This window comes from Parus major, chromosome 2 (assembly GCF_001522545.3).
Source record: "Parus major isolate Abel chromosome 2, Parus_major1.1, whole genome shotgun sequence".
Lineage (NCBI taxonomy): Eukaryota > Metazoa > Chordata > Aves > Passeriformes > Paridae > Parus > Parus major.
The window spans coordinates 108,246,877-108,318,965 of NC_031769.1; the positions used below are offsets into that span (position 1 = coordinate 108,246,877).

The following is a 72,089-nucleotide window of genomic DNA, read 5'->3' on the forward strand; positions in this document are numbered from 1 at the left end:
GCTGTAAATACACAGCCTAGACTATCCTTTTGCACCATTTCTGCAGGCACACTAACCAGGGTAGGGGCACATGAACCCGGCACTATGCTCAGGCACATTTTGGTCCCATGTGCTCAGCTCCCTTTCTCAATAACAAATTTAATAATATTTTGATATTATGACAATCTGCAAACAGCCCACAAAAAAGAAGCAAGCATATTTCAGAATGTTAGTGGCATTTCAAAACAGTAAGCCAGTGGGGTTAGTTATTTTGGATGTGCTGGGATGGATCAAAACACAATTCTGCACAACAGCATTAGTCATTCATAAATGGTGATAAAACAACCACATCTCCTATGCAAGGCAATAAAAAAAGACAGTATAGTTGCCACAATTTTTCAGATTTCTCAAACCTGTGTTTGTTTTTTGCTTATCTTGAGTTGTGCTTGCTTTGCTTTTGATAAAGAAAAAGTAACCAGCATCCTGATTCTGCCCTTGTTTAAAATTAAATATTTTCCATGGATTTTAAAGATATTACAAGTTTGTATAAAACAAATCTACTATGAGCAGAATCAGATACCTTCTCTATATACACTTTAAGAAAATAACATAAATATATCACAATATCAAAAAAGCCTTTTATTGTGATCATTTGTGACAAAAAACATTTGAAAATGCAGGTATGCTGCTAACACCTGCATAAATTATTTTAAGGAATTATGTAATTTAAATAACAGAAACATTATTATTATTATTACTGGAGGTATTCTGTTGTTCCATGTTTTCTGAATTCTTTGGAAGGTCCAGCAACACAATCTAGTGGAAGGTGTCACTCCCCATATTAGGGAGGTTGGAACTAGATGATCTTCAAGCTTTCTTCCAACCCAAACTATTCTATGACACCAATCTTTATATCCCTTTCTCTCAGGCATCACCTTTGCAGAGTCCCTATTCAAGGGTACTGAAGTAGCACGTATGTGTCTGAAATGGGTATAAAAGAAACCAAGCCAAAAATTCTCTGAGACTTGTCTTATGGGATTGCAGTAAATATCAAGTACTTAAAGAGACATTAAATAATTTCATATAGAAGATTGATTACGTGATGATGTCAATGTTCATTGTATTACAAATCTCATATAAATAACACATACAAAAGAAGTGAAGAGTGTTTTTTTAATAACAGAAAATTAATACATTTAGACATCATTGCATTCAAGCACTGTCACCCTGTGATACATCTAATAATTCCAAAATCAGACAACTGTTTTATCTTCACATTAAAAATATGAAAATATAATATAAACATATAAAAAAATTGATAACAAAGTCTGTGTAATGCAAAGGATGCCTAAACACTATTTTTGTGGCTCACTTTTAAAACCTTGTATTTAACAATAATGTATATAAAACTTTGTAACACTTGGTATTTCCTGAAGAGAAAACAGAATAAGAAACAGTGTTTCAGAATGCACAGCAGGTTCTCTTCTTAGTTTCTTTTAGAGACACAATGTCTAAGTCATGTAATACACAGGATTTCTGAAAAACAAACAAAAGCAAATACTTCATTAAGATAACTAGAACATAACGGTTGAAAAGTTTGCTTTTTCACATACTTTAATGTAAAATATCTGGTGCAGTCACTGGATATGTTTTTCCTTTGAATATTTAATTAAATGATTGAAGTTTTCTAATAAATTAGATGGAAATTGACGCCCATGCAAGTCCTACTTGGCATCTTTACATTCTTTAGCTGCTTCAAACATCTCCCCTAAATATGAAGGTGACAGAAAGTGTCTTTTGAGGAGTCACTACAAACCATACATGCCAATCCTGTAAACCTTTACTTACATGAACTGTTCTTTAAGTACAGGTTCTCCTGTTGACTACACCAATGTTAGCTGATTTTCACTTAAGTAACCTTATCTTTGAAGTATTGGGCATCGGTTGAAAAAGTCCAGTTGAAAGGATCAGGAAATACAGAAAATCAGTAACTCACTAAAAAAAGGCACAGGCTATTAACTGTTATAAAACTTGTTTTGTGAAATTCACTAAAATTCTGGTTTTTTGCCTCTATTTAATAACCAGGAATACCCCCACATGGAAACAGTTCAGTCTTTATCATGATAAACTATCTAAATAGCACTCCACCCTTGTAAAACATTTATGTACTGATTGCAAAAGCAGATTATAACAAAAATGAAAATCATCAAAACCAGGACTCTTCCTTTCAGCAACGAGCTCAACTAGATAATTAATGTTGACCAGAGAAACAATCAAACCCGGTTGTGCAATTGCAGAACATGTCACAATCTTGTTCTCTGCAACTATGAACACTGAACCCTGAACTAGGACTCAAAGACACAGAGAATATTGTCACATGCCCAGGAAAATGGAAGCCCCAACTTCACTACCTGCCACTCTGTTGCCTGTGTCTTGGCAGGCTTACCAACTAAGCACAGAGAAGTAAGTGCAACCACTGGATTCACCACATTCCTCTCTCAACCCAAACCCAACAGCCATAAACAAGCGTGTCTGACAATAAAGAGAAGCCTCCAGAGATAACAGCTATCGAAGTTGGAATGTATGAAATCCAAAGCACATGAAAAAAAAGAAAGGAAGAAGGGAAAAAAGGCATCATGCAGTACAATACTAATTGTGATTCAGAATTGAAAACTTACACAAAGTCACAGGGTAGTTGAACATTGACTACTTCCAGAAAGATTCACCTAAAATTACGGCACCAGAACGAGGGCAAAATATAAAGTCTCCCCTCTGCTACAAATAAGCTTTATGCCTCTTTGGCTGAGAATATTCATCACTATTTAAAATTCTGGAGAAGATGCATGGAATTTGTTTCCTTTTTCTTTTGCAGCCATAGTTCCAGCTCTTCCAGAATGCTGGCTGCCCTGTGCTAGAGCCATCCCCACAAAGAGAGTGGCTGAGCTCATTCCCCCCTGAGGCTGCAGGGACCCAGGGGGGCTTCCACAGTGCATGGTGCTGGGGGGAGAAGATGAAACATCTGGGAAGGGATCAAAAGTGATGGATAGAGGAAGGAGCAGAGGGCAGGAAATGTATTGTAGTGTCTAAACCCCAGGATGGATGCTGAAGATGTCATCAGGAAAATTATTAGCAAATACTGTCTGACTAGCCTTTCTGAAGACCGTGGCTTACTGATTTTAGAAATTTCTTGTCATAATGAATTCTTGTCATAATGAATGCTCCACATAATGAAGAAATACATCAGATGCCCTTTTCCTTTTTTTTTTTTTTTTCCCCTTGGGTTTTTAATTTATTTATTTATTTTTTTGGGTGGTAAGGATCAAGAGACAAAACATTTTTATTACCCTTAAGAATTCCCACAAATAACAACATGCAGCTTTATAGCTTCTGATTAGTTTTAACTTTTTACACAGTTGTGGGAGGTACAGACATTAGATATGATTTCTGCTAGGTAGAGACAGTATTTGGTAGTCTGCAAGCATAGACAGTAAATTAAAAGTATGAAGACCTTTTTAAAAAAGGGAGCAAGGCAGAATCAAAAGTACACAAACATAACCTTGTCATCTCAAGGAACAAAATACCACTCTGGTTTAGAGATAAGATTCTGAAGGGAAAATAAAAGCTTTGGAAGGTAATGGTACAGTAAGAAACTTAATTTCACTCAATTGAGACCCAGAAATAACATTGAGCATTAATTGTTGTGAACATTAACTAAATATGTTTTGTTTCACCCATGCTTTTTCTTGAGAAGAAAACAATCAGCTTAAGTAGTAAAAGAGTTCTAGAAAAATCCCCATTCGAACAGTTTCAGAATTCAAGTTTCACTTATGTAGAGGAAACAGGGCATTTGAAGATGTTGCAGATTTTACTTCAAGACCAAACTTCATGCTTTCAGTCAAAGGGGAGAAAATTACATTTCCTTAAACACTTGGATACTTATTCGCATCTTTAACATTTTACTACTTATAATACTTTTAGATGGTAAGTAAGCTGTTTGTATATCCTTAGCAAGGATCCTCAGTACTGCTAAGTGATTAAGAATGGTGAAACATACTTGATAATGCGACAGTTCGTATAATCTCTAAAATCGTTATTTGATAGTTCATCTACAAACTAGCCAGGACAGACAGACAAGAACCACCACTTCACAAATAAAGAACATCCATTTAAAAATCCATTTAAAAGCTAACTACTGATAATCACTTCAGTTTGTAAGACTCTTCCATACAGGGTCTTTGTGAAGCAAATAAGAGTCTGGGATCTGTTTAAGCAAATGTGCTGCACACACATTTAAAAAGTGCACATTCATAATATAAAGAGATACAGAAAGTCCTGAAGCAATGATTAGATTTGGGTAATCCCACATAGCACTCAGCCTCAGCCAAGCCTTGGAAGAGGTGGGGCACCCCCTCTCCTAAAATTACAGCAGGGAGGTATGCAAATCTCTCCCACCTGTGAGAACAAGGCTGGCAGCATTCCTCCTCCAGGGCTCCATGAACACTAACACATCCAGCTCACATTTCACCTCAGCTTGTTGAAACTCACTGCCCCACAAGTCAGCCAACAAACAACTGTGAACAGCAAAAGACTGTGAAAAGGTGAAAAGAACCAAAATGGTACCAAGAAGCTGGAGTTTTCACTTCAGTATCTTGGGCAAAGTGGGGTTTTGAAAATACCGCCACAGACACAGATGCTGCTGTACCCTGCAGTGATTTCAGTAAGATGTTGAAACTTCCTGCTATCAAATACTAGTTTTTCCTGTTAAATAGCACAGCAGACATGTCTCACCTAACTGACAGGCATCTCTGCAAGCTAATTTTAAACTTCCTGCTTAAAACTCCCCTTCTGGCTGTCTCTCCTGCCCACTTCAAAGCAGAATTTGTATCACTGGCATGCAAGACATACCTAGACACAAGAGTTGTGATAAGATGGCTCAGTTACTGATTTTTTTTTTTTTTTAATCAAGGCAAGAAAGCTACAGTGGTATACAAAGGAAAATGTAATGAAAAACCCCAACAACCTTTCTGAAAGGTTTCTAATGAGTAAATACATAAATCTTCATTAAGCTCAGCTGCCCATTCCTTGCTGAAAACCTACTCAGATTAATGGTGGATGCATCTTCTCCAGCACCAGTTTTTGATATTTTAATACTGGTTTAGTTATTTTGAAAGTGGGGGTCACTGTGGGTTTGGAATAATTACAGGATTTTGCTTTATCTGTATCATATCCCTGGTCAAAGTCAGACCTGGAGTGCTTGCTGAAAAATTAGAAGCTTTGGAGAAACAAACAAAAGAGTCTGTAACTAAGGTTACTATTATTTATAACTTCTTTAAATTTTGAGGATTTTTACTCTAATTAAAAAATGATCCTACTTAATTACTGAAATAATTTTGTTTATATTTAACAGTGATTGTTGACAAAGACTGGCAGAGAACTTCATGCAACGAAGTCCCATGTGACTTCAGTGCCTGATCTGCCATAAGAGAGACCTTAGTTATTAATAGTCCTGACACTTTTTATGTATTTCCTCTATATTCTGTAACTCAAATTACCTGTTCAAAATGCAAGAGAGTAGTTTCACAATCACAATGGGCTGGACATGGCACAAGCAGTATTTTAAGCAAGGGCTAGGGATATATTAGCAGGGAAGGCAATCACTGTGGGAACAGGTACAGGATCAGGAGAGGAGGACATGAGGTCTGGCACAGCAGGATCTAACTGCTGCTGACTATATTCCTCAAGGAGTGTAGGTGAAAGTCTTGCTCCCAAAGCCTGCTATTCCACCATATCTAAAACATCTAACACACTGGCAAAGCCTGGGGCTCTATCTCCCTCTCCTCTTACCAGCATGTAGACTGTAACAATGTTGTACTGCAATTAGTTATTCACAAACTTCCCGACAGCTGTGGATCTCATGTGAAGTTAGTTCCTCAACCCTAGAGATCATCTGGGTGAGGTTTAATATAGTTGCATCATAAAAACTCTATTTAAGAGAGCAATATGTCTTCAAGGTCAATATCCTGCAGAAGCAGCAAATGCCAGAAGTAAGCCAAGTCTGTAACTTGTTCTCCTGGAGTCTAATTAATTTAATTTGAATCATATGAAAACATATAGGTTGAGATATAGAGGCCTCCATAATCAATGCAGGGAGAAAGACACCTCTGAAACACAATTTTACCTTAAAGACTCACCTCTTTCCATTGAATAGAGATGATTCCAGACAACCACACCAGTCATGCAAATTTTAGCTTGCTAGGATTGCATGCTAAAATGAATCTCATCCCCTATACACAGATGTTGCGATTAAGTTTTGATTTACATGACCTAATTATATGCTACTGTTTCCAGAAGAATATCTGGCTCATTCAATGTCCAGAACAGACTTTTAAAAAAAATTAAATAACCGTAGTTAAATTTGCCTTACACTGCACCAGCACAAAGTGAGTTGGTACCATTTATCCTCTCTGCTTTAATCTGTACCTTGGTTCCCACATGTGCAATACTGAATATACCTAATGTTACTAAGAAAGTCAAGGAGATAAAAATCTAAAATGGATCTAAAGTACAGCAGAACATGCATTATAAAAAACCTCTCGAAGGAATTATTATTCTGTGGTCAGTACAAGATAAATAAAGGGCAAATAAAGCCTGGGGCTCCATGCATGACTAAGGATAATAAAGAAACACTGAGTATGCACTGCTGGAGACACAGGGATCTTTTAGACAAACTAACAATTCCATGAACCTCAGCAATAATGAAATCCGATTTCCTATGGATTTGGGTCTTGAAGTGAATTAAATTTGATATCTCTGATGCAAACTCCAGCTGGAGTAGCTGGTTGAAGCACTTTTCAGTCTCTCTGTGGTCTCTAATATTCTATGAACTAATGCTGGAGACTTTCCTTCTGCAGAGTACTCTGCCTCTCACCTTATTTCAAGAACTACTCAGGAACTTAACTATCTTTCAGTTTGATCTGTTAAATTTGTTTAAAATCAGCTAACAAGTTCCAAAGGTACTTTAAGAGCAAAGGAATAGAAAACCCAGTATAATCTCAACAATCTTGTTGCCATAGGAAAGAGATGTAAAGAAATGAAGGAAGAACAAAATTGAGGCCTGCTACTTCTGAGTGTTCATTTCAAATGACATCCAATTGTTAACCATTAGATGTTACTCTCAACAGCACAGGGCAAGGTCTTAAATGGATTTTCACTGTTCTCAACTCAGCAGATATATGTTTATTTAACATGATTAAAATAATCTTAGTAGTAAATCACTGTTGAGAGGTAGGCAGAATATAAGTTTTAGTTAGTTTTATTGCAGTTTTCAGAAAAAGGTGATAACTCCATTCTTATTTCCTTTTTTTTTAACAGAGTTCTCTCCTGATCCTAGTTTAGAAAAATACCAACAATCACACCCAAAAGGACATAAACAAAGGCTTGTATCAATTTTTTAAAAATCTACTTGAGAACACTACTGCTTGCCAGGCATGAAACCAAAGAACACAAAAGAGCAAATTCTAACTGCATTCTGGGTGGTATTTTTCTGGTTTTGGTAGTTTTTACAGGACTGACTCACACGTCCAAATAGTTCACTGGCAACCAGAAGCATTGTCAAAGAACAGCTGTCATCTATTAATGAACAGGTTTAGGCGTATATGAGATTCATGAGAATCATGAATAAATAAAATACTGTTATTTGTCAACATGTCTAAGCAAACTCCTGGAATAATCTATGTCATTAACATTTATTTCCACTGCAGCCTTTCAAATACAATCAAATTGGCTATTACTGCCCTTCTCCAAAAACTCATCCGTCAGAGGAAGTTAAAACTCAAGTACTGCATTCAGTTATTATTAACTCATTGGTTTGAAAATTACGAGTTCTCAGAAATACAGCATGAATCCTTAGCTGTTACCAATGTAAGCTGTCAAAAACACATCCAGTGGTTTTAATGAGACTGCCCATGTAAATTAGAGCTGCAGGATCAACACCCAGCATAGAATGGCTGAGATGGAAAGCATCTGAAAGCTCAAGCAGCACTTTAGTTATCCAGGTCACTGGGATACAGAAGTCTTCTCTCTCCCTTAAGCCCACTACAAGACGAACTACAAAAGAAGAGATGGGAAACCACAGCACAAAATAGTGACAATACACTGAAACACTTGTCCTTTTTTTGTTTTGCATTGTTTAAATGTCTTTAATATGAAACTTTTAATTATTTTTCTTTCCTCAATCCACCACTGAACCACAACTTGATCTAAATTTTGAAAGAATCAAGAAGCTTGGTACTTCTGTATGTGCTCTATAACTCTGGACATCAAACTTCCCCATCTATAGGAGAGTTTTGTGTAAATTAAGTTACTAAGGTCATGTCCACAGCAAATAACAAGCAAGAATGTACATAAGAAGTCCTAGATTTCCTTATATTAATACAGTCTACTGCAATGATCTGAGAATGGTCTACTGCCTGCCAGCCTGCCCTGATTATTTATCTTATCTCTGAATAAGGTTCATGCACTTCCCAAAAGCATGGCCATAATAGACTGTTCTAGGGAGTTCCTTTCTTCTGTGGGACTGGGAAAGCAGTGATGTGCTTGCAGTGAAGCATCTCATCTGTCTGGGACAGATGGTCCATTGCAGAGGGCAGGGAGGCCCGATATCCCCAGGCATAGGTTCCTTGGGCCAAAGCACTGTGCAAAGCTGTATCTCCTTTTTACAATCAGCAAACACGTATTTCACCACTACCAAATGGATGTGTGACTGAAATTATCTCAGACTGGCATCTATCATGTAATTTTTCACAGCTACTAGTCACACTTGCTACTGCATTTTCCATTCTCCAAAATTTCATCAGTTAGAGGAAGTTAAAATTCAAGTACTACATTCAGATTTCACAGTTTTGTGAACAGGCAAATTATTTTGTCGAACCTGAAAACCATGATGAAACTGTATGGTAGATTTTTTTTTTCCAGCAAATGCTTTCTTATCAGGCCAGTGGTAAAACCAATTGGGCTAAAGGGGCTCTTGTTTAAATCAACAAATGCATTTTACTGAAAATGGCAAATTATACACCAAAGTAATGGTACATGATGCCTTATCAGGATTCAAAATATTTTTAGCAAAGGTGAAACATTACTACAAACAAGTATGACACACTCTCATGGGCTTGTTTTCCAAACACACACACACACACACACACACACACATACACACACACAGCATACAACTGTTCAAAGCAGTTCTAATTAAAACCAAGCAGTAATATAACATATTCAATGTGGTCTGAATTTTTTTCCCATGTCCACACCACAAACCCCATGAATTTGCATGAAGGTGAGTAGGAATACTGAAGTTTCACTTACTGTAAAATAAATACAGGCAATCTCAATATGAAAAATACCCAAACACCATTTCTGCATGTACAGAGAATTCTCTTAGATATCATCCAAACACACTCTGCAGAAATGCTCACTTCACACGTATTTGTCTTTGCAGCAGTTATGATCATAGTTATTGTTTTGTAGTTTTCATGTTTCATACTAACAATATATTCTCTATTTACACTAGACATTTTTCATTTAAAACAAAATCAGAATTATCTTACTTGAGACAGTTTTCCAAGCTCAGGAACTCAAGGACGTGCCATTATCCTCCTGTTCTAAACAGTATTTGACTGTTCAGTTGCTGAGCTTCATTTTCATGTTAAAGCAACCAAAATCTTTCTTGCCCTTTATTTTCCTCCCCCTAAATAACCAACTACAGCTTGTGTTACTATGTAGTATGACAGGACCCTGATTTAGAAGCAGTCCAACCCTGAGCTATTATTCTGACCATCCCCTATGGCTACTTAATCAAAACACTGCGACTTGTGACTTTGTCAGTAATTTTGCTCATTTATCTTTATTATGACTTGAAGAGTATTCGGAGTGGAAGGTTAGTTTTGTATAACTAATATTGGTGATGAATGACAGTGATAATACATTGCATGAAGAACATCTATTAATGTCTAAAATAATATTCTACTGCCTAAAAATAAATTGCAATGCAAAACATTTTCAGAGCTAATGAACAATAATTCAGTCCTACAAAAGAATTGCAACTCTGAGGAGTAAGGACCTTTAAACCAACACACTCAAGTTAGAGATGCTGACTCTGACAGCTACAATATTGATTCTACCACTAATTAAGTCAAATCTTTAGGCCCTGATAACTTCAAAAGCACTAGTGTAAATCAGCCAAACAAACAGCTATGAACCTTGGATAAAACATTTGATTGCTGAACATAAAAGCTCCACAGATTCCATCATGATGCAGCATCTTCACTGTGTGCACACTCTGCAGAAGGAAAAAGGAATCTTCCTAGCACAGAAGTGGAACTACTCTGGAGCTGTTAACCACTCCCTTAAAAAAAACTATGGGAAATAAAGCCACAAATACAGTCTTCCTGAATTTTCACTTTCTCTCTGAACTGTATTGTACCTGCTCACCTCTTCTGTTTTTCTCCTTTCACTATTCACAACAATAGAGTCCCACTCTCTTCTTCTTCTCCCCATGTTTCTCCTCTGTATGCCTGCAGGTACAGGATTGGCCCAAAATACTAACTCCATAAGGCAAAACCAGCATCAGCTCTGTTTTGCTTAAACTGTTCTGTAGTTACAACTTTATCCAATCTGCCAAGAAAAATCTCCCATTTTCTTCCTCCTTAGGAAAGAAGCCTACCTTTTCCAGGATTTCCTTAGTCAAGACTGAGAATGCATGCTCAATGTTCACATTTTCTTTAGCACTGGTCTCAAAAAATGGCATTCCATACTCCCAAGCAAGCTGAAAAACAAATGTAAGAAATGGAATAAACATTCTTCAGGAAAAAAAACAGTTCCTAATACTAGTAGCAAGAAATATGGAGGTGTTCTGACTGCTTATACAATATAGAAACACTAATTAAGTACATGATTGCTCAGTAAAATACTCTATATTCATTCTCTGTTTATAAATTTCAGGTGCCTCTTAAAACATTCTTCTTAAATTCTTGTGTTTTCAAAACAGCTTTTCTAACCAATCTTTACTTGTAAATAACAAGAATAAACTCCCGTGGGTCTGTTCTCAGTGTTTTGATTTATTTGGAAAATGAGCTGTCTCCTAAGCAATTATTTAGAGGAAACTAATGGAGTGCCTGCAGATAAAAATATGACAAAAAATGTTGAAAAAAAGTGGCATGATGAAATATAAAAAAGAGATGCTCCTTTATGCTAGACAGAGAGAAGCACAGAGTTAACAGGCAAGCAAAGAAAATGTATGCATGCAAAAAGACATTGTGGTAAAAGGCAAACAGAGAAAATACTTAGGAGGACAGCATAGACGTTACATTCGTTGGTTTTATTTAATTTACTCCTGTTGTTGTATTTCCAGTGTATTTCCGTTACAGATAACTTTGAGATATGTTGGCATGAAGAAAAAATCCCAACACAATACACATGTATTATAATCAGATTTCAAAATTTTAGTCAAAATATAATAAAGATTACACTAAAGGTTAAAAAAAAAAAAGTAAGCAAAATGGTTTCTTTCCAAAATGCTACAAGAAAATGTAGTTCTGTAAATAAAGATGAGATCTAACTGATTCACTAAACAGAGACCACTTCATAACTTCATATGGGATTCTGAAACTCAGTGGACTGCTGGGAACTGGTTTTCGTACTGTAGCAACTTGTTACAGGAAGTTAAGATCATTGACCTATTGCCAGTACAAAACAATAATGCATAAGAGTTCATAAATAAAAATACAAACAATAAAAGAATACTGGGCTAATAAAGAGAACTGGCTTCCTGATTGTGAAGTACACAGAAACTACTATTAAATATCCCTTTTCCTTCCTTGTATCATGTAACAGGTTCCTAAAGGTTACTTGTGTACAAACTCTGATGAACGCAAACCAACCCTTTTTATCATGGAATCACAGAAATAATTTTGAAAGATAACCCCACTTGAAATGAGACTACTGCCCACGCAATATTGGGTCAGCCCTGGCTTTGCCTACAAAAGTCTTGAAATCCACCAGTGTTGGAGGTTCTGTAGCCTCTATGGGACCCTCTTCCATGGCTACACCAACCTTCTAGTGCAACTGGTTCTCCTCAAGTCCAACCTGAACCTCCCAAGCCAGGATTTGCTGCCCCTCTGTTTATTGTCTGTCTCTAATGAGAAGAATCTATTTCTGTCATTCCTTTAGTGTCACTTCAGTCGCTGTAGACCAGTAACTGCTCCTTAGCCTGCTTTTTACCCAGCTCCCTCTCCTCATGGAATACTAGACCCTAATCACCTTTAAACCTGTCTGCTGGACCAGCTGCAGTTTCTCAATACCCTTCTTGAAATGGGAGAGCCAAAGCTGGACACAACATTCCATGTGGCTTTGCCAGCACTAAGAAAGGGGGGTAATAATCTCCCCAGATCTATCATACATTATCCTTCTAAGGTAGCCCAGCACCTTTAAAGCTATGAAGGAATACTGGTGACTTATGTTCAAGCTGGTGTTCACTGTAACTTATCAATCTTTCATACCAGGGCACTGACTCATGCCTTGGATTATTCCATCACAGGTGCAAATCTTTGCATTTCATGAACTTCATGATGTTTCTGCTGACCCAGTTCCCAAGTTTATCAAGATCCCACAGAACTGGTGTTCTCCTACTCTCCTTTGGGTGCCAGTGACACCCCTTAATCTCATGTCACATGCAAATCACCTTCTATCATCAGACAAATCACCAATGAAGATGCCGAACAATGTGACTGAGGCAAGGCTGCCTATAGTTCCTGAATCTTCTTCCTTGCCTTTTTTAGAAGATACACATCATGCTGGCATCTTTCTAGTCAAAAGGGATCTCTCCCAACCACCATGATTTTTCAGAGTTGAATGATAGTGGCTCAAATCACAATGATCAGCCCTTTCAGCACAACTGGGCGAACTTCATCATGTCTACATGCATGTACAACTTTCCAAAGCAATTTCTAATCCAAAGCTTTCCCACTGCTGGCTGACCTGCTCCTTCCCAAACCATGCCAGCACCTGCAGAGGCCTGGGAGCAAGCTCTGATTGTGAAGACCAAAGAAAAGAAAAATCAAATCAAATCGAACAAAAAACCTTGAATACTTGAGCCTTCTCTGTGTCATATTACTACATAGCCTACTACATCTATCAATGCACCCCCATTTCCTCTACATGTGCACAATATTGGTCACAGAAGATTAATGTCAGTATTTTTTCACTTTACCCTGCATACTGCTAAACTCTGTGGCAAGCAAGTCCTCCAAAAATATAGCTCAGTGGAAAAACCCCCACTGGTCCAGTGGTAAAGCAGTTGAAAGTATGAACACATATCTGGCTACACCCTCTCAGAAAGACAACAGAAAGGTGTATTCAAAGAACTACTTTTTTTCCTTGGGAGCACCTTAAACAGATCCATAAATAAAATACCTAAATACATTTACAAACCTGTGGGAATTATGCTGCTAAGAAATGATATTTCATAATATCCTTGGAGTTTGGAGAACTTGTGTGAAATAAGCTTATATCTTACCAACAACAATAAAATAGGTAATGTTAATACTGCTTCCTAGGAAAGTGTTGGTATGATTTCTTAGTGCTGAATCAGAGAGATATGTCTGAAATATTCTGAAATTGTACAGAGGTCTATTACACGTGAAAAATCAGCTTTGAAACTATAAATCAGCTTTAGTTATGAAGACAGCAAAAGAAAAAAAAAAAAAAAAGCAAGAAGATTTTACTTGGCTTTTTCTGTTAGAAAGATTTGATAGGAGAAAAACAACCACATTCTACCAAGTCATACAACCTTCAGCATTTTTATCTTTCAATGAAAAAGATAATGATATTGGGGGGTGAACAGCCCCAAGAAGGCTGAGTTAAAATTTTTATCAAAATGAATAAGAAGCAATTAATATAAGAAAATTATACTTCATAATGTTAAAATTAAATATCTCAATTTCTGAGTGATCGCACTTACCTAAGTTTGTACAAAATTAATTATTACATGATTTTGTACACAAAGAAACAAAAAATATTCTCAGCATTAAATTGAAATGAAATTAAATACAACAGCCACTCAGTTATAACAGATTTTTACAGAAATGCCAATATAGATTATGAGATTCCCAGGGAATCTAGAGTTCCTCTGTGCAAGAGACTGAACAAAACAATACTTAAAGCTCATACTATCAGGGTAATATGAAATATGTAACGGCAAATCATTATTTCTCAAAGTTAGAATCAAACTGCTTTCCCCTCTTAATAAGGATATTTTCTTCTTTAGAGTGAGAGGACAATTACTGTCTCTCTCACTGCTAATGGAATCTTTCTCCAGCACATTCAGATCCTTTAGCACTCATGTGCTAAATCATGTTAAAAGAAGAAACAGTGTAACAGAAGAGTTGCCTTGCCTCGAAACACAGGGGAAATCTAGAAAACAGACTCATTGCGGAGGAGGTAATGATTTGTTTCTGAAAAAACAAAATACTACATTAAGAGGAATTTTGGTTGCATGGTTAAGAACCCAGAAGTCAGAAAATGTCATGGTTAATACCCATGCAAAACCCTGCTGCTGCCCTCTGGTGCACATGTATCCAGCGACTCTCTAGGTTTCTGACAGTGCATCCTTTGTGTGAGACTACAACATGTATTTTTCAGCAACCTTATTCCTTGTACACAGACATGGTAAATTAACACTGAAAGCATCTTGCATGTGAACTATGAAATCTCAGGAGTGTAATGTTGTCCAAAAGGTGATGTTATATTTTAAAGTTCCCTAATCTGGAATTATATAATTGGCAAGAAGCTATCAGAGTGTTTTTCTTTAAATGTGAGACATCCTGCTTGACTCACCATGCCTGAAAGCATAACAGGAGGATAATGCCAAGTTCCAGAGAACAGATGCATACAGTTTGCAGTAGCAAAATTTACTGGTATATAGGATACACACTCCTGCAATATTTAATTATTATCTCAATTTCTTCCATCATAGCATAGCTTCTGAATTTCCTCACTGGCTCACAGTGAGAGACATTTGCTATTCCTTTTAGAACAACACTCCCCATGTAATAAGTTCTTCCCCTACCCGTGGTCAGCATGAAATTCTACTGTAGTTTCAACTATATATTACATACGCAGTTTTGGGGAGCTGGATGTCCAATATCTGTCCAGTCTTATTTAAGGTTCTTCACAGACAATGGAGATCATTTTACACAGGCTGACAGAATATTCTTTATAGTCAGACTGTAGCAAAAACATCAGTGATGTGTGGTATCAGAAAAATTATGCAGAATGTATTGCATTTTAATATTACACATTACAACAGTACTCTGAAAATGCAGTCTATATAAGATTTCTGTTGTATATATATTCTGTTATATATATATATATATATATTTCTGCAGTCTATCTAAGATTTCTGTAGAACTTTTAAAGTACATCTTAACATTTAAAAGAACCGGTATTCTAAAGAGATCAGCTAGGAATTACTTAATATATTTCTAACTCTCCAGAACTCCACAACTGTTCTTCTAGAGCAAGTCCTAATAGAACTTTTAGAATTCAGAAGCTTTTTACCACTTTCAGTTTAACAGCTCAGTCACATACTAAGAAACTCAGGAGGACCCAAAGAAAGTACCAAAGATACCTTTTCTCCTTTCTGTTTTGGAACTACCCGTTCTGACTCCTTATCACACTTGTTGCCCAACAGTATTACGTCCACTTCATCACCTGCTTTCTAAAAGAGAACCAGCATTAATAAGTGTCAAGTAAGAAAAAAGCAAACAACAAAAGCCCTTCACCTTCAGCTCACACTAACCTTCAGCACACCATTTCCTTGAAAGTAAAGGCTAAATTCTGCCATGACCTTCATATGTGCAAATATTTTCCACCAGTTACTGGGGTTTGGAGGAAAACAGAAAGAATGCAAAGAGCAGAAAGAAGCTATTTAGAAGTGCACGTGTAATTTCCAACCCCTTTTATAAGATATAAAGTATAAGGTGCATGGGCACCATCTTCTGATGAATGCTCCATCTTGAGGCTTTAAAATGACTGGAAATGCCCTGAATTCACAGGCACTGCCCTCCTTAAAGTAATAGATTAATGGATTAGCATATGACTCTGGTCTACATCCAGCACTCACAAGTAAAAAGGCAGGAATTTGCTGCACCTGAAAGAGCACCTCTCTGTACTTCACTGTTGCACACAGACAGTAAAATTACTTTCAAAGTGTTCAAATTCAACATAAAAATCTGATTATTCCAAGACACTAGGAAGAAGGCAATAGACTTTTAATGAAGTAAAATTTTAAAACCTCATTGATTTCAAAAGGAAGAAAAATCTACCTTTTTGACCTTGTCTCCTTCTCTGTTCCTCTAATCCACTCACATGCATGATGACTGTGAAATGCACTGGGTTTTTAGCATCAGTGTTATTTTAAGATAAGTCACTGTAACTATATGCAACTGGAATAATGACAAGGAAAGGGAATAGTTCTGCAACAGCATGTGAAATTTGAAAACTAATTTGTTGTGAAAATCATAATATTTAAAATCACTTTTGGTGCTTAAACGGAGGACATTGAGGGTCTCAAACCTACAAACAATTAAAGCTACTGTAGCCTGATACCATGGCTTTTATTCTGGAGGTACATGCTCCCACAGCTTCCCTGATGAGTCAAAAAGTCTGGTCTCAGGCTGCAGATCTCTCTACAGGGACTTTGATGAAATCTCTGATCTCTGTCAAATCCTTAACATTTTTAAGTTTGCCATTAGACAAAATCAATCACAACCATACAGAGAAAAACCTTTATTCATTAAAGGATGTCAGAATACTATTTTTAGTCTATTTCTGCTTTTACAACTATTTGAAGACTTTATCAGTAGGAACAATTTAATATTAAGGAACACTATTTCTTTTTTTTTTTTTTTAATCCATTCTCCTCTTAGAGTCATCTAGATTTATTTCATCCCCACAGCTTATTAAAATGAAGTAAATTTCATAAGAGTATGAAGTACAGGCCTAAAATAATGAATCAATCTAACCTGGATTAACAGACCAAAATGCTGGCTGTTTAAGAATGCACTGAAGCTTCACTCATTAAGATCAGTGGCTCTCCTATGTAAAATCACATACATCAGTCCCAAAATAGGGTAAATAGACAATTATATAATCAACTTTTAATTCAGAAGAAGACTGAAGGTTGATGAAGGTTTTACAAGTGACATTTGATTTCATTCTGCAGTTAAAGGTTAGAGGGAAATACTTGCATACTGCATGCACAAACCCACTGAATTAATTCTGTAACTTAATTTCTATATAAACAGCACAAACTTTTGCAGTAGGAATGTTCCTTCTAAACAGCTTCAAATAGTATCAGAACTTAACTGAGGTCTGAGGTACTTTCAGCAAGTATTGATTAGTACTACCAATCACAAAGTATTTACTTTTGCAAACAACTACTATTTCTACATCAATATAATGTATTAATGTATTTGCAATTTGTCTAGATCCTCCACCAAAGCACTTATAGTACTCCTTTTTAAAAGATAGTATCTTGCAGTTTCTTGCATTTAGAAAACTGAAGATTGTTAGTCAAAATGATGTCCATTTTAAATTCTGAAAACTGATTATGTATGATGCCTTAAAAAAATAAGTCAACACAACTAAGCAGAAGTTTGACCATGTGCTCAGCTGGCATAAAAACTGCATGGGTTTTGATGATTTGAACTGGCCAAAAATATGGCTTTTCAGTGCTTCCAAAAGCTTGCTGTATATTCTCATACTCTGTTATTTATAGCCCAGGAATAAGCCTTCCAAATGCAAAATCTATAGCTAAAAAGATGAAGGTTATTTTACAGTTGTTAAAATCCTATTATGCAAGTCAGCACTTGAGTAAGCTCATAGAGTCAGGAAACATTTTTTCCCCATATTATGGAGAATACTATTAAAAATTTCATCAAGGCAAAAAGGATTTTTTTCTAGATAGAGTTTTGGCCTGGTATGTCAAAAATGTCGATTTTTGGTTCACTCTCTCAGTTTTTCTTTGGGTTTTAACATTTCAAATTTCACATTTTACTGAAGGTTAAAATAAATATAATCTTAACCTGGAGACTACGTACATTATTTTATTTTGAAAAGGAAAACATCATCACTGTATCTCTCTGAAAAAATTGGAGCCAAGAGATTTCCTGAAACTGACTGAGTTTTCTCAAGTGTTTGGCACTGCTTGGAGCCACCAGGTTTTTGCAGAAGGGTTTTTCTTCCACTGGGTTCCCAGGCAGCTTGATCTGGCAGCAGCAGGAGCCAGGCTGCTCTGAGCAGTGGCCACGGGAGGGAGCAGCAGCAGAGCCACAAACTCAGCAGTGCCACATCCTGGATTTGGAACATTGGACACTCACATCACAGTACCACAGTCTCTGCAGCACACTACTGATAGGGGCCAGCCAACCATGCCCTTCACCCCACTGCTTAATGTCCCCCCAGCCAGGGAAATACACAACCTGACTATAAGGCTATTAACAGAAATCAAAAATGCAAAAGCAAAAATATCTTGCTCATCCATTTTGTTTATAATTTGTCTGGGGATTTGGGTGGGGTTTTTCTCAAATGTTAGGTCTTTTTTTCCCCTACAGTTTTTATTTTCCAGAAGTGCTGTGAATTTATGTGAGTATGAAAAGTAGCAGACACCTTTTCTGTAAGAAAACTACACCATATCTGTACTTACAGGTTATTGGAAAAAACTATCCCTCCACCTCTTAAATGGTGAACACAGAATCTACCAAGAATAATCCCAACCTCCCCTGCAGCAAACTGACTATGATGATTATGAGCTCACTGAGACTCCTCGTATAAATCTATCTGTCCAGGAATACATCTTTCAGAACACCAACTTGTCCCTTCACCACAACTCCAGGGGGGAGTTGTGAAGGGCTGCATGACATTGATACTCATTAATTACAGATGGAAAAGGCAACAGAAGTTTATTTGTAGGTCAAAACAGTGAAGCTGAGAACCCATACCTGATAAATACACTGTGGAAATTCTTAAATAATTTGTGTTTGAAGAAGAAATGCAGCATTAATATAGTTTTTCACATTTAAAGAAGATGCACATGGTCAAACATCAAGATGAAAGCAGAGCTGGAGAAAGCCATAAAACTGGGAAACTTCTTCTTCTTACCATTAGACAATGACACTAGAAACATATTCTTTGTAATAGTGAAGAACAATTTCTTAGAAATAGATTGTCCTCAGAATCTCTTTAAAGGTATCACATGGGCAGTGTTTATATCAGGATTGCCAAACACATCTCTTTCCACATATATTTCCAAGCACCACCTTATGACCTCAGTTACAAATACCTGGTTTCCAGGACTTCAGTAGAAACAAATGAATGGTAACATTTATTTGTCTATTAGTAAATTTAGAATGCAATATATATAAACCAATTTATCCCAAAACCAACCTAGGGCTACACACAAACCCATTTAGTAAAATGACAAGAGCAAGACTTTTAAGTTCTAATCAGAGCCGTAACAATAAACCTATCTATGAACTGGGACAATTTGATCTTTTGACATCAAGCTCTCCCATCTGAGCAAGAAAAACTCAGAAGAGTTTCAAATCAAACTAATTTACATTTGTAAAGCATTTTGCTGTGCTGCTTTTATTTAAGTGTGATGCAGAAACACTGAAAGACAGTCTAGTTTTCCCAAAAGCACCAGAGGAACCAAACCAAAAAAGGGCACTATGCAGAAATGGCAGCAACTCAACAATTCACACAGTTCATATCCTGGTTGAGGGGTCACTTCTTCAGGTAAGACAAATAGATGGTTTATGTCTTTAAAAACACTCAACTACTGTCACCAAGACTTGCACAAGAAAATAAAATTATCTTCTCCATGCAGAAAATTCTGTCATGGCAGACAATTTCCAGCACAGACATAATTGTTAGGAGCTGGTATCACCAACTCTCACGGCCACACCAGGAGACTAGCACAATTGAAAGCAGTCCAAGGTATTTAGAAGTAAATTAAGACCTACCATCTATGTCAACAATTTCTGGAGACCCAGACGCCACATGTGAATAATGCAGTGATTTAGGCTGGCAAGAACTTCTATAAGTCAGCTGGTCTAGTCCCCTTCTCAAAGATGGGCCAACTTCAAAATCAGATTGCTCAAGACCCTGCTGAATGGAGTTTTAAGTGGCTCCTTTAAGTGATCCTCTCTGGGCACCTATTTGAGTATCTGAACCACTCTGTTGTGAGGAACCTTTTGCCAGTGTTAATTGGATACTTGTTCAAAACATCCTGGAAAAAACTGTTTTCTGCAAATGGATTTGGTACACAGCTGCTTGCATTTATTTAATTTTCAAAGGCCAAATAGCATCAACCTTTCAGAATAGGAGCACACAGTAACTAAAAGCCATGTTAGCAGGAGGAGCACTTTAATAAATTTGACATACCCTGAAATCCTACAAATAAAGAATGGTTTCCAGTTCTAAAATTATCTTCCTGCAATTATCATCCTCCTAATGAATGCATTACAAATCCAATACTGCTATATTGGACTTGCCAATAATGTTCCAAGATATTAATCTGTGAGTGAGTATATTCTTCTAGTAAGCTTTTAAAACGTACAGTCATGTTACAGTTTCATCTAGTTCTGAACTCAAATTTTACTGCAATACAGATATGGCAGCATCTTTGTGTCTTGTATTTCCTTGGATAATAATTCAATTTTAATAGTAAAGCTGCTGTATTCCACACATAAACTAACTGAAATACAATGAGAACATTACTGCTAATCTTATTGTAATTGCACTGACTGTCCAGTTTTTATAAAATCAATGGGAGTTTTTAAGAATGCTAAATTTCTTGGATTGTTATTTTCAACTGGTGCAAAAATGGCTTAGCACACTGAACAGATTGTTAAAGAACTTTCTTCTTAAAATCTTTATGCACAAAGAACTAAAAAATGAGACCATAATGTAATAACTGAATTGACTCAGAAATTCCTTTTTGACCTGATTGGTTCAGATGTAAGCTTTACATTACCTAATAATCTGGTATTTAGTGAAACCTGTATTCTCTCTGTTTCCCTTTTTAAAAATTATTTATTTTTTCTATGCTTGCATATTTTAAATGGTGCTCTAGAAACAGTCATTTTGATTCTTGGCATTTGTAGGGAATTAAAAACTGGTTTGCATTCACAGACCAAAGCAAATGCAAGGAATGTCACCGACCTCCAGGAAGTAATTAATTTTCATGAAATGTCCTGTGTTTTAACAGTTATTGCTTAAAAGCATTTCTTTTGCAATGAACAGCCCCATATATTTTCACCAAGACACTTCAGAAATTGATATCCCACTAGGACTAAATTAAATTTTTTATTACTATCTAGCTCTATTACAACACTAATTGCTAGTTTTGAGATTGGTACAATTAATCACGCAATTTACATTCCTAGAAATTGTTTTAGATTATTTTTCCATTTTTTAAACTTTAAACAAAAGTACCTTCAGGGGTTAAGATTAAACAGTCCAAACATTACTACCTTGAGTACATTCACACAAAAGCTTTTAAAACATCACAAACAGAGAGCAGGCTTGTGCAGGTATCATTTCCTGATTGACTACAGCAGACCTAAACCCGCATGGTGGTCACAGGAGCTAGACCCAACCCACCCTCCACCCTAGCCATACAGCCCTGATACCTTCTTTCTGTTTATGCCAGTGCATTGTAGCCTACTGAATTAATCATCCTGTTGATCTAATTGAAGATGAGAGGACAAAATGACCCCTTTGGGGCCAGTGTGAAGTCAGAACAATATTTTATGATGAAATATACATGGATGGATGGATGGATGGATGGATGGATAGATAGATAGATAGATAGATAGATAGATAGATAGATAGATAGATAGATAGATAGATAGGAATGGATATATGCAGATAATCTACATTTTTAATTTCAGGTAACAGCAAACCTGCTATCATACTGTTTGCTGAGCTAAATCTTTATTAACCATGAAACTGTACAACCAGTGGCATATCTAGCTGTGACTTTTGTTTTGCCAACAGAAGAAAGGCACATGTTTTTCTTAACAAAATAATAAAATAGATATGTTAGTTTAAAGTGTGTGCAGACAAGCCAGTAAGAATATTGTGTCATCAAATCTCCTTTGTAACACATTAGTGAAGTTAGGCACTGTTGCCACTAAGACTTTTAAGATGGCTCTAAGGTCAAGAACAATAATGTACTAGGTCACCAGAGTAATGTTCTTAAAAATGAGATAATGTGAATGTAATGTTTTCCTAAGGGTATAAGATACCCCATGTATATATTATATATATTATTGGATATACGATCATGTGTAGTTCATTAATTCAGCTGTACACTAAAGCTGTGAAGAGAGAAAATAATGCATTTGATGGTTTTATTTCAAGTCTCCTTTCTCAAGGCAAACTCTCCCATCCATCTGCATCTAATCACAAGAGTATTTAAAAAAGCCCAAAACTTTACTTGATTTTGATCAATGGAGAGCACTACCTTGCTCGTATTCTTACACTAACTTCCACATGCATACTAACTACAAGCTGCTGTGCTACTGCTGAGGGGCAATACACTGCTCTGACAGCCTCCTCAGGATGGAAAGTAGAGAGAACAATACTGATCTTTTTTTCCCTGGTATCAAAAGACAGGAGACACATGGGAATGGCTCAAAGTTGTGCCAGGGATACTCAGACTGGACATTGGGAAGCATTTCTTTCCTGGTGGTCAAACACTGGAATATGCTTCCTGGGGAGATGGTCAATTCCCCAAGCCAAATTAAGAGGCATCTGGACAATGCTCTTCATAACATAATTTAATTTTGAGTCAGCTGGACTAGATGATAATTGGTTGGGCAGCTGGACTAGGTGATCACTGAAGGTCCCTTACAGCTGAACTATTCTATTCTAAAACTGCCTTGCCTTTATCTAATAGAGAACACATCAAGAAAGACCGACCAAAAAAGACTTGGAATACAGGGTTACAGTCAGCTGAATGATCTTGGGTCTAAAGGTTTGCCCACTCCTCCCTCCCTTCACATTGTTTCCAGACATTCTTCTTCTGGTCTTCCTACTCTACCTGTTTATCTTACTCCAGCTCCAATAAGTGTCAGACCCTTCTATGAGCCTCTCAAACTCACTGATAGATCAGAAAAACCACTCAATTTCATTTTCTGTGAGTTTTCTACCACATTAGGAAGTCAGAGTGAGGCACAGAGGGCTCTGACAAGCTCCAGTGGGAACACATACCCCGTCTGGCAGCCATGTGCTGTTGAATCACTTCCTATGTCACATGAAAGTACATATTTCTGGCTGCAGCACCATGAGCAGCTGAGCTAACCAAACAGCTTCCCATCCAACTTCCTCCCTCTTGAAATCATCTTCGCAAGGAATATCCAGCAAGGACAAAGAGGATATTTAATTCCTTTGATCTTGGGATGAGGTAACTACACTGAAGTAATGAAATTAGGAAAGGGAAATCACTGGCTGTGATATGGAGTTTTGATATGGAATCTAATTAAAATCCCAGGATGAGCTCATGCAGACTGATCTATGCAATGCCACACCAGTGACAAGCACACAATAACTCAACATGCACAAAGAGGGATTGGAATCTATGTTTTAGAAGTACTTCAGAAAACATTCCTCCATCAACATGGGCTTGTCTAAATATAAACCAGGTTCCAATTTCAGATGACAGTAATTCTACTATCACACTGTGTGCTGAGTTAAATGCAAGAAATTCTGGTTAGAAACATACAGGAAGAAGAATACATCTCATGCAGTCGTTTAAAATGACACACTAATTACCTTCATTAAGCAACCAACCACTGACAGATATATTTACCTCATATATGTCATTCATCCAGATGGTTATACTTTGAAAACTCTTCAGATTTGTGATGTCATATACAAGAACAAAGCCTTGTGCACCACGGAAATAGCTGGTACTAAGTGTATGGAACCGCTCCTGGCCAGCAGTATCCCTGAAGGAAATTGTAACAGACACACACACAAACAAACAAACAAAAAAAGAGATGATTAAACTGCAGAATACCCAAGAAAGATTACTTTACTTTAAGGAGTATTGTCCAAATTTTAAATTATGTACTCTAACACGAAAGGAACAGGAAAAATCACAGATGAGAGAAAATCTGTGTGCCAGATACAGCAATAAAAGAAATACGCTGAAAATTTATTCTGAATAATACAGCCCTACTAGGAAAGCCAAGCCAGTGGCTGAAATCTGAGAGTAATGTCAAGTCCACCATTCCTTCTTTATATAAATAACTCAGGTGATTAAAAAAATCAGATATCATCTGAAATCCCCATATTCTGAAAACCCCTTTGTAAACTGTGATACAAACAGCACCTGGTTTAGGTAGAAGACAGGTTTTGGGAAAAATCCATAAAATACACAGACACAGTGATTCTTACACATAATGCCAAAACTTGAGGAAACAAACACAAATGGGATCCTCCAATCTGCTTCAGGAGATGTTGGCTACAAAGTACCACACCCCAAATATTTCTACACTAATACACCAAGAAAGAGGAACAAACCACAGAAGCTCCAAGCTTTGTCCCAGTCCCAGGGACTTACCATCACTGGCATAAGTGAAACCTGATGGAAAATAAAATAAATAAGGAAGGTGCATGCCCAGTGGAAGCAAAGTCAGGTGACATGGAAAGAATACATAGATTCTGTTTGCCACTGTAGGGAGAAAATTTGTGTGGTCAAAGCTACATTGGAGTTGAAGCTGACAGAAACATGGGAGACAATAAAAAGTTTTTTCAAATATAAGAATGGCAAAAGATAGTGTAGAAATAGCATCAGCCTATTACATGAGGAGGATGGTCAACTCACCAAAAGTGACATGGACAAGGCAGAGGTGTTTAATGCATTCTTTGTCTCTTGTCTTCAACACAGATGACAGACCAAGGGGGTCTCAGTGCCCTGAGCTGGAGGATCATGACTGTGTAAATGATCAACTCCTGTCAACCCTGAAATTGAATGGGATCTGCTTCTCCAGCTGGATCTCTACAAATCCATGAGGCCTGATGGGATTCATCTGAGAATTCTCAAATGCTGGCTGATGTCATCACAAAGCCTCTCTCAGTTTTTGAGCAGTTTTGGAAGTCTGGAGAGGTCCCAGCTGACCAGAAGCTGGGTAAAGCTGACACAGTTTTCAAGAAGGGCAATACCCTGGAAACTACAGGCCTGTCAGTCTCACTTCAGTGCTCAGTAAAACAATGAAAAATATTATTCTGGGAGATACACCTGGAGGACAACACAGTCATTGGTTGCAGCCAGCACAGCAGGCCAAAGTCCTGCTTGTTGAACGTGATTTCCTTCTATAAAACAGTAATCCATCTAGCTGATCGAAGAAAGCCAATAGATGTGATCTCACTGAACTTCCACAAAACTTTTGGTACTGTCTCTCACAGTACCTTCCAGACCAAATGTCCAGCACACAGCTGGAAAACCATGCTGAATGATGGGTGAGCAACAGGCTCACAGGTCAGGCACAAAGGGTTACAGTGAATGGGGTGACATCAGGCTGGGGTCTGGGCACTGGTGGGGTTCTGAAGGGCTCCATTCTTGGCCCTGTTCTCTTCAACATCTTCATTAACCACTGGGATGCAGGACTCAAAGGGACACTAAGTAGGTTTGCCAAAAATACGAAACTGGGAGAAGCTGTTGACTCCCTCCAGAGCAGAGAGGCCCTACAGAGAGACCTTGACAAATCAAGAGTTTGTTGAGGTTGACTGGGCAATCACCAACTGCTTGAAGTTTAACAAGGGCAAGTGCTGGATTCTGCATCTGGGGCAATCCTGGTTGTGTGTACAGACTGGGGAATGAGATCCTGGAAAGCAGGGATGCAGAAAGGCACCTGGGGGTCACTGGCAAGTTGAACAGGAGTCAGGAGTAACCTGGCAGCCAGGAGGGCCAAGCGTGTCCTGGGGGGCATCAGGCACAGCATGGCCAGCTGGGCAAAGGAGGGGATTGTCCTGCTCTGCTCTGCACTGAGGCAGCCTCACCTCAAGTGCTGGGGGCAGTTTTGGGCACCACAATATAAAAAAGGCATTAAGCTCTTAGAGAGCATCCAAAGGAGGGCCATGAGAATAGGGGAAGGCATACTTGGGGTTGCTGAGGTCACTTGGCTTGCTCAGCCTGGAGGAGACTGAAGGGAGACCTCACTGCACTCTACAACTTAATCACAAGGCAAAGCAGAGGGGCAGATACTGATCTCTTTACTCTCATGACTAGTAACAGGACTTGAGGTGAGTCAGGGGCAGGTAGGTTGGCTATCAGGAAAAGGTTCTTCACCCAGAGGGTAGCTGGGCACTGGAACAGGCTCCCCAGGGAAGCAGTCACAGCATGAAGCCTGACAGAGATCAAGAAGCATTTGGACAGTGTTCTCAAGCACATGGTGTGATTCTTGGTGTCCTATGCAAGGCCACAAGTCAGTCTCGATGATCCTGATGGGTCCCTTCCAATTCTATGATTCTTTGAATTATGCCTTAAGAAAGCTATAAACAACCCTCTAATATTTTTGCATTAAAGCCTGAGATGGAATAACTGCAGATCTAATACCGGTCAGATAATTCAAATACAGATTTACTCCTTGAGAAGTTAAATACCAGTAAATAATCAGTATTAGATGCCTGGAGAGCCAGGTGTCAGAAGCATACATAACCTTAGAAAAACTTCCAAACCAAAAAATTTCCAAAGATTCATGTTATCAGAAATCACTTCTCTTGGTGACCTGTTTGAACAAACATTTGATGGGTAATGAAATGTAGTATTTTCTTGCTTTGTCACTTTTTTCAATGTTCCTACACAATTAAATACACTTCATATGGAACATAGATCTGCACTTGTTTGTATGCTGCAAGCTTTATTGCTAATGCAACCCAGTGACAACCATCTTTTTAACTTACATTAGCTGCTGCAAAAAATATACTCTCCTAGGCTCAATTAAAATTTAAAAATTATCTAATAGGAGCACCTGCACATTATGAAGACACACAATTAAAAGTAGATGAGATTTTTCATGTCATAATGCAATTTAGTTGGCTTTCTTTTGTGATACTAATTAAAACTTACCATATTTGAAGTTTCACTCTTGTATCATTAAACATTACTGGCTTTACTTTAAAATCAATGCCTAAAAGAAAAAAGGAAAATCTGTAACATTTCTCATAATAACATGGATTCCCTTTGAAGATTGTTTCTCAGCTCTAGTTATCACACAATTTCAAACAGAATGTGAAAAGGAACAATACCATAGAAAGAATAACTAGCCAACCATATACATTCAAAATGGAAGCTGCAAAAGTAAATTATTCACTGCTGAGTGCCAATACATTGCACAAATACAATACAAAGCAAAGAAGGGGCAGGTCAAAGCAAAGGTGAAGATACTCTGAAACAAAAGGTAAGTATTATCATGGATTGGCAAGGGATGTGAAAGCAGTTTCATGGCCTATGCACAGAAGTACATTGCACAAATACAATGGTGATTTTCAAGAGCATGGCAGCTATGAATGGGAAGGTCCAAATGCCTACAAAGCTGTCACGTGCAACACAATTTTTCTGTCCTTACTTCCAAATCCCTAAAAAAATATCCAGACTTACATGAGCAGAAATAGGAATTGGCTGTATGCATTAAGTGCAAAGACAAACATACATGGGATTCAACTCAAAATTAAGAGGACTGGCTCTACAGCCTAAATCAGATCCAGAAAGCCAGCGCTAAAAGCAAGTATTAACACTTAAAATCAGTGTAGAATGTTGCCTCTACAAACACTACAGACCCTTCCTCAAAGATATTTGCCTTATGATTTATAGTGTTTTCCTTTATTAAATCGTCAAATTAGTACTCCAGATGTGTTAGATGATGCCTAGATTTATGAGCTGTTGAAGTTCCAGTTCTAAAATTAGAATCTGCCAGCTATCAGCTGCTATCTTAGAGTGGCATATATTTGCAGAGCAAAGCATTGTTTCCTCTGTTACTTCATTGCTTAAGTTTGAAATACCATTTGATAATTTCCATGATTGTTTTTCCCCCCCTGCTGAAAAACAATTAGGCTCTTTTTGTCAATTATAGTAAATTAAGGTAACATTATGACAACTGACCATATTGTATGCACAAAATCCTGTAAGATCAAACTATATCTACTTAAAATGACAGTGTACTTTCACCAGAAGTAATGTCATTTGAAGGAACCAGACAGATTGAAAAAATCACAAAAAAATTTAAGTTAATAACACTGCACTGATTTCTGTAAGAATGTGCAAGCCAAATTACTTTATCAAAGGAAAGCACCCATGGCAGCAAACTAAAAATGCAGAGGAAATGCTCCCTTCCTTTGTACTGACAGATGTATTGTGCACAAAATTTTGACAAGCACACTCTCACATGCATGCGCTCACATGCACTTTCAATGCTATTAACATTTTTTTGTGTGAGTGTGTAAGGGAGTTGAGGTGGATTTTAAAAATTATTATGATAATCATGTCCTTCACTTGATGAATTTTCATTGAAGCTTCAGTGAAAAGGAAAGATGAAATAATATAATTGGTATCTGTAATTAATATTACACAAAGCTTCCTTGATGGAATTAATAATGTCAGAAGGAAATGTAAGTAAAATTTGTTCATGTAAAGTGAAATTCCAACATGATGGAAAACATTTGCTACTGCAATTCACAAGTTTTTTTTAATTATCTGTATCACTTTCTACCATTGACGTTGGAGCAGTTGAGAGGGACAGAGTGTACACTGGGAGGCTGGAATGTCACTTACAAATGGTGCATTGGGAACACAGAAAAAAATTATATTCCAGACAGGGATTCCCACAACTTATAGGGAAAAGTTCTTAGTTGACATACATTTTAATAATAAATTGCTATAAGCTTTTTTTAAAAAAAAAAAAAATTGTAGAAAGGGAAACAGAGTGCTGAATCAGACTAAAACTTAATCTAAATTAAAATCAGGCATATTGACTTCTTAAGTCAACTTCAAAATTTATTGACCTAAAAGGTCAATGAATGTTAGTGAAAACCAGAAGTCAATATGTTCTGCATGCATGAATTGTTCATGTCTTTATATGAATTTTCCAGCAAACTTAGCAAATTGGAAAGACAGAAAAGAAAAATGAGATACAGAATGCCAAAGACAGCTCACGGATTTCAGATGCTTTCAGGCCTACCTGGTATACAACATGATCAACATAACAAAGCAACCATTGATTACAGCTCTTGAGATAAATGTTATTGGAAGGCAACAGCATGTACTTGCTACTTTTAAGCTGTCAAATAAAGCCAAGAAGGGGGATGCTGGGTGCAAGTTCAAATTCTGGTTTTTATTTCCAACTTTTATTGCCATGAAAATTTATTTTATTTATATTTTAATGAATAAATAATGCCTATATTAGTACTGAGGCACCTTAAAGACAATAAAGTCTAAAAAGCATAAAACTAGTCAGCCACAGGGTAATTCAGCTGTGAAATGCTGCTCTCTTCCCTACCTTTGGCCATCTGCAGAAGTCCTCTTCAAAGAGGTCTTTTGCAGCTGACCTACAAAATTGCAGCATACTTTTCACCCAAACAGAGCTGGTGGGTTCCTGATAGAAAATGCTCAAAAACATGTCTATCCAAAGAAAAGGCAAGTTTGAGTAGCTTAGCAGGATGCTACAGTGAAAGGACAGAGGGTGGTGAATGCCCCTGTGCAGGTACTACCCAGCCCACTGCCTGCCATACAGTGTCTGCAACTCCAGAAACAGGGAAGCAGTTCCTAACAGCTCCTGTGCCCAAACTGGGCAAGTGCACAGTGAGACGTGATGGGTTGAGGTTCCACTGTTAGTCCTAACCCATACTTAACCCCTCCAATTGCTGGTGCATTACTTGCATCAGATTCTTTTCTGAACTTGTCAAGAAATGTCTGAAGCAGAGAGGTGTCTGAGCAGTCACAAGTACTGATAATTCCTGGTTTGCTGAGAAAAGCAACTCATTGGATAAGATGACTCGTTAGGAAAACAAGAGTGACAAAAAAATCCAGTCTTGTTAAAAAAAAATAAATTAAGATGTGGATTGCTACTGGTGGTCTTAACACAGGACTCACCTTCAATATGGTTCATTTTTGTTGATTATTTTATTCCTTTCTAAAGTAAATATCAGGGAATCTACACAGACCTTTTTAATCCTAATGTTGAAGTTGTACCACTTTCAATTATGACTCGTCAGGACTCACAGCTCTGCAGAAATGTTTCTCACAGGAAAACAGGCTGAAGGACCAAAGAGACCATAATACAGCAAAATAACCTCACAGCCTGTGAGACCACAATTCTGTTCACTGGTATACAAGGAGCATTTTTTTGTTCATAAACCTTCTCTATGACTTTATATGCAATACCATTGTTTAAACAAAAGCATTTATTCTTTACAATCTATTCATAAAACAATGCATCCCCCTTATGATGCGTGTAAGTTTAATTAGAAAACTATAACTGCTTATAATTTATCCAAACTATGTAACTAAAGAGGATAGGCACCCAGCCTTGAGTGTTTAAGTGCTGCATTAAAAGCTTTCAATCAAAATTTACTGTGGATGTATTTTTTTGCATTTTCTCACAAAATACATCATTTTAGAAAAGTTCACTGCTACTGGAGCCTACTACAAAATGCTTCCCTGTTTTTTTTCTCCCGCAATAAAACTAGGATTTCTCCTAGTAACACAAACATGTGATTCATGATGACATAGAAAGGAGACTTTCAACAACCTTTTAACTTCTATGCCTATGACCCTCTGTCACAAAGGAAGGTGATGGCACATGATTTTGTCAGGAAACTCAGGAAGCTGCAAGACTGCACAGTAAGGATAATCTTTCCTCCACTCAAGTCACTGTTTCAATTGGACAGGTAAGGTGAAAAATCACCTGACAGCACATGAGCATTTAATAGGCTGTACAACAGAAAGGGATCATTTGACTGAGCTTGTACGAAACAGGAATCCAGATAAAACCAGTTATTTGTTCTGGTGGTTTCAACAGTGAGGAAGAAGACATCACAAACTGAGAAAACACTATGTGTCTTCTTCCTTTACATCACTAGGAGCCACAATCTCTAGGGCATCCTTTCCACTACAACTGTCTCCATGAAGAAGGAACCTTCCACTTCCAATGTTACTCTTTTGAAAGACACCACTCATAATCCCATTTGTTTTCAAAGTTCAAGCTCTGAAACGCCTGGTAAAATAGAATTAAAGGGAACACAGTATTTCAGAAATAACTTTAAAAACACATTCAGGTAATAAATATCATGTTTGGATTATTCACTTATATTTCAGATAAGCAATTTTTAAAAGTTTTTAAATATCTCAATAATAGGTGTCACTAATGAAACTAAAGAAATTAATCTTAGTCCATAAACTGTCACAGGAACTATTATCTTCGCTATTTCTTTAAATAGTTCAAGTCACAACTTGGGAAATACATACTTAATATCATCACCATATGAAAGTTTTTTGAGTCTGCAGTTGACTGAACCAAGAATAAAAGAAATTATGTCTCAAAATAATAACCTCATGGTCAGGAATCTCAATGTAAAGCACATCAACAAAGCTGTTATTTATTTTTATAGGCATTCTTTGGGCTTTCTTGCTAAGCCTGGCAACAAGTTGCCTATTATTAGGATCAATTTCCTGACTTCATTGTTAGTTGCGTTCTTCCCTCTTCATCTGTGCTAGTTTCAGAAACTGCTTTGTAAGAAAGGTCAAGAAAATAAAAAGTGGTTAAAGTTGAGCCATTTTTATGTGGGCAGATGAAGCCGTCTTGTGTACATTAAGTATTCCCTGGACCAGCTACTGTCACAGCTACTGTCTGGTATTTAATTGTTATGCTAACTCCTCCCAGACTGAAAGATGTGTAAATCACCATGCATATTCCAAATGCAGGAATACACAATCTTCCGGTATAATTTAGTTTTCTCTTCAAAATCAAATCAAAGAAAAAATGTTCTTACACACAAACTCTTAAAAATTAAAATTTCCCAATGAGAATTTGGGAAAATGTCCACAGCAAATCAAATCACTGCACTCACATAACACATTTTCATGCTGGAGACAAGGTTTTCAGCATGTGGACAGTCATCCTGCCATTCCCCATGGCACTGTGGGCCAGGGAGTGCCAAGACAGTGGGGAGTTCCCCATCACCCTCCAGCTGCAAAGTGTGGTGCCAGCGCAGAACTGACATGGTCTGGCAGGATTAATTATTTCCATCATACAACAACTCTGCTTTAATCATCATGCACACCACTAGCTACAGTAGAAGATATCTTTATACCATTAAAAATATAAGCACAAAGTTAAAGTTCTTTCTAGCCTGAAATATTGATGAACTGGGCTTTCTACTGACATCTGACAACTCTCTGAGGTTGGTACCTGAAAGGATGCTGTAGCCAGTTGGGGATTGCCCTCTTCTGACAGGCAACAAGTGGACAGGACAAGAGAAATTAGCCTCAAATTGTTCCAGGGAAGGTTTAGGCTGGACATGAGAGATAATTTCTTCCCAGAAAGCGTGATTAGACATTGGCATGGGCTGTCCAGGGAGGTGGTGGAGTCACCCTGAAGGTGTTGGAACTGGGCAAGGCACTCAGTGAATGGCCTATTTGACATGACAGCGTTTGGTCACAGGTTGGACTCGATGATCTCAGAGGTCATTTCCAACCTAGCTGATCTAGTGCCCTGTATTGCCTTTTCTAAACCTGCACCGATGTGCAGCAGCAGGGCCTCAGTGGGCAATAAGAAACCGTGAGAAGCAAGTCTCCACAAGTTTACACGAGGACTAGGTTTCCGACGCCCAGACAAACAGCACGGACAGCGTAACAAGCCAGCACTTTGCAGTGGCTCTGAAGCCAGTGACATGTGTCCTGACACCCCGGCAAAGGTTTAAGCTGCTGTTCGCGGCAGCACACACGCACAGCCCAGCGCAGGGAGGTTTGACACCTCCCAGCCCAGCAGTGCCGCGCTGACAGCGCCGGTCTGCCCGTGTGCGAGCCGTGGGCACCGGGAGGGAAGGGCAGCAGCGAGGCGGGCGGAGGCGCACGGAGCCGACGGGCACTCACCGATCGTGGCCATGTACGAAGTGGCAGCAGAGCCGGCGGAAGACGAGCCGGGCTCCGTGTAGCTGCGCACGATGGAAGTCTTCCCCACGCAGGACTCTCCGGCCATGACGATTTTCACCAGCAGCGGCCGCGGCTCCCCTGCGCTGCCCGGGCCCGGCCCCAGCCCCGCCATGGCGGGCGCCGAGTGCCGGCCGGGCCGGGCCGGGCCGCGGCGGGGCGGGGCGGGAGCGGGCCCGGAGCCGCCTCACAGCCGCGCCAGCCACTGCCCCGAGCCCGCGTTATGAAATTATGCAAAGATACACTTGTTTTTTCAAGAAGTTTCATCACCAGGGAGGAAGCGGGAAACTTTTACAACCACATGACGCTTCCCCCGTGAAATACAGAAATAAACAGACTGGTTTCACATTCCTGGCGTTAAGTCAGAGGCAGAGGAAACAGGTTTTAAGAATTTCCTCTTTTTCACTTTTAATTTGTTGCCATCTGATAGTCAAAGTGACCTGTAACACACGCGCACAAAAAAAACCCAAACCAAAAAAACCTGTATTTACAGTGTAGGCTTGATGCATGAGTGTCTGGGATGTTTTTACCAGAATCCCACATTGTCCAGATTATAAAACTCATGGCCACTTGCCAGCACGCTCACGGAACTCATCCAGTATCATAAATTTAGGAACAGGATATATTTGAATGAAAAGTGCTAATGTTTGCAAATATTTGTGTCTATCTAAGCCCGTGATGACTTCCCATGGGATTTGGCATTGTCACTTTCAACCCTTAAAGTAACAACTTGATGAGTTTATGGATCAGAGATGTAGATGTGACACGCTCGCTTTTTGTGGAGGACAGTTTATGACTCAGTGAGCTCCACCTAGCATGATTCAGAATTACAGAATCAGGACCATCAAGGTTTGAAGAACCCTTTGGGGTCATCCAGTCCTATCATCAACCCAACACTGCTGTTATAACCCCATAACCACTAAACTGTATCACCAGCACCAGATCCAGACACCTCTTAAATACCTCCAAGGATGCTGACTCCTCAAATGTCCACTTATCAAAGGCCAATTATTATTTCAGGCCTATGTCCCCTTCACCCCTCACACCAACCTGCGCCTCAGCTTGCAGGTATTGGACTTGGTGACCTTTAGGACTCTGTGGTAGAAAATCTCCAAAGGATGTCATCAACCTGTTTCTTAGTTGGTGCAATTTCCTTCATTGCTGAAAAATAAGAATTTCTGCTACAAGCTGAGAAATAATGAGCAGGAAACAACAGATTAAATCAACTAATGCGTTCGGTGGGCGTTTTAGGAGAGACCTCTGAGATGTGACTGTGTAAAAAACCCAAGGCTAGAAAAGAAGACATCAGTTAAAGTGTTTCCATTTGGAACAGAGTAAGGTTGTGTATTGATGAGCCTGAATGCATTCTGGAGTGACTTGGTGGAAAAAGTTGAGTCCACAGGACACTTTCAGGAGATACATCACATTATGAAGGTGTTCTGGAAGCCTGATCTGTACAATTAAGCAGCGGACTTGCTTAGTTCAACAAAATAAAGGTTAGAAGGGAATATGGTTACTCTTTGCCAGAGATTCAACTAAAAGGAGGCAAAAAAAAGCTTCATAAAATAAAGAATAATATAGTAAATAGATAATATACACTGACCATGAATATGGGTAATCCAAAATTTATGAGGATTCTAATGATATTTCAGAAAATTCTTGCAATTGAGGAAGGATTGGGAAAAAAATTCTTCATAAAGGCAAAACTAGAAGAACATTTTAGGGGGGCCTGTAACTGCCTGCAATAGGGAAGGACTGGATTTCATAAACCAGAACACTTCCTATGAGAAAGATCCCCTGCTATCTCAGCAACCCCATGAAGTTCTGCTTCCCATGCAGAAATTTGAGGTTACCATTGTTTATCCCAGATACAAGGAAAGATGAGGTTGCCAGCGTCTTGTGGTATTTCTCATGGGTCAGAGGCAATGATGTATATGGGGAAACTCCAACACAGATAATGCAACATCAGCAGGCACAGACAAGTGTCTCCAGCCAGCTGTGTGTCAGTCCTGCCCTGGTCCCTCTGTCAGTGTGGCTGCTGAAGCGAGGACAGTGCTGCTGTGTCCTGTGATGGGTGCTGTAGCATGGGTTGGACAGGTGCATGCATGTGGGTAGCACACTGCTTCACAGATACTTCTTAAGGCTTTCTCTTTACTGTGGAGCCTTCTCAAGTGTCTGCTCTGAGGTTGTCCTTCTCAAAATAGCTTTCTTCGAATGCAGGCAATGCTGCAGCTTCCTGCAGCAGTAGATTTACACGTAGCCTGGACTGATGGTGTTAACAAGGATGCTACATTAGCTCAGTCTTTACCCTCTGCTGTCTGTCAGGCCAACCAATTTAAATAAAAAGGCTCTCCATAGCATTTTGTACATTGGAGTGTTGATTTATGAGCCATGCACAAGGTAGGATTCTAGCCAAATTCCTAATGAGACTCCAAATACCCGGGGTTACCGTTGCTCTCTGTGAGTTACAGTATCACTTTTCCTGATATTCCTATCCACAAGGGGACAGTCTTTCCATCTCTTACCACCGACTAAAACCATTTAAAAGTTAGCTCCTTTAAAACTACTATTCAGTGAACGAAATTTATTTTTTTAAAATACATGTTTCATGCTTTAGAAAAGTTCCAGATCTTTGTATATCTGATATTACTGTACTTACGAAGCTAATCATAAGCAAAGTTAGTTTAATGAAGTCTTGAAAATAGTTTAATGTCTTGAAAATAATGACTGTGGCTACAAAATAATCAGTGCAAAGCACAAAATGAAGTTTCCATTGTGTTTATTGAGATATCTTTGCGAAAAAAATGTATTTTCTTCTCATTCAGTTTTTTTGATTGTTCACTTAAATTTCTTTATCCAAAAATGTAATGAATAGTACTAGTAATAAAGATAGTTTTAAATGGAATTTTAGTGGGAGATCTTTGAATTTTCATATATAAAAATTACTAGATTTATTATAATTAAATTTTATAAAATGTTGGATTATGAAAATATCACATTCATTTTTCTTCAATGTTTGTAGATTGTGGAAGTTGCTCTCACAGATATGATTCTTACATTTTTGCTTCTTATCTGAAACACTTGGTTTAGAAATAACTGCTTAATTTACTGAGTACAGACTACTTTGGGCAAAGCAGAAAATGCCATATTTTTAAATCTGCAAACTGCTCACACCTCCTAGTTTTCACTAGTGTGGCATATGGCCTCAATCTCTCCTGATAAGTTGATCCAGCAGCTGATTTTTCACAGAGCCAAATCCCCACAAAAGTGGGCTAACTCCTCACTGCAGTTACAGAAAGTACTCTAAAGTGCTCTGAATACAGGAAGAAACCAGAGAGATTCTTCAGCAAAATATTTCATGCAACATAGTCTTGACACTAAGCTGGCTTTGCACATACTTGCAAGCAACCATCAAAAAAAAAAGTTAATGAGGAGAACATAAATATGAACCAAAGATAAAGAAACTTTTTTTTGAAACACAGTAGTATTGCTACAGGTGCCACAGCCTCCATAATAAATGAAGCTTCCTCCTTAATAAAGTAAAGCTTACAAAATATTACAAAGTGGTTCAATGTATTTCCATCTGAAATTATTTTGATGGAATATTAGAATACTAATGCAATTACAAATATTAGCAGCATATTCATGAAAGTTTTCCTGAGCTGGAGATATAAGCTAAAAATTATAATGAGAAGAAAGAGCAAGGCTTAATTTGGTTTTAAAATGCTCTGTACTAAGTCACTGCTCATGTCAAGATTACTCACTGAATAGATTTTCTTAAGTGACCAAAGTGGAACTTTTTGCTTTTATTTCTGTGAAGATAAAATCACTTCTGAGTGACAAAATTGAGGTAAATTACTCATAATAGGCAAAACAGGGTTCACTAATCCTTAAATGAAATTTCTGGGCCAACTGTAAAGTATTTTAGTTATTTAAGAGACAGGATTCTCTATAAAACCAGAATATAATTTTTAAGTTTTCACCAGAGAACAGGACATCTCTCTCTCTCTATCAGAATGACTCAAATGTGTGGTTACTGATAAAAACTGCTGAAAAGTGGTTGCAATGTGTTATCTATTGTTTGTAGCTCCTTATGCTACACTTCGGGTTTGCAATAGGTTTTAATTTTACTTTCTTCCATGGCAGAAGTCATTGCTACATTCTGCCTTGGCTTATTATCCTCAGTTCATGTATCCCTTGATATCTCTGGATTCAAAGCCATGTTTCTCAATATATTTGAAAGAGGCACTGTGGTGGTCACAGTAAGAGGTAATTTCAGCTGATTGAAGAGCAGTAAGGAGACTAAATGAACGATGTGACAATTTCTGTAATCAGAGGGAGAGGTAATTGAGGCTAAGAGAAATATTTTAGTTACAGACAAGTAAGAAGGATTCTGATACGTTACAGAGAAAGAAGTAGGGTCACAAGTCCTGGCAGAAACCTGTTCCAGTGCAGGCTTCCCACTGGGTCACAGCCTTCTTCAGGCATCCACCTGCTCCAACATAGGTTCCTCCACAGGCTGTAGGTGCTCCTATCCTTTATTTCTGCTCCACCACAGATCTCGATGGGCTGCAGGGACACAGGTGTCTCATCATAATCTGCACCATGGGCTGCAGGGGAATCTCTCTCTGGTGCCTGGAGCACTTCCTCCCCTTTCTTCTGCACTGACCTTGGTGTCTGCAGAGCTAATTTTCGCACATATTCTCACTCCTCTCTCTGGCTCTGGTTACCCTCTGGTTACCTGCCTCCTCACCCCCACGCCCACCATGCTTTCTTGACCTGAGCAAACTTGGGAGAGCTGTGGTTGTTCAGCCTGGAGAAGACTTCACAGAGGCTATCCAGTACCTCAAGAGGCTTTAGAAAAAGGAGATACAGGGACTTTTTATATGGACAGATAGTGACAGGACGAAGGGCAATGGTTTTAAACTGATAGAAGGCTGGTTTAGTTTAGATGTTAAGAAGAAAAAGAGAATAGTGAAGCATTGAAATAGGTTGTCCAGAGAAGTTGAGGATGGCCCGTGTCTTGAAAGTGTTCAAGGCCAGGTTGGTCAAGTGTTATTGCCCAGAGTAGCCTGGTCTAATGACTGGCATCCTTCCCAGGGCAGAGATTGGAAGGAGATGGTCCTTAAGACCCCTTCCAACCCAAACCATTCTGTGGGTCTATAATTAGTGCTGTTGTCCCAGGTGTGCTACCACTATCACTGATGGGCTCAGCCTTTGCCAGCTGCAGGTCCATTTTGGAGCAAGCTGGCTTGTTGGACCTGGGGGAAGCTTTTAGCAGCTTCTTACAGAAGCCACCCATATGGCCTGCCTCACCTACAAAAACCTGGCTATACAAAAACAATACAGAAGATATCTTGGTTAACAGCATCCACAGGAATTGCCACATAAATCTCCATTATTTGAAAAAAAACAACTTGGGAAGCATCCTAACATCACAAAAAGAGCCCTGTAATAGGAAGAGGAGTGAAAAGAAGTGTTACTATCAAGATATTAGGACTAGGAGAAAGACACTAAGTACATGTGCTTTTTCTGACTTTTCTTAGCACCTGTAATATCAGGAGCAGTGAGATGATTGATCTCCAAATCAGGGGGATGGAGAGTAGAAAATTAGAGCAGATGTAGAGGTGAAGGACTGAATTCATCCTCGCAGGGGCCTTTAGGTACAATTTATGGGAATGATTTTCTACAGCAGTTTTAGAGGATCTAAATGGAGTATGTGGCTTAGAGAGGTCGCAAACTAAAGCCCAAGCAGCTGTGACAGTCATCTTTGAAGGTAAGCTTTGACGTATTCTTCCGATTACTTTTTTTACCCAGTAATAGAAGCAAATAGGAAACCATGCAAGCAGACTGCTTATAGATGAGCCTGAGAGTACACAGGCTACATCTGTATCACCTTCAGTAGAAATATCCATATCTCAGTTCAAGTTCACCAAGCGAAGTTGCTGGAGGAGTAAACCAGTGAAAATGCTCCATCTATTCTGTGGAAGTTAGGTCATTTCCTCTGGCTGTCACTCCCTGGCTTGCTCATCTCCACGTGTTGTTACACTGCTGGTTCTTCTAATTCCCATGACACATGATCCTCTTCTATGTCCAGGCTTGCTATTCCAGCTATGAGTTGTCTGTCAGCCCATCACAGACAGTTGAGGCCACAGCCCTGCTGCCTTTGGTAGAGCAGTGTTTTTGGAGACGAGGTGTTTGTAGTTGCTGATGGTGGTGTTTAATCCTCTGAATTCCATTAGCAAACTGTAAGGTAGCTGGCAGCTCTCCAGACAATTCAGCTTTCCATGGCAGGAGTCTCCATCCATGTCCAAAAACACCCAGCTAACCCAAAACTATACACAAAGGGCAACATGAACTTGTACCCTTTCCTTTTCATCTTGGTAAGGAGCTCTCTCATCTGGACTGTATCATTTTCCTGTGGAATCGCCTAATTCCTTTGACCTTCAGATCTGATGGCCCCATCTCCAGTTGCCACTAGTTACAGAGCATAAAGCCAGGACTGGATTTCATGCACTCAGAACTGGGGGCTTGGTGAGCCCCTTTCTTGAATGCTCTTAAGATTTGAAGCCACCTTCTCCAAATTGGCTTCACAGTTTTGGTTAGTTCAGGTTATCTGAATGATAACCTGAACAGGATATCTAGAATGATTGTCTAGAGCAGGCAATGGGTTTTGATTTATTTTTCAGTGACTATTTTCTGATTTAATGCATATTTCTGGGTTTATACTTGTTTTCACTAGTCTGACTATATTTTCCTATATATCAAAAGCATACACAGTTGCAGATAGACCTTTCTATGTATCATATAAATAATTTAATTGAATAAATAAATAAACACTTGTAGAAGGGACTAAGAGTGAAAGATTGTGTTGATGCTATTAGGAGTAGAAATATTTTGGAAGTACCACTATCAAATCAAATGTGAAAATACCACATAGGCACATGAACATACATAACCCCTGGAGAGTATGTTTTTCTTGGGATAAATGTCAAAAATTCAGGTGTCCATTTTCATTTAAGTACCTGAAATATTCTTCAAATGCACAATGCTTGGCAGAAACCAGAGCATCTTCCACTAATCATAAAAAGATGTAAATTGCATTTTATTTATATTTAGCCTTCTGAAAGTTAAGTAGGGAATAATAAGATTATTTGATGCCTAGATCCTATAGGCTTTTTTATTCCTGGAAAAGACGGGTAGAAGAATAAGGCTTAATCAGTAGTACCTTAATCTTTTGTAGATAATCTAATTTGTGTTGCTATGTATTGTGTTAACAACTCTAAACCAATGTGCACATTACATTTTTTTTTTCATTTGCAGTTTGGAATTCTCAGAATAGGAGATGCAGGGACAAGGATAACCCATGTTTTCCATGAGAGATTCATGGAAACTGAAAAATAAGGTCCTTTAATATCTTTCATGATAACTGTTTTTCTTGGCTTAAGTGTAGGTTTTAAAAAATGGTGCTCATTGTTTTGCTTGTAGTTCTTTCATGCATGAACAATCATGCTGATGATGTATTTACTTCAAGTGAATTTTCCAATTGAAAAAGTGCTCTTGAGTAGTTTAAGTACTATGAATCACCAAAACCTCATCTAAGTCCCATAAAAGCACTGGCTGCAGAAAACAGCCTTGGAAAGAAGACATATTGGGATTGTACTGCGTGATTCAGCTGAAGGGAAGTATATTGGTCAACACAGAGGAAGCTGAGGAACCTGACAGTTCTGTAAAAGTGAAATTATAATATGCTAGACAGACAGAAACTAACTGCTGCAGCCCCCTCTTATATGCCTCACTTGTTCCTCACAGGTTTGAAGCAGTGATTCTAAATGTGAGAACCTCAGCCCTTGAAACAGGATTTTTGTGGGGCATATTTCATTCCTTATTTTTTTCTTAACTTGTCTCACTGTTTTCTTTCTTTCTCCCTGGTTTCCCCTCTGTCTGACTTTTGGCAGTTCTCCTTTTCCGATATCACTGCCTGCGCCATTTGGACAAATAGTGTTTCTAATACAATGTTTTCTTAGTATTAACAAATGCAGTGTATTTATTTCTTACACAATGACATTTTGTCTGAAACAACTTTGAGTCATAAGTATTTTTCAGGGAAACATTAGTGATATGTCAGTTCTTATGTAGCTTTTATTTTAAACACTGTGTTTAAAAGTTGTAGACTGTTTAATGATAACTTCAAAATATTAAGCTATTGCCTTAGATTTTTTTTTTAAATTTATAATGTAACTTAAGGTTACAAGATCTTAACAGTATCTTAAATACATTGAGAGTTTAAAAAAATTAAAGTAGCTTTCTGTATCTTGCATAGTGATGAATTGTCTCAAGTGAGCAACATAAGTGTAGTGGGTTTCCTTATGCTTGGAATTTTTGTCAGGATCCAAGGCTTTAGGGCTCAGATCCAGTCAGAGGCTGATCAGCCCTATGGTGCTCCTATAAAGGCTGAGAGGGTCTCTGTGGTCTCAACACCTTTTCTGCTTGCTGCCACTTATGCAAATGCAGTTGATTGTTGCTGGAGTAGATGTTCCATGTTGCCCTGGTGAAAAAAAAAATATTTTTGCCCACATGAAGCCACATAAAGCATTTACATTTTGATTGTTTTTCCAAGAAAATTTGGATACAGTTAAAGATGTTTAGTATGAGCTAGGGGACTTTGCACAAGAAGTCTGGCCAGCATTGATGACAGGCTGAGCACTGATACCCAATATCAGCTGATTGGCACTGCTCCTTGGGAATGTGGAGCCAGTGTGCCTGAAATGCACCTTTAGAGTAGAAGATACCTGAGAAAATCTGATGGGTTATCTCATTATCTTTATTTTTTGGTGACATCATTGGTGCACAAGACTAATTTTGGGGATTAGCATTCTTGTGCTGTTCTTTCAGATAAAACACTCAGCGAAAGTAAAATGTAATTAATGTAATCACACCCTCTGATGAATTATTAGAACAATAACCGTAGAACAAGAAAGAATAAATAAATTGCCTTTTGGTCTTTACAGCTTCCTAAGCAACAGGGATGGTATCTTCCCCTTCCTGTCTAAAAAAAATTAAAAATGCCTTGAGGGTGGTATGCGAGGGAGGGAAGCTATACAAAACATGAATGCTTAATACCCATTGAAGAAAGAACAAACAGAAGGTGTAGTTTTGCCACAAAGGTATGAAATAAGCAATGCTCACTTCTAACTCAGTCTAACCTTTTTAAAAGGCATGCCTCCCTTAAGTAAAAGCAATGTTTAAATCAAGAACATTTTCTTTGATTTACAGTTTAAAAAACCCAACTTTCATCCAGGTCCACACACACACACAAAGATGAAGGAGTGATTGTGCACATCATTTGAAATATTGATCAAGCAGTTTAAAGTTATTTGGAGAGAGTAAAAAAAAATGTTGAGAAAGGCTGCATGTGCTTTGTTTGGTAAAACAGACCCTTGAAGTGGGACACACAGGTTGCACACCTGCATGACAACCCCTCTTCCATTCCAACAGAAAGCACATTATCAATTTTGTGCTTCTGTAATATTTCATGTTCACAGTTTGCCTGGAAACCTTTAATATTGCTGCAGAACAATCCAACTGTATGAAATTGGTGATTTCTTGGGGAGCACCATTCTGCTCAATATTATTATTGCTAACCTTCTCGGGTTATTTGTACACCAGAAATTTTGAAGTCACTGTTCGGACTTTTTAAAGGAGCATGGTTGAGAAAGATGATGTTGTGCTGCCCAGTGTGCCACAGAGCATTTTCCCCATATGCTACTCTTGAGAATGAGTAGTTTAGGCCATTAAACAAAGGTACTAGCAAAAGCAGGTTTTAATATGAATTTGGGAAAATGTGGCTTAACAGAGTTCAATTGCAAGATTCACTCTGTTACTTACTACAGAAAAGAAGAATACAAAGGAAAGTCAGTTTAGAATCAATTTAGAATGATTTACACTGAGAGTGAGGATGCAAAAGGGTAAGAGTGCAAGAGGATAAGGGAGACCCTTCTGTTAAGTCACAAAGTTCAAAGAGAACCCCCTTGCTTTCTAAACTTCTGAGAGATCCTAGATGTAGCCAAGTCCAATCTAAGTCCCATATTTGACCAACAATTTATGTCTAAAGGGCTTATCAGCGCATAATTATTGATTAGTATTTATAAAGTGATCCAACAGGATCTACTACACTCACAAGAACTACTTAATTATAGACAGAGGATAGCAACATTGATACTATACCTGCACACACACACACACACACACACACACACACACACACACATATACATATATATTATGTATGCATGTATATATATATATATAAGGTACCTGTTAAAACTTCCCCTTGAGTTCAGTGAACTACTCCAGCATCAGCCATCAGGGAAGAGTGGAGGGTATCAGCCCACACCCCACCAGCTTTCGGTGATGGCCCTTCAAGTATCACAAACTTGCGAGTTAGTTTGTGGTCTCGAGTTATTTTGTGGGCTCTGAGAGGCGTCCCCCTCAGACAATGGTACTATCAGAGTCCACTACGATCCATCAGAGTTCAAAGGGACTCACTTAGGTCCCCTATTTATAGGGTCACAAAATGACTGCCTTTAATCAATATGGCCATAATTCTGGCCACAACCCAAGTCAGTAACTATTGAAGTTTTTCAGAAGTCCGGTAACAATGGTACCATCCCACTTGGGTTACAATTCAGCTAAGTAATGTTCCAATGCTGTCAGGGGATAGTTGATTATCCCTCATTCTCCACCTTGGTCAGGAAATGGATGTCCTGTGTGTGAACAGTGCCGCTCCCAGCTGTGCAATTCAAGAGTTCCTGGTATGGTCAAGGAATGCTTCACTGCCCAACTCGTAAAGTCAAAGGACACTTCACTGCCCAGCTGGTATGGTCAAGGCTTAATGGGAATTGCTGAAGTCACAGAGCAGGTCTAAGGGGGCCATGAAGGTGTGGGAAATGCACAACCATAACCCATCCCACGACTTAAAGCCAATTTGTCTTATTCCACAGAGTGGTGATGGGGTCACTTCTTTCCTCTGGGCTTATAAACAGATTAATGCCATATTTCGGTTGTAATTTGAGGGAAATTTTTGGTTGTTACATAATTATTTAGGTTTCATTAAACATGATTGAGTAGTATTACATATGTAAGGAGGACATTGCAACTGTGCCACCCATCTAGCTATTTTCCACACTCTGTTAAATAACAAGCATAATATGACATAAATAAATAAAATTACAATGGGATTCAATTTAGGGCTTGTATTGGTGATGAGAACCACCCAAGTATCCCACTAATGATGTTCTCTGTCCTTCTTTGTTCTTTCTAGGACAGGGTGTGTATCTTCTGTGTCCTAATGATCAGTGCTTAGAGTTCTATGTCCATGGCTTTAGACATGTATTGTGGTTTTTGACTCAGCTCATCATTTCCTAGTAGTTTCTTCACCAAGGTAAAAGGGGGTAGGTGGTAAATCTTGATATGGGATGCAGTTAATTTGCAACAATTGGTGGATTGTGACAGGAGCTGAATGGTTAAAAGTTCATTCCAATTTTTTAAAATTACAGACACCAATATTTGACTGATTGCTTGTCTCTGCAGTGGTATTATCTCTAAGTATAGAATCACAAAGAGCTTTCAAAATACCCAAAATCCAATTCCAACACATACAAGTACAATTTTAGGGTTTCATCAGAATGCATTTCAAAATGACAATTTGTTCAGTGTCAAACAAATGTCTTGGGTCACAAGGGTATTACTTTTACAAATAAATCCCTGTTGCTTCTGCACAACACATGCACCAGCATCAACAGCTTTGTGCCCATTTTGTTGGCCCCATAGTCTATGTTCTATCAGATATAGTTTGAAGCCATCGCACTGATTGGCTGTATAGTGTTTCCCAAACTATTGTCAAAATGATGTCTCCTTTAGGTCCATTTAAAGATGGAATTTGTTGGTTATATATCTAATCTGTATGAATCCATTCCTGCCTATAAAAGGAGATGTTATTGTGCAGTGCTACTGCTGATATATTTAGATCAGGCATAGCTACATTTAGAATTACATATCATCAACCCATAGACACCCTGTTGTACACAAATTCCACATTTTGTGCTTAACAATAATGAAATCAAATAATAGTTCTACATCTTGTTTACCCAGAGGCAAAATGTGAATAGGGGTTGTGTAAAAGTTAAATTGAACCAATAGTCTGGTTCTGAGAATTTATAGAAAGATTACTTATTTTTTCATGGTTTGAAAAAAATCAGTATAGTATTTATTAATCTTCATGGGACTTTCTGGGATAGATCTGTTGTTTGCCCAGTACCCTATTTTTATTTTTGATCTCCTCTCCTAGTATTACAATTATTATTATTCTAATTATTTTTCCATGTAACATCTTCCATCTTCACTTATCTTTTAGATACACCTCATTTCAATATATAAACCAAGTAGCAAGATTTAAGCTCGCCTTATCTTTTGGCAGGATCCCCCAATGTTTCAGTATAATGTAGTGCATGATTCTAAGACTTTTCCCTGTGATCTGGAGGGATTATATTTTCTCAATCAAGAGTTAAACCAAGACTGTGTAGGGGCTGTACAGCTGTTTCATTGCTGTCAATATAAGTTCTTTTTCTGCTGCCAAAGAAAAGAAATAAAAGGTTTTGATGGCAAAAGTGGAATGGGTTATCCCTTTTGTGATGCAGGATAAATCCACTGTGCATTGATTCTGTTTTTTCAACACTCCTATCAGTAGCTTCCCAAGCATGTAAGCCGTATGGTTTAGTCAGAGTCATAGGCACAGTTCCCACTTGTGGTAAATTTACCTTAATGGGTTGTCCTGGCTATAATGTTGTCTGATGTTTTCATTCATTGGAAGGTAAATAAAAATCAGGACAGAGGACAGTAAAGCATCAAGTTCAGCTTTTATGGAGAATGCTTGACTCACAGATTGCTGATTATTCAATTGATGAAGCACTTTGGAAAGTCAAGTATCCCACTGAACACTGTGTGTCTTAAGGCTCCTTTACAATAATCCCTGAGGTCTTTCTACCATCCCGTTTGATTTGGGGTAATTTGGAGTGTGTAATATCCACTGAATTTCTTCTTGCTTGGCCCATCCTTTCACCTCTGTACATGAGAAGTGCAAACCAGTATCACATTTGAATGATACGGGGAGTGAGTAGACTCAAGAACCAAGATAATAAGCCGTGTACTTTCATCCATCAGCCTTTCTGCACTTAGTCACTGTAGGTAAGCTGGAAGACTACTGCTGCACTCTGTGAGGGTATGGTGATATCCTACAGAGGGTTTGAATGGCCTGACACAATCGATTTGCCATGAAAACTATAAAGTTTTCCCTTGATTGATGTATAGGATGATGCTTTAGCAGGGTGATCTGATAGTGTTTTTAAGTTGCATTGATGACATTCTGAAAGAGTAGCTCCACAAGTTTCCTAGCTTCTGCTCTGTGCAGAAAATAACGAGCTGATTTGCCAGTGTGACCTAATTTCTGATGTGACTTTTCTCCCAATTGATACCACTCAGGATTTAAAGACTTCCCTATTTTTATCTCCCTAATTTTAGTCAGTTCATCCACTTTTTGATAATAGTTTGTGGCTGGTTTATTACCCTTGGCATGAACTTTCACCCATCGCATATTACTTCTCGATAAGACAATTTTCCTGTCTATATCGAGAAGTAATTGCCAGTCTTGAGTTCTCCTAAGTGAAGATCTACCTGCTTCCCAGTTCAGGTATTTCCATTGACTGAACCACTGTGTGATGCACATATATATTTTTTCCTCCATTTTGTGCTGCCAAAATAACTGGCCTTAATTTTCCTACTTGTGTACTACCTTCACCTTCTTCTATTATTTGTTTGCCAGTGTTAATGTTTAGTGCAGCAGCCTTACATTGCCTTTTTTTTTGCTGAAACATTTTGAAATAGGTTACTGGAAGTACCCTGATTAGCAAATCTCCATTCTGTTATGACAGGGTCATGGGGGTATACTGGTCCCAGTGATTGATAGTTTTAATTCCTGTATTAAGGTTTTGACTGCCTCTTCATGTTCCGAATTCCACCTCTGCAGTTTGTATTTCATATATACATTCATAAAAGCAAATATAATGTACAAGCAGTGGTAGAAAATCCAGATAACTTGTTTTCTCCCATATCCTAGAGTTCTCATTAGCTTCTGTAACTCCTTCCTAGATTGGGATGACTGCAGCTGTTCTGTTTTTCTTAAGGTGTCTGGAAAAATTACCGCACTGCCTTCTAGCCACCAAGCACCCAGAATCTTTGCTTCTTCACTTGGCCCTTGACATATTTTTCTGGTATCTCACCTTCTTTATGCAGTGCTTGCACTGTTATTAATGCTTCCCTACCTTTTCAGGTGAATCTCCTGCAATTACAGTATCATCTGTATTAACATAATTTCACATCTTGAGGAAGTGAGTCTGTCTGTAAAAGTTCAGCAAGTTCACCAAGAACAGCATGAGCAATCATGGGTGAATGTTTATACCCCCAGGGGAGTCTGCTAAAGTACATTGTACACCTTCCCAAGTAAAAGCAAATTTCTCTTTATTGTCTTCCTGTAAGGAGACCATAAAGATCGTATCTTTTCTATCTAGTGCTGCCATCCATGGACGTGTGGCTACTTGTAATGTGGCTGCTGGGTTTGCAGCATTGGGTACTGCAGTTGCTAGTGAGGCCGTGCCGGCATTTAAACACCAGTAATCCATAGGAAGTCATCATCTCCCATCTTGTTTTCAAACTGATGCAAGCAATGGTTCTGGAGACAGTCTGTCATTTTTTCAAATCAACTATAACTTCCTAAATTCTGCTTCATGTTGCAACTGAAATTAAATAGAGAGCGATGGGGGGCCAGGTGGAGGTGGGCTGTGGGTGGAAGGCACCACCACAAGATGTTCCATACAGCTCTTCTCTTTTCACAGCTGCCTCATCCATCATCTTCCACACCCTTCTGGGTTTTCCACATTGCATATTTCTCCAACATTGTGCTTCATAAGGCATAGATAGGGCCTGGTGAAATGGAAAGACCAAAAGGGTGGGAGGAGCCAGGATGTCTCACACAGGATCTGGTGAGTTAGAAGATTGAAGCAGACTGTGAAACTTGATCTTTCTGTCCTTTACAAACCATAATTGTTTGTGCTATACTAGTGGCATGGCTTTTCTTAAATTAAATCAAAACCCAAGAAGTGACCTGCCTCAAAGATGACTTTGAAATTTGGAGCTTGTGGTTAAGGTGGAGGAGCAAAATTACTGTGGGCTACTGCAGGCTGTGGCTGAGCAAAGCAGAGCAGACAAGTGGTGCTGTGGTTGCGGAGACTAAGACAGCTGTAGCTGTACTTTATCCACTAGTGTGAGCACTGATATCTTCTGTGAAATACGGATAGTTAGCACTGAGGGAGTGCTCCAAAGCTCTTCTGGAGCCATTGATCATGCACATTACAAAGTGCACAGGAGTGTGTCAGCTTAAAAGAGTGCTGCTTGATGACCGGTGAAGTTGACCAAATCTCACCTTCAGAGGAAGCTGGAGATGAAAACAAGTAATGAAATGTGTGCCAGATAAGTTACACAGGATAAGCCTGGAAAATGATAAACGTAAAGCTTATCTTTAGAAAGCAGGGAAAGGAAGAGCCAGAGACTAAAGGAACAAATAATCAAACAAGCTGCAAGGACAAATGGGATTTGTCAAGTACAAATTGTATTAAACCAGCCTAATTTCTTTCTGTGACAGGATAACAGACCTTGTGGATTAGGGAAGAAGGAATAAGAGTCTGTAAATCACAACTTCAGGGAGATTTTTGTCATGGTTACACATGGAATTCCCATAAGCACGCAAGGAAAATACACTCTGGGTACATCAGTCCTTAGCCACTTCATAAACTAAAGGGAATAATTAGTAGATCACTGTCACACTGAAGCAAGTTTCAAGAGAGAATGTCCCAGAGATCTGTCATGGACCTGGTATTAGTATTGAACATTCATTCAGAGTAAATTTCAGTGAAACATGGGTGATGAAGTAAATAGCATGTTTATTAAATTTGCAGAAAACACCAAGCTAACAGACCTGCACACAGTTTTTAGGACAGAGATAGAATCTAGACTATTCTTGGTGTCTTGAAGAAGGAGATAAGAAAAAAACACTGGATAAGTTCATAAGGTAAAATCCTACACTCAGAAATGAGAACTTGCATTTCAAATCCCGGAAACCTGGAAATAGATGCAACACCATCAAAGTGATGGAAAAGATCTGGAAGTTACAGTGAGTATGAGTTAATGATATGGCAAAAAGGCAAATATTATACTGAAATGTATTAAAAAAAATGCCCTTTGTCTGCAACATAGATGAAATTTTCTTCCTGTGCTTAGTGCAGGTGGGGTGTTCAGCTGGAAAACGGTGTTCAGTTTTGAGCACTTTTAGTGCTTAAAGAAAGATGAAGGTAAAGGAAGTAAGGTGGATCTGGAAATTTTCTTTATTTTCCTCTAAATAAGATTAAAGGAACACGTCTTTTTTGATCTAAAGCTCACTTTGAGAAGATTTTGCCAGTTTTGCAGACTGAGATGGCATTCCTGATAAATGATAAATTCTTTTCTCTCTGTGACTTTCTCAGCTGCCAAAAGTTTCATTAGAGTCATCTTTGTCTTTCATTAGAGTCATCTTTGTCTGAGGAATACAGACATGTCAGAGGACAACCTAAAGATGATGGTGTCCTTCCCTGTGATCACATGTTAAAATCCAATAGGATTGTGGATTGAAGATAATTATGTGCACAAATGAGCTAAAGACCCATGTGACAATTACTAATTCTAAATAAATAAAGGTCTAATTAAATGTTTATTAATAATGGAACACAAAGTGCAATAGTAGAAAAGAATATTTTCTTTCTCAGCTTTTCACAGGTGAGTCAGACTAACCCTGCCTATGTGCTTAGCTTGACTTCAGCAAGGCTGTTGGCAAGTATGCAAATTAAATGGGATGGAGAAGCATGGATTTAACAAGAGGCACTGAATGGTATCAATAGAATAAAACCAATACATTCTTGTGCCATGTGATGTGCCAGCACTCTTTTAACTGCACAGTCTCTTTGGATTCCTCCATTTTGAGGAATTCCTCGGAGTTGCACACAGGCAATGATGCAAGTCTTCACAAGTACAGTATATTTCTTTTTTGAAGTCTAAGATTACTGAACATTGAGCACCTCTTGTCATTAAAAGTAGAGGCTTTTCAACTGGGTTCCTTCCTGTCTTCTGGAGCCAGCATTATATTGTACATATAATGCAATAACATGTAACTCCCTGGGGAAGAAGTACTGCAACAAGGGAGAAAAAAGCAGATGAACCTTTGTGGTTTCTCTGTGTCCCTGGTGGAATCACAAGACAAAAAAGTTCGAACCCCAAATTGATTTCAGGTTTTTGAATGATCTATTTGGCGATTATTTCAGGTCTTTGCTCAAGCTTTTGACAGTAGATTTAACATCAAAACTCTCTCAGAAACATGGATGTACAACATCAATAAGAGGAATGATTTTTGCATTGCCAACCTGTTCTTTGTAGTCACATGTTAAAGGTGAAATACAGGTATTTTGTGTCAGTCCATGACTCTTGAGAAAGTACCTAGCCTCCACTGAGTCACTTATTTTTGCTGCTATCCTGTCATTAGTTATATGTTATATGTCATAGTTCTATGTAAAAAATATAGGTGCTTCTTTCATGCAAAAAGGAATCCCAATAGCATGTTAAGGCTCTCTAAGCTTCAGTTCCAGTCTTCTACCACTTTCCATGCTGTGTAAATAAATTCAGGTGTCTGTAAAGGTCAGGTTGAACGTATACAGGTTACAATTAAAAAACGGTGTGAGGTGCACTTGTGGCCCTTGGACAGCATTTCTGCAGGCACAGATCTGCAGCTCACACTGAATGGCACGTGCTAAATTTGGAATCATGAGGTAGCTGTGATACATATCTGCAGATATGACAGACACAGACTGCATTAAGAAATTACACTTTTTTTTTTTTTTCTTGGGGCAACTGATATAGCTGGGAAAAAATATATTTTCAGGCACAAATTTCTCTGCAGATAAAAAAAGCTAGGAGGCTTCTCTGTGGTTTTACAATCAAGTAACAGGTCTAACAAAAGAATAATATCTCCTGACAGGTTTTCCCCCACTGCAGCCTGGGCAGCAAGTCTTGTCAGTGCTTTCTGGTGGTCTGTGCTGGGACTCTGATGGCAACTGCTGCGGGACCCTTCATGGGGAATGTGGTCCTCCCAGACACAGCAGGACCGATGGGAAAGTAGGACAAGGCAGGGATGTGGCAGCACCCAACGAATGAGGAGATAGAACAAAAAACCTCATATTTGTCTCCACATATGCTGTATCTATTCTTCAAACCCCATCAGGCTTTAGTTTTCCCTCAGGTGCCCCAGCTTTGTCCATTGTTTGGACAATGTCCTGCCATCTCTATCTCACCAGGCTTCAGCCCTCTTGCTCTTGTCCCATCATTTGAAAAAGCCCACTCACCACCCCAGAAGCAGTGGTCATCCAGCAGCCACCTGCTCCATCATTGCCAACAAGCAGCCATCACTTGCCACAGACACCAGAGATGAAAAAGGAGGAATGGCCACAGCTCTTCACCGAATATAAGTGCAAAGCATTGCTTTCCAAGGGGAGAAACTATATCAGAATAAGCCATACAATTGCAAGATTGAGTCAAAAGTGCTAAGAGAGGCAACACAATATATTAGCATTCCCTCTTAAAGTTAAAATAAGCCATCTGAAATGATGAAAGGGATTTAAGGAGCTACTTTTAAAAAGGTCAAATATTTTAAGTCACATGCTACTTTTGCAGACTTGCTGACTTCAACTTCTGAACACTTTGCTCAAATCCAGAAGTACTTAATGTCCTGCATTAACTAGACTGTATTTCCACAAAATTGAGCCTAAGTACTGTTTTTTTGACCTCCTTCATATATTTACTTAGACATGAACTTGTGGTAAATGCAGAACTGGGAAATTTTTGAATGCTGAGTCAAGCTCCTAATGAGGAGAACAACAGAAGTCGTAAGAGGACTGGTACATACAGAGAATCTGTTTCACCCTGGAGCTGCTTCCACCTCTATCTTTCTCTGTGTATGAGTCTGGGGAAATGGTGTCTATTCAAAAGCATCCATTTCTACAGCAAGCTGATGTTCAGCAAGTGAGGCGTTCCACAAGGCAGAGCTGGTACTCCAGAGGCTGTACACACTGGGGGCTGGTTCTTGTGGAGCAAAAAGTGTCATCCTGTGCCCAGAGTAAGGGCTTTGCCTTGCAAACAGCAGCTCTGTGCCCTAGCTGATGCCTGAATACCTTTATTCAAGGAAGCCAAAGCAATATTGCCCTCCAATGGTCCTGAAACTAGTTTAACTGCTAATATGAGTTGGACAAAATCTTCGTTGGTACCATCAGGGACACTTTGCAACCAGAATTTGACTCAGATTCCTGGGACGTTGGTGTTGTTCCATCTGTGCTAGGAGCTTTTGCTTTTCAGTCCCAGCTGTGGCAGGGATAGTAATTATGAGTGGCCTGGCATGGCTGCACAGCAGGAGAGGGGTACAAGCAGCATCACCTCCTGTGAGGGGTCTTTGGTCAGGGGATCTGTGGCTCAGCTTTTGCTCAAAGCAGATAGAAACTTCACTCAGCACGACTTCTGGCACTGTCCAGCCCGAGCCTGCCTAAAGATTGTATTTGCTGTTGACAGTGAACAGTGACATTGCCATCAGGTAAAACATGAAGGTCCACTAAGCATTTCAGATTTCTAAAGTTTGTGATGCCGTGTTGAATACCCATGTATGTCTGCTGCTTCTCCCTTCTGGCTGAGGAGGAGGTGAGGTACAGAGGTTACAAATCCTCAAGGTCTTGCAGGCACCAGAGCTGACTTTAAGGCACCCAACAAAGCCAGCCCCACTTTAAAAACCCAGGCAAATACCAGCATCCAACAGCTTCATGCTAACAGCAAGGGGGTTTAAATACTTCCCCTTGTTCTTTGAGGACCATCTGAGAACAGTGCAGCACAGCAGACTGCAGGTTTTATTTCTTGGGTTTGAAGTTGTGTGAAGGTTTCACCTGTGTGCTGGTGGCACAGGCTAAGTCTGTTAGATGATAGGGATTTCTGGTGTGGTGAGCAGCAGTGGAAAGATTAACTGTCCTGGCATTTAAGTCACCAAAATTAGGCTTCCTGTGAACAACCCTTTGAAATAAATAATAGAAATTCACACCTATCTGGGTCCTACTTTTCAGATTATTTGGGGAAGGCTGAAATTGGGTGTGTAAATCTCCTTGAGTACCTTGGGCATTCTGCGGTTGTCTTAAGGAGCTCTGGCAGTTGTTGGCTTTGCCTCTCTAGTTCAGTCTTTTAACCTGCTGTTCCCAGCAGCACCTCCATTAATAAAAATGTTCCTGGTTTGCAAAGCATGCTTCCCAGAAAATTACTCCTCGAAGCACCCACAAATCTTACTTCTGTCTTGATACATCTAGAATAGCTGTAGGAAATAAGTTGAGGACCACTGTGAATGGTTGAAGTATGAAAGATTTTAATATTGATACATTTATTGTGACTTATAGCACATCAGAAAAACTTATTTAATTTCCACCATTGGTTTCTTTCAATGAAGTTGGAAGAGGTGCATGGGAGCAGCTTGGATGTCAGAGACGTTTTTTGCAGACTTAAGGACTTAATTTTAGAATAATTTTCAGTAAGTTGCTAGGAAAGATTATGTGAGGGTTTTTGCAGGATATTAAGAATTATATCACCCCACCCTTGCAGAGCTATCTGCAAATCCTGTGCTGGTGTGATAAATAACCCCACACTTGTAAAAAGACAGGGAGCAACCAATGTCCTTGCAAACTAAAAGAGGTCTGTTTTCCAGGCAGTGAGGTAGTGAGAGCTACAGTTGTTGTTCTAATGCTGTTAATGGGTGACTGTATGCTAATTAGTCAGATTAACTAAGCGGGTGAGTCATGCACTAACCCTTCTTGAGAGAAAGTGCCCATTTTGAGATGCTAAATGAGAACATAAATGCAATCAGGTAGAGAATTCTTGAAAGATAAGACAAGAGCAGACCTGCTTGTTAATGGAGTTAGTGAAATTAATTCTGTTTTGGAAAGGGGCGCACACTTTCATGTTCAGGGTTCATTTTAATGGGGAAGGGTTCAAAACCTTCCGATTTATACAAAGCATTTCGCTAAGTAGCTTTAATGACCTAACATAATCAGGGAGATTTCTGATATTCTCTGTTATGTTTGCACCTTTGGAAAGATTTCTTTTTTTCTTTTCCTTTTATTTTTTAATTAGAGGCATTCAGATGTTTCAAATGAAGACAAAACTATAATATTGGGAAAAAACACAAAACCCTCTTATCTGTGATGGATGGGAAAGTATTAAAAGTGTTTATTGTGAATGCTCAAGCTGTTATACAGAAAAACAACAACCTTTTCACATTTGAGAAGTGGGCATCAACACTGACGGACCACAGGTGTGGTTCTTCTCTGGTGCTGGGTGTCACCACTAAGGGTAAGGGAAAAGAGGGCTTGGTGCGCTTCTGTGGAGATCTGCATCCTTTTTTTGGTGTGTGACCTTCCTGTCAGGGTGCCCACCCACTATATGTGTGTCCACCATTTCTACATTTTTTTCTTCATTACTTGTAACACGGCAGGCATCGAGGAAGTGTAGCAGCAGTGCTAGCAGCCACCCCACACTGTCCAGGATGCTTTAGGTCCTGAGCTAAACAGAGCTCAGACAGCTGGGAAACTTCAGTCTCTGCTCTGAAATCCCTGTCAGCTTCCCAAGTGCCTGACATGGTGAGAGGAGGAAGCACCAGACCTGGCTCCCAGTAGCTGTTCAGTGATCAAGCCTGTACATGGCATTTCTTCACGGCAGACCTGCAGCAGCCCTTTGGGCTTGTGGGGCCATGCTGCACGTGCATGTGGGAGCCAGCGGGGAAGTTGGTCAGTGCTGCAAGCAGGCTGATGCTGGGCAGAAGTTCTGAGGAAATGATGCCAAGTGGGGTTCTGTGGTCTTCAGGATCTCCTGAAAAAGGCCTTGCCACAGCCCCTGGGCACTGAATTCACCTATATGAAAATATTTTGCCTCAAGCTTGCTTTTGATTGTATTCTGTTGACTCATTATTTTCCAGAAATAGTCTTTTTTCTTAAAGTTTTTCAACTCTTCCAGTCTGATGGCAAGGCATTAGCTTGGTTGTAGAACTGCTAGAAGTGTTGGTTCCACAACTCTGTCTTCTTTTCTAACCCAAACTCTTCCCAGTGCCACTGCAGTGGGCACCAGTTTCCAGCCCAGAGGTGGCTGCACTGAGGTGATTGGTGAAGTGATCCTTATATGTATTTTCAATTCTCTAAAGTGCCTTGAGGCTTGCAAAAGGCATTATATAAATCAATTAATAACAGTATCAGAGGTCAGTCAGCCAATAAGAATACAATTTAGTTTAATGAGAGATAAATAAGACAGACAGAGTGAGAGGGAAAGGGAGCTACAAGGCTACAAGCTGGCTCTAAGTACTCCAGCTCCTGACTTTATCACAGTGATCATCAGAAACACAGGAGATAATTGTGTCATTGCCATTTCTTAGTCCAGTGTAATATCTATTACTGGTTTTGATGTCTTACTCAGCTCTGTACCAGTATGATTTTAGGAAGAGTGTACATTATTTTCATGAAAACAAATATGAGCATGAGGAAGCATTTTTCCCTTGCGTGCAATTCCTACTAAAGAATTTACATTCTTCTAATTTACTGGTTTACTGCACCACTTAGTGCACTCCTGAGATGTGCAGAATGTCCTCGCAGTTAAGAATGTGCAGATGAAATTTACCCTTTTTGCACTGAATCACTCACTCTTCCCTTGGAAGTCACCATGCTCTTTCCTCCCTCTAAATCTCCTTTAACCACTCTAATAAAAGAACAGATTATTCTGCACAGTTACAAAATGGATCCAAAACGGATGGTTGGCAGTTTATTTGGATTTTAGGGTACTTATATATTTTTGTAACCAGTCTGGGGTACTAAATAGGTGAATGGAAAGAGACTGTTTTACATTTGATTCTTCCATTTATATGGGATTGTGGATGTAGGAATGAAAATTCCCTATTGTTTCCCCAGACAAAAAGCTGGGCTATATCACCCTCACCAAAGCAGTATTTAAGTTGCCGGAAGATGCAGAGAACATGGAGCAGTGACCCTGAGGGGGACAGGACAGGGGATGGGGGAGGCCTGTGTGGCTAAAGAAGGAGGTTGTCCCATGCTTGTGCCACAGCAGAACGCAAGCAGCACAGCCCTTCACGGTGTCTGTGTCCATATGGACCTGTTGGAACGCACTGAACAGCGCCTTGGGCCGCGCTGTCTGGGATGTGAAGCCTGAAGAGCTGTCAGGGAAGGCAGCAGCTCCTGTCCAACCCCTGCACATGCCCTTCCTGTGGGTCCAGAGGGAGCCTGTGCATTGGTATGCATTGGTACATGGAACATTGCTAGGGAATGTTCCAAGGCTCGGTATTACAGAAACTGCCATTAGCAGCAGAGCATGAAACATGTATCTAAAGCAGAATTAAGCACTATGAAGCACTCATGGTGAGCAAGTCCATAGCTGTAGGGCAAGGCTGACTTGGGTTCAGATTTGACACAGTTTAGTGTAGCCTCATTACATGCAGAATTGTCTCACCTGGTTATTCCTAGAATCTTCTTTTTTTTCAGCTGTGTCTGCACTCACTGCATTTCTCTTTGTCTGGTAGTTGCCTACATCGTGCTCCAGGGGTGTACTTGTTCAGACCTCAACCTGTGGCCGTGGCAAAGGGAGGCAAAGGAGGAAAACAGACCTTCCTAAACCTCTTTCACAAGAATCCAAAGCTAACCGGCGCCGACTTTAAGCACATCAGCACTTTCAATGCTGTGCCTCCAAAAATCCCACTGAAACTTTTGAGTCCTTTCACGTGCCTCAAAACAGCAGCCTGTTGAAATCTGGGGCTGTCTCCTTCACACTTAGGTAATCCATTTTCAGCCACTCAGACCTGGACATGAAAACATTTCTTCTGCAAGGAGGACTTCTCTTTGTTCTCTCTTCCCCATGCCAAAAAAATCCAGCCCTGAACATTGTGACAAAGGATTAGCTCAAGCTGAGGCCAGGCTTTAATGTAAATAGCCAGACAGAGAACAGAATGGCTTCTTTTATCAAACTTAACATCCCAAAGCTCTACTGATTTCATTGTCATTATGGTGGTGATTAATTTGACCCAGAGTACTGCCACCCACTGTTAAAGCCTTCGCTGCATCCCTGTTGATAGCTCTCATGACAGAGATTACAGTCTGCCACTGCGTTGTCCATAATTAGTACTTGTCAAAATGAGATTTGCCTATGGTAGCCCACTGCTCATGAGAAACCCATTCAAAATTAAACATGCTTTGGAAAATAGAGGACAGTTCATCCCCTAATTGCAACCAGTAAGTACAGAATGACAACTCTTTTTCTCATCTCTTAAGTGTTATTCAGGTCTTAAAAATGATTTTGTGAATTTTCTCCACAGCTATCAGTAAGTGCCCTCTGGTGAAGTATGAGGGTGTCAATTCAATTCTGCAGCTGGGTCCTAAAATGTTTGCACAGTTAATTCCCCAAAGCAATGTAGTTTAATTACTTCATCTGAAACAGGGTGGCCAGGGCACAGTGGCAGTCCCTGACACATGGCCAATGCCAGCCCTGCTGTCCATCCATGAGTGATAGCAGGCACTGGGGAAGGCCAGGGCTGAGCACAGCCTGGGGAATACCAGGAGAGACACCAGGGAGGAGGCATTTGGAAGAGCTGTTGCATATCTCCAGGGAATGGAGGAGAGAGGAGGAAGTGAAGCCACACAACCTGTGGCCTGCCTGATGGGCTGGCATGGAAATGTGATTTTTGTAGTGACCGGGGTGTGAGTTAGTCCAAGGCTTCATTCATTGATGCTTTGGGTTGGACTAGGCATGGAGTCTAATACACAATTCACTTTACAGACTGTGGATACAGCTCTTGGGGTTTTTTTCTCCCCACTGTAAGAGGAATGGCTAATGTTATTGCAACCCTGAATGAAAAGACTTAGGTACTAGATCCAGTATCACTAAGGATTGCAGAAAAAGGTTTTCTAATCAAACTCTGAACTACAGGGCCAGGGAGGGAGTAAGTATCCACACTGGAATCAACTGAAGTTGATGCCCAATGACATTTTTTTACAAGACAATCAGGAGAGCTGGTGTTTTCCAGAAGCATGAATACATCTATTTATGGAAATATTTGGTATGAGCAACTGCCTAAAAACAAGATGAGGTGGTCCAGAGCATGGCATCCTTGTGCTAGTCAAAACAGACCATTATTGGAGAAATATATCTTTTCAGTTCAGGTACTGGAAGTGCTCAGAAGCTCTTGAAACCAGTGGAATATATCATGGCAAAAGTGAATGCTTGGAGAATAATTCACAAGAGGTGATGATGTTTCAGACATAATACTTCACCAATATCTTTCATTTTATTCCACTAGAAGTAGCAAAAGAGCTTGAAAGACATCAGTAATTTTTTTCTGAGTGCCCAGCCACTGATTAAAGGACCACACTTTCTTAGAGCAGGTTAATTAATCTTCACACAGTCCTGTATGTAAACTCCATTCACTAAAGTTCATTGGGTTCCCTACCTAAATCTCACACAGCTTGCCATCACAAATGACAGCTTTCATCCTTATCTTCAGTGGAAGCACTGGTAAGAGGGAGATATTTTGTCTTTAATACTGCCAAAATATCAGTCTGATCTGTTGTGACCTGGGCAAGTTATAGGGAGGCTTCCTAGGGATGGAAAGACCTCATTGCCAAGCTTCAGTCCATTGCAACCCTGGGCAGCATTACTGAAAGATAGACAGAAACCTCCTGGTCACTGTGCAGGTGAAGATGTGGGCCAGGTGGAGATCAGGTAAAAAGGGAAAACCAGAACTGCTGGTGGATATAAATTACATAGTCAGGGAGAGATTGAGTCACAGGCTTAGAGAAAAGTGAAGACTGGTAGTCTTTGGGTATGCAAAAAAAGCTGTTGCAGAGTGGGAATAAACAGTTCTGTTTATTCCACTGAAAGCAGGCAAAGAAAAAGCAGCTTTGAAGATCCTGTCTGTTGTGAAAGTTTAATATTATTTAATTATGGACTCAAATTTTTGGAAAATATTTGTTTTCTATTTTAGGTTTTTCCAGGAATCACCTCCTTAAACTAATGAGACATTTAAGCTAGACATTAGGAAGCATTTTCTGATGATGACGGTGACTCCATCCCGTCACACATGGCTACGAAGGTTAGGCAAGTCAGCAAATGTCTGCTGGGAGCGTGCCGGCCATCGCCGGCCCTGCCGTGCTGTGGGGGAGGCAGGGGATGACCTTGGCAAGCCCCAGCCAGTCCTGTTCCCTCTCACTCCAGCAAGTCTGAAGATTTACTTTCACCCTGAAGGTAATCAGTCAGTCGTGATTTTGACCTACAGTTTAATGTGCTCTCTTGCTATAGTTACAGACATCCTCCTTCTGGTTATGCTCCCTGCTGTGACTAATGGCATCTTTGCAGTTAAAGAGGTGGTTTTTAAAGAAAAACATCCAAGTTTCAGTGCTGTTACTGAGTTAACAGTTTTAGCAAAAACAATGGCACAGCAGTCCTTGCTATGGTCTATGAACTTGTCATTTTTTGGGTGCAACTGTGTACATGTATATTTGTGTACATTTTGCAAAACCCCTACATTCCCAGGAAGAAACAATTTTTTTCTGTTTGTGTTTATGAAAAGGATCATCAGTCTTGGTATTCACTATTCCCCAGTGAAGTACCTTTTACGTACACCCTCCATTCATACAAAATAGTCTTGGTCAGCCAAAGTTTCTTGAAAACCAAATTATTTTGTACAAATGGAAACAGAAATGGAAATGAGTTTACAGAGATCAGGAACTGAATACCACACAATATACCAAGATACTAAGGAAGCTTTACAAATCTGATCCTGAAAGTGTGATTTTTTGGAAGATGTCTAAGTGTTCCATGACAAACCATTTTTAAAAAATAAAACCCTAAGGATTTTAATGATATTTTGAAAAATACCTCAACCATTCATAACTACTCTTTTTTAAAGCACTGCAACGATTGAAGATAATTCTCCAAACTGAAGACCAGGCTTTTAGATTTAATGATGAGACTCCTTTAAATAAATAAAACAAATGTTTTTTGTCCATGTAGATGTTGATGGAAATTTTGGGAAAATGTTATTCATTTATATCTCCTTCCCTTGTTTTCACTTTCCAAATAGGTTCCCTGTATCTGTTCACCTCTAAGCCAAATTAAATTCAAGGGCAGCAGATCACAAAAGCTAATGCTACTAGACCAAAATTTCTACTCTGTGTGGCAAGAAAATCAGCAGAAGTAGCTCAACTTTTTTTTTCTTTTTTTTTTTTTCTTTGCTATATTAAACTGCAGATGTCATTTGGATACTAATTGGAGTCATTGTGCAATCATGTTAGATGCCCTGTTCTCATTCAATACGTGGCAGGTAACATAGTACCCATGTTCTTCAAGAAAAGATCAATGACAAAGAGGTAGTTTTCTGCTGCAGGGAGAAGACAGACAATTAGAAAATCACTATTTGTATTCAATCTCTGTTTACACTGGTTGACCACATCTCTTGCAAGTGCGTATTTCTCCCCAGCTTCAGAAATACACAAATATATCAGCACCAGAAGTCTCCTCTCGTTTTAGTTTGCAATTCAGGATTGCTTTATTAATCAACGCAAGATGCATTCATTGAACTGGATTAATCCTGCATAAGTAATTTTGAAATTTCCTGCTGAAGTTATTTTTCATTTCTGGGAACAAATCATTTATTTGGATTTTCATATATCAGGATCACAGAGATTTGCCACAGTCAGATTTTAATTTTAGTTACATCTGAGCTGGCTTATATATTAGGGCGCATAGTTTTGCATGAGAGCATCTTCTAAAATCTGTAATTGGTGTGGAACACTGACATGCACAGAATACATCTGACAAGGTCCAGAGAGTTAGGTTCAGTTTCGCTGATCAACATCTATGCTGCAGATTAACTGAATCTTTTATGGCATTACAAGCCCTCCAGAATTCATTACTGTGCTTTCCCTTCCTGCAAACCACTCTGACCTACAGTGCTGCCGTCACTACTTCCTTGGACTGGACCCGAGAGGCTGAAACACTGACTCCTTTCCACTGCTGCACTAACAGAAATTAAAAGTGTCTCTTAAAACTGCCTTGGACTGTGTGCACTGGCACTCATCTTGGCCTTTTAGCACTGCTTGGGATTTCTTTCTCCTTTGTCTGTACTAGAAAGCTCTATTTAAATTGAAATATGGTCTCTCCCGTAAAAGCAAGGGAACTAGAGTACTTTATTGATGAGTGATTATAATACAATATTAACCAGCATATATAACAAGGTTTGGCATGGATTTTTCTCAGAAATTGTCTCACAGATGCAGCTAGCAGAGGAAATCATTGTATTAAAAGCAAAAAGGGGGACAAACACAAGGGAAAGCAATACCAGTTTTTGGGAGGTGGGTGCAGAGTACCTTCAAGGACAGTGCTGTAGTTAATGAAAAGCATATTTTTCAAATGCTCTCTTTGTCATTCTTAAGGGCATGGGTACAGGCTGAAAGTCACCAGCAAATCAGTCTTCTCACACTTCTTGGCCAGTGGATGGAACCATAACTCAAGATCAAGGAAACATATTCTGTTTTCCAGGTCCCACTCTGCAAAAGTACCTTGGCAAGTTTGTTATGCTGAGGGTGAAATGGAGAAGATTAAGATTTGTCAGGAAAGACAGCAGAGAAAGAGAACTATAGAACAGTCCACGTGTCCAGCTCCCAAAGATGACTCTCATCAGAGAATCAGAAATGGACAGGGCTCTTCCATCCAATGCAGCTGGGACCAGGAGTTGTGGCTCATCTGCTCTTCTTGTGCTTCCCACCATCAGCATCAGCTCTCCTCTCTTGTCACAGGTGCTGGCTTTGGTTGGGTGTTTGCCACAGCCCAGAGAGGTGTCGCTGGCCATCTCTTTGATAGACTTTGTTGTGCTGAAGTCTGTGCATTAAAGCTTGAACACTATACCTAAATACCTGAGTATTCTGCTGATTTATCCTTCTGCTTGACAGCTAGACCACTGAAAATGATTAGCTGAATGCCATCACCCACGGGCTTATTTAGTTTCATGTTTATCTCATGTTGTCTTCTGTTGAATTTTATTATGTTTCTCTTCTGCCCTTTGTATTACCTTTCCTCTATTTTTTTTCCAGCCTTGCTCTGATATGTGCTTCTCAAAAACCATCTTTGCTTCCCTCATTAATCCTGATTTTTTCTGTGCTCTCAATCCTCAAAAACTTCCCACCTTCTCCTATCACAGTCTTGTTTTCTATTTTTTCCTTTCATTTACTTTGTTCCCTTCCTTTCTAAATCATATCTCTGCCCATGGCTTCCAGTTTCTCTTCTTCATCCTTCTCCCACATTATGTAAAAAAACACCATAAAAATAAACTCATTAATGAAACAATCCTATTAATCATGCTATCTTAGCACTATTCAGTATGGCCCACACCTGCTTTAAACACAGGGGTCAGTTTGCTCAGTGCACCCCCCTGGTTTGCATAGGCAGGTTCTGATCCCTGCCAAAGGTTTGTAGGCATGAATAAACAATGCAAGAATAGTGACTGGCATTGGTGATGCTTCTGCTTCCTGCTAGAACCTCCTGCTTTTACCTTGTCTCAGCCTGGCAATATCTCTTGTCCCAACTCCTCTACAGCAAGCCCATGCAGGCACTCCCCCTCCAAGAACTGAAATACCCATAGTTAGAAGGGTTTTGTCATGGAAGGAACATTTTGAAGAGGTATGAATTTGCCACAACAAGCACTAAATTCCCCAAACCAAGACTGGGCTTAACAAGCAGGGTCCTTTTCACTTACTGTGGGACAGGGGAAGAAAGACTCTCTATAGACCCGTGTTTTACCGCAGCCACTGCGCTGACAAGCACTGAGTAACGACACTTGAAAAACAATGAGGCCGTTATGTAACACCAGAAAATAAAGCAAGTTCACACATCTACATGATAAAAAAAAGTTCCAAAGAATTTAATGTAGATATTATTTATACATACACTTTATAAGTAGGAATATGGCAGACAGTTGAATTAGTACATAAAGTTTTATTTAAAGTTTCCCCCCTACAAGCAAGCTTCATTTACACAGTCTAGTACTGTACAAAATTTACATTCTTTGTGTGACTTATTTTGTTAGCATTTTTCCCTTGGTCATGCCTTCTTGATAGATAGAAAGATTTAGATACAGTCCTCATAAATCTTTAAATTTTCTTGGTAAAAAAAGGAACCATTTAAAAGGACAAGAAGTATCCTTTAAAAATGGTACATTTTAGTAGACAGGTGATCGTCAGTGTTCAGTGGCAGACCTTTTAAATGTCATACAAGGTTTCCTCATTTAGTATCTTAACAGTTTCCTTTTTTATATATATTTATATTTATATACTTTCAACAGGAAAGGAAAAAAGGTCATGATTGCACCAAATATATTTTACAAGGGATCCCTTGGATCTGAACAATATAAATAAATACAAAACCAACTAAGATTGCACTATGTAGGAGAAATGGATTGAGATTTCAGGATATACACTCCACCTTTATGAGTTCCTTAGTGATGCTCACTGGAAAACTCCCCAAGGGCTCATTCAAATATTAGCATCTTCAGATAATTATTTTGTTTAATTTTTTTTTACAGGTGTGCAGCTACTTCATCAATTGGATTATTGCATTTGTGTGGTACCAGTCTTTACTGCATTACTCCAATTTTGTAAGTTGTGTAATTCTGCTGCAAGCAAGGGAGTTTCAATAAAACTAGACTGATGCCAGAGAGAAACAGTCCCATGATATTTGCTCTCTGTTATTTATATTGCTCTCAAGCATCAATATATAGTGTAATTTCTGTGTACATTCACCCTTTTTCTATTTTGCAAAGCAAATAATGAAGTCTTTCTTCCATCTATTGCCTCTGCAGCAGAAACCAACCTCCAGTAGCTGCCTGCTCCTTGCTTAATGCACTAGCATTAAGTCCTGTCATGAAAGACATGTGCAGGGCTGAAAATGCAGGATTGGAGTGTCCTTTGCCTTTTACATGGTGCAGCCAGCTACAACTAGGCAAATTAAAGGCCAGATATTTAGCTGACATGAAGTACATCCATTGGCTTCAATGGAGCAATGTCAGTTTACACCAGTAAAGAGGATGGTCCTGAGAGTAATGGATGCAGCACTAGTAAACCACAGTAGAAGAATTATGCCCATACTGTAATGAGGTGCAGATGATTATGTCTCTTAACTGCAAGGTGGTGAAGAATCGGGCTCAGATTCTGTCCCTGCTTTTGCAAAGCCAGGACAGAAAGACATAAGCTTAACACATAGACAGTCTGATTTGTGCAAGCAACTATGACTTCATGAAGCAAGTCCTAAATGCTACCAGTCCCGTGTGGGAGCATTCTGAACTCACTTTGCAATGTGTAAATAATTACACAGGCTATAAGGCAGTGGAAAGTCTAGCCTTATATTACTTTGGATCAACAGTAAAACTCTCTCAGAGTGCATCTTAGGATCAACCACACAGGACTACTTTTAACTACTTACCAGTGTCTCTCCAAAAATGTACATAAGCATTTCAGAGTCCAAAGCAATAAATTTATGATTAAACGCAGTCTTCTTGTCTTTGGAAAGAACTCACACAGATGCTGATATCTAACAGGTTAGTGAAAAGGAAGTAAGGTTTCTGGTGCTTTGTTAAGTGGTCATAGAAATAACTTACTTTACAAAGCCAGATTTTAAGCTGTAGGATCCAAATTCTGTTATACTAATGTAGAACCAGTCATTCCATGTGATTTCAGTGAAATGACTCTGACTTTACACAAGTGTGATTAGAAGAATTTGATCCTAATCCCTAAGCTGCTATTGCAAGAAGTGCTCTGTAAAGCATAGCTTTCATTGTAGTCTGCTTTCTGCTGCACTTGCACATGGGGACTTTGAAGGCAGAGTGTATTAGTTGCCAAGCTGTGCAAAAACTGAATGATATTTCTTTACCTTTTATAATCTTCTGGTGCTGTGTTGCTTGCAGAGCATATGAAGTAGTTGTAGGTTAGGATTACAGAGGAGGAGACAATTCTGCAATGCAGTGTGAGCTTTTCACTATCTGAATTCTGAAACATTCATGAAAACAACATCCTCATGACTTCAACACAGATCACATGCAGGTAGATACAATGCACAATACTGATCGTGTCTCTTCAGGCTCTATTTGAAGAGTTAGCCATCATTTATTTTTTTTAAAGTTAAATTTGATGTGAGGAGTGTCTCTGCAGCAGGAAAAGTTTAAATCAGTCTGAAAAGGCAGTCTGTCAGCATGTAATGTTCGGTGTGTTTTAGCTTCTTGCTTCATAAGACACCGGCACCTATCTGAGATGGGACAACGCTTGGTTTTTCTTTTCTTTTAGTTTGCTCCTAAAGCATAAACATGGAATGAGGGGTCAATTATGGTAGCTTTGTTTTAACAGGAATTCTGTTCTAATAAAATATTTACGTCACCCGTCATTATTTTCCCAAATGCACTCAGTGTTCGTGTCAATGCTCCTGGCCCATCACTTGTTGTACGGAACACAGGCCGGCAATACCACAGTCGAACACGCAGGTCCTGCAAGGGGCTCCGCAACATCACCTTCCAGTTCTGTCCAAGTCCCTTTCTCAGGACTGTAGCAAATAGTAGAAGATTTGTAGGCTCCCTGTAGCAGAACAAAATGTCACATTAAATGTGGCTTTGGTAAAATCCAAGTCACACATCAGCTCTAAAGGTATTTGAAAGTGACTCGGGGTCGCTCTAACTTAGAAGCTCGTCAAGAGGTTATGGTTTTTTCAGCACCCAGCCGCTGAAAATCAATCTCCTTTACAAGCACCTCATAAGCAGAGCTGTAAGCACATAGTCCCATCAATAACTTTTTCAAAATTCCTTCTGATTTTTAAATTACTCCATATCGCTGAATAAAGTGTAATAATAACTCATCTAAATAGAGAAGCACAAAGGTTAAAAAACACGTCATGTTTTCCACAAGCTGAAAACCAACCAAACCTGCCCCTGTAGCTAATTCCCCTCTCCTCTCCATCCCATCTGCATACTATACAGACTGGCCACAAGAACTCAGAAGGAACAGAGGGGTGATTGTAGGAAGCAGGTACACACCATACTCCAGCTGTAGCCTCCTACAAGGTAAATACTGTCATCAAGGACCGCACAGCCAGGGCCACTGCGACCCTCCAGAATAGGAGTCTGGAGGATATTCCACTGGTCACCTTTTGGATCGTAGCATTCCACAAGCATTACGTCGAGATGGGAGAAACCTGGATGAGGGCATTAAGAGAACATGTGTTATGACATACTGTTTTATTACTTATTTTACTGTTAAATTTATTACATTACAGTTACAATTATAGTATTACAATTATAATTGTTAAACATTTTACTAGAAAATATTTTCATATACATTTAAGCCAACTTCTGTAATATTAATGTTTCATTATTTCAGTTCAAATAAATCTGTTGAAAGTTTTTACCACTACTTCTACAGTCTTCTACAAATCATGAGTCCATATAAAACCTGACCACATCCAGAAACGCTCAATAATTTATCAGTGACACAAGCAGATTCAAACAAAATTCTTCCTTGTCTATCAGTGTTAATACAAGTTTGAACATGTAGGAAAAGACTGTCCTGGCAGTCTTTCACAAAATTCAGCAGATCCAATCTATTCAAAATTGAAAAGATTGAATTTTTCTCAGAAATCAATGTCTAACAAGGGAGAGCTTAGACAAATGATGCCACTTGGTACTAGAGGGGCAAAGTGCTTAGCATAACGGATGTGATGCGCAGGACCAGTTTCAATTTTCTAGCTGATTTAAGGTGTACCCTAAAGCACACAGCTGGGGTAAAATCTTTCAGGCAACAAAAAAATGTAACCACAAAAATGGTGGTCCCATCTTTCCCTGGTAGGCCAAATAATGCTCCAAGAGAGTGCTGCTGTTTGATCACCAAAGGGCAGACGGGTCTCAGCTCAAGATTCTCAAGCTGTATCAGTTAATATGAATTAAGTGAGCTGAACACAGACACTGAACACAGGAGTCCCAGCTCCTACTCTAAAATTTAGTAAATTCCCTATTTCAAACTACCTTTTTTGTCAGAGCACTGTGGTAGAAGTATGGCTTTCTTAATATGCTGAAGTGCTTTTCTTAACCCTTTGTCTTCTCTTCAAGGTATGACAGCAAAGGGAAGTAAGATTTTCTGTAAAAAGGGTATTTGGTGATATCAGCACTTCATGAGGGAGCTGCTTGCTCAAGTATTATTTATGTCTGGAATGAGTATGAACTAATATGAAATAATTCACAATAACATGAAATAATTATTTGCTGCTTTAAGGTTTTCAAGGGGCCATAAAAAGGCCACTGCTGTGCACCCAGAAGCTGTCAAAAGCTCTGTAGCAAACTACAGTATGCACATGACTACCTGTGATGTGGTAAATGCACAGCTATCACTACTACACAGTTCAGCTTCACAAAGGAGGGCTTTGCCATGGAGCCCTGCTATTCCCTGCCCGTGGAGAATTTGTAACATTTCATCCACACTTCCTCCTCCCTGTCCTTGCAGTTCTTCCTTTTGTTTCACTGTAGAGGAGAAACCATTTTTTTTCCAAAAAGTCCTTTTACCAGAGAGCCATATCTTTCCAGAAGCCTGGATGTTTAATACCTCTCACAACAGTGAGCAGTTCAAGCATAACAAAGGCACCCAGGACAACAGCTGTAGAGGCAAAAATGCAAAGCTTATTAGATGTAGATGAAACTGCTTGGAAAAAAAAAAAAATAGAAGCAATTTAAGCCTCTGCAAACCAAAGCATGTGCTTCAGCTTGAGAGCTGTGAAAGGTTTTACTTTTGTAGGAGGAAAAGCCAACACTGAAACCTACAAAATTTTCAGGTGTTCATGGGCAAGCAGCTTTTGCCCTCTTCACCTTATAAGGTCCAGTCCATAAGCAGCCATCCCAGCTGGGGGTGGGGAGTGGAGGCACAGCAGCACTGAACCTGCCTGCAGGGTTTTATGCACCAGTACTATTCAACAGGGAAAATTTACATCTGGGACTTTGTCCCTTGCATGCTCCACAGACACTCAGATCTCCAAAAGCAGCGTGTGGCTTTACGGTGTCATGGGGACCCAGGGGCAGGAGTCAGACATGACCTGATCTTACTGGCAGTTTACATAATTTTTTTACTTTTTGTTCTACATTATGATTTTCTCTTTTGTTTTGGGAGTATTTTCATGTTTTGGTTTTAAAAATTAAGGGAGAAAGAAGAAAAAAAGTGAATATAAACTGTCAAATATTATCATGGGACAAAGAAACAGGAGGTGTGCTTTTTGTCTAAGTGGCTGGATTAAGAAACATCTTTAACAGCAATGACATACAGATATTAAGATAAAAATACCAGATGCCTAAGCAATACTTATTTTAATATGAGAGCTTTTCAAAAGGTAAAAACAAGAGATCTCTAAAAAGAATTATAATAAAAAGCTACATTTAATACTAAAAAGGGATTTAAAGAGCCTAGTCCTAATATTTGATGTCTGGAAGTTTGCTTCTTTTTTTCTCTTCATTAAATCAGGAGCTTGTTTTTTGTGTGTTGCTCTGAATAAAGCTCTCTTTAACTGCACATTTTGGAAAATGATTTACAGAGGAAAATATTGCTGGGACTTTCGGGTCAAAGAATAATCTGTTTGTTTCATTGAATTCTTGGTAATGACAAATTGTCCATGCCTTTGAGTAATGGAAGCTCCCATTTGTATTATCTAAAGCATTCATTACTCATATATTTAATGTACTGTTATAATTTTAAAATAATTTGCATAAAATGTTTTTAAAATTGCTGGCTCAAGTGTCCTGTTAAATTGTGTTACTTGGCTTTTAATGTATTTAACAGTGACTGTCTAACAAAAATATTCTTTATCAGAGATGTGGGACACTGAGGTATTTTTTTGCTATTAAAAATGTGACCTTTCAAATGGTTTCCTCCAATTGCATACAGTCGGTCATTCATTACAGCCAGAGTGTGGATTGCTCGTTTTGTGTTCATGTCCTGTTTTCGGGCCCAGACGTCCATCACAGGGTCATAGCAGTACAGCCAGGGGACATATTCTCCATTGTGGACACCTCCTGCAAAGTAAATACACATCAGTTAATTAATACAAATAAACACATTGTGCTGCAGCAGGAATTTAACTCTCTGGTTTTAGGGTTCTGCGGTTTGCGCTTTTGTTTTTTATGGTGGTTTTGGGTTGGTGTTCTCGCCATACAGCAGGAATTATTCAAGACACTGGCCTGAAATATATATCTTGCCATTGTGAACGGCTCCTGCATGGGCTGCCAGGGGCTGTGGTAACGAAGACACGTAACGCCACTCGTTTGTCTCCAAGTTGTAGCACTCAACGCTGGACAAGTAGCCAGTTTCGTTTCTTCCACCGATGACATACAAGTTCTTGTCAAGGCGGCAGGCATAGAAACTGGCTCTCCTGGAGGACAGGGCAGAACGGAACAAAACAAGCCAACAACAAACCCATTAGCCACGTCAAACATTTCTTTCCCCTCTCCAGCTGACTCCCTGAATGAAGAGAGCTGCTCCTTCACATGCTACACCTGAGAGACGTGTCAGGGAGCTTCACATGCTTACAGCTATCCTAGAGACTGTGTCTGCTTTGCTAATCAAATACACAATACTCCACGTGAAAAAATACTTCATTTTTTGTGTCAAAACAATTAGGTGCACATAAAACTGCCAGAAAATGCCCCTTTTCAAAGCTGTTTGTTGCTTTTTCACACCCGTGAAAGATAAAAAGGTGCTCATTAACGTATGGGGCATTACCTTGTAAGGGATATAACAACTCAGTGAGACAAAGTGAAAAATGAGGTAGATAATGTAACAATAATAAATTATCTTGACATTCACTTTCTTTATGGTCCTTCAAGGGTCATTGTTCCCAATTTACTAAGAGAACCACATCATCAAAATTTTTCTTCAATTATCATTTTTTTCTTCCTTCTGCAGTACTGCAAATAGAACAACTTCCCTTATGCTAGCCACAACACTGCATTTCCACCTTTTAACTCAAATGAGGTCTGTCTCCATCCAACTAACCCTGAGAAAAGTTTTAGCCACCTGTCTGCTTTTACATGCAACTCAGGTGTGTAGGAAAAGAATTAAGATTTCTGGCCAGGACTGTGGGGCATTTATTAGTTTGTCTTCCTTTTGCCTCCAAAATTAATGGTGTTTGTTCCCGAAGTAAAAATTGAGCTGTAGATGGTTTTGAGAGACCTTGGTTGGTGTAATCTACTCTCAGGGAAAGCTCCCAGGATCATTCAGCAGCAGGAAGGTTTGCTAGAGTAGAGACCTTTAATTTCAAGCTGCAATAACATGAGAAAAAAAACTGCAAAAGAGCAGAGCTGGGCTAGGATGAAGAGCTGTACAAAATATTGAATGACATGGGAGCCCAGAAATATGCAGGCTGGCCAGGCACAGCAAAGTGTACTTCTGACAGCTCCTGCAAAGCAGGCACTCTGGAGTGTGGCTGTATCTTGCCAAACCATGCTCTGTAGCTGATTCAATGCACTCTGGTTCATGCCCAGATGCCTTAATTTGAATTTGGGAGCAGCTGCTTATTTCACTCCTGAATCATGCACTAAATCTTGGGGCCTTGATGGTCACCTGCACCATCAAGGACTCAAACCTGTGGACCACTGCAAAGCGTTTGGATGAGGAGTGGTACACACAGAGTACAGAATCCTCAATGAACAGCTTCAGTATGTCCAACTCCTTCCCTGGCTTCCCAGAGCCATCCCATGACCAGGTCAGCTAGCAAAGTCTGTGGTGCCCTGTCCCTAACCTGACATCTAGCCAGGCATCTTCAGGAGCATTTCCTTCAGCGAAGACTGGAATAAGAGCTTGCTCTTTTGCACAGCTACCAATTTTCACAAAATCTGTAGCATCCTTTAACATTTTGGAAAAACCTCCCTCTTATTTAAAAGTGTCTGAGACTGGCTGGTGGTTTATAAGTTGGAAGAGAAGTCAGGCAGACACCAAGAGATTCAGCCATGGAAACAGCAGAGCTGTTTGGACATTCAGGGAGCAGATTTGATGCATCACTGCCGGTTTCTGACCTTACTTTTTGGATTTTGTGCACACCTGACAGAGCTCCTCACCAGCCAGGGTCACTGAACACCTCCTGCTCACTTCTTTGTTTTCACCCTGCCTGCACATGGGCAATTTGGATGGTGTGGGACAGAACCCCTTTGAGTGGGACTGGGAACTCCACCATAGGGAAGACTTCTGAAAGAAAAATGTGGAAATAAAAGAACAGGAATACTGGCAAGTGTCTCCAAATCAAGTGATGAATTTAAAAAGACCATTTAATTTATCTGTCAGTGGACAGATAGAAGCTGATGGCATATTTTGCTCCGCATGGTCAGACAGCAAATTGTGCATCTATGTTTTTAGCCTGATATTCTATGGAACAAAGCTAATTTGATTACACTGTACATGTGCCCATGTCTGCCTACTGTTGTCTCCCAAAAGAAACCATGCTGACTGATTTAATTCTAATTTGACAGAGGCTATAGGTGTTACAGGCAATCAAGTGTTTATATAAGCTTTCTAGA

The 72,089-nt window shown here is 39.2% G+C and overlaps 2 protein-coding genes across 6 annotated transcripts in view; both read right to left on the reverse strand.

Moving 5' to 3' along the window:
- Positions 1 to 597: 597 nt before the first annotated feature.
- LOC107200155 (ras-related protein Rab-10-like) lies at positions 598 to 33,393 on the reverse strand. 4 transcript variants are annotated; one of them, XM_015618233.3, is made up of 6 exons: positions 33,194 to 33,393; positions 27,176 to 27,236; positions 23,912 to 24,050; positions 15,662 to 15,751; positions 10,700 to 10,801; positions 598 to 1,515 (listed from the first exon to the last, which is right to left on the reverse strand). In XM_015618233.3, the coding sequence occupies exons 1-6, from the start codon at positions 33,363 to 33,365 to the stop codon at positions 1,441 to 1,443; spliced, it is 639 nt and encodes a 212-aa protein (XP_015473719.1). In that variant the 5' UTR covers positions 33,366 to 33,393; the 3' UTR covers positions 598 to 1,440. The 4 variants fall into 4 exon arrangements, with proteins under 4 accessions (XP_015473719.1, XP_015473721.1, XP_015473718.1 ...); XM_015618232.3 differs by lacking the exon at positions 598 to 1,515 and adding an exon at positions 9,849 to 10,315; XM_015618235.3 differs by lacking the exon at positions 15,662 to 15,751 and having other exon boundaries at positions 1,135 to 1,515.
- A 30,007-nt stretch (positions 33,394 to 63,400) lies between these two features.
- The window catches only part of KLHL14 (kelch like family member 14), a 58,830-nt gene continuing 50,141 nt past the window's right edge, over positions 63,401 to 72,089 (reverse strand). The window contains exons 5-9 of one of the 2 annotated variants that reach the window (XR_001519820.1): positions 69,759 to 69,949; positions 69,435 to 69,593; positions 66,582 to 66,739; positions 65,933 to 66,126; positions 63,401 to 65,848 (exon numbers count right to left, since the gene is read on the reverse strand). Coding sequence is in view for 1 of the 2 variants with exons in the window: in XM_015619877.1 (XP_015475363.1) it covers positions 65,986 to 66,126; positions 66,582 to 66,739; positions 69,435 to 69,593; positions 69,759 to 69,949 (649 nt within the window). In the remaining variant the exon portion in view is untranslated. Of the gene's footprint in view, positions 66,127 to 66,581; positions 66,740 to 69,434; positions 69,594 to 69,758; positions 69,950 to 72,089 lie in introns of both variants that reach the window. The other variant, XM_015619877.1, reaches the window with a different exon arrangement.

Bases quoted from the DNA above. Each gene is read 5' to 3' on its own strand.
- LOC107200155 (XM_015618232.3), bottom strand. From the start codon at position 33,365: ATGGCGGGGCTGGGGCCGGGCCCGGGCAGCGCAGGGGAGCCGCGGCCG. The intron at 27,237-33,193 runs GTGAGTGCCCGT...TTTTTCTTTTAG, and splicing joins TTCGTACATGGCCACGATCG to GCATTGATTTTAAAGTAAAG. The intron at 10,316-10,699 runs GTAGGCTTCTTT...TTCCTTCTGCAG, and splicing joins CTAAGGAAATCCTGGAAAAG to AGTGTGCACACAGTGAAGAT.